A 72,089-nucleotide genomic window follows, 5' to 3' on the forward strand; every position below is an offset into this window, starting at 1 on the left:
CTTTCCAAACCTCTAAAAATAAGGGCCTAGGGTCATAATTTATGCACACGGGATTGAAGTATTCTAAGGATAAGTTTTGAAAGAAAAATAATCCAAACACTTGCAAACACTTAACCGAATTTCCTAGTAACCTTAAGGGCGATTCTAGTTGGTCTAACTTGAGGCGGATCCGGACGTACTATGGACTATCTACAGAGGGACGACATTTGGAGTCCTAAAGGCTTGTTCTTGTTCGGTTCGGGCGCAGCTAGGGAGGGCACGCTACAAAGTGTATGCTCCTAAATTATGTTAAATGATTATGTGTAAATAATATGTTTCCTGGCATTAAGGTTTTTCCGCATGATTTATGTTTTGTCATATGTATCATAACCTAACATTAATAACAATAGAATTCTAGGGACAATCAAATACTAAGTATTTCAGATTTACCTTATGAAGGAAATAATGCCCTTGGTCCAAGTATGCATTCTATGTTAAGTCTAATAAATGCGGTTCAGTATTAATTAACAAGTTAATAATTCAGTGAGATCAAGTGAGCTGAATGCCTAGCTAGAGGCTGCTTCAGTTCAAGTGGAATTAATGATATTAATCCACAGCTTACTCTTGACTGAACCCGTAGGGTCACACAAATAGTACGTAAACGGATCAAGTATTTAATGGCATTAAATACTCCATCTATGAATATTCGGAACCGACGGATCTTGGTTTCAGTGGGAGCTAAGATCGTCACAGGCAAGAAATGAATACTCCGGAAACGATGATATTGCCGGAAACGGAAATATGGATCGTATCGGAAATATAAATATTATCCAAGTCGTAGATGTTGCCGGAAACGGAAACATGGTACGTATCGGAAAATATTATCGGAAATGGAAATATTGCCAGAATCGGAAATATTGCCGGAAACGGAAATATTGTCAGAATCGGGAATATTACCGGAATCGGAAAATAATTCCGGAAACGGAAATATTAAATATTTGTTCGAAACGGAAATTAATTTCGGAATCGGAAATATTAAATATTGTTCGTATCGGAAATGAATTCCGGAATCGGAAAATTTAATCGGAAGCGCATCGTACGAATAAGCATCGGACGAGGCCTGCCGGACGAGGCCCAGCACGAAGCCAGGCCATCGCCCAGCAAGCCAAGCGCGCCGCACAAACAGCCACGCCAGGCCCAGCGCAAGGCCAGGCCCAGCAGGCTGCGCAGCGCGCACAGCGCGCACAGCACGCGCAGCGCGCAGCGCGCGCGGGCGCTGCGTGGGCTGCTGCTCGCGCGCACGCATGGGGCCCATCGTGGCAGCCGTGCGTGTGTGTGCAAGTGTTTGTGTTCGTGCACGTTTCTTAAAACATGCAGAGTTCGGTTAATGATTAAATTCCTAATTCTATTTGATAAATTAATTAAATTAGAGTTCTTGTAGGATTCTAGGTTTAATTAATTTGTATCTGAATAGGATTTCGATTCCCTTTCCATACCCCTATAAATATGAGGCTAGGGCTCACAATTTATAACAAGTTTAAAAGTATTCAAAAAGTGAGTTTTTGAGAGAAAACTAAAACACACATCTTGCTCATAAAAGTGCCGAAATTTTCTAGTACCTTAAGGGCGATTCTAGTTGGTCAATCTTAAGGCGGATCCGGACGTGTTGTGGACTATCTACGGAGGGACGACACTTGGAGTCCTAAAGACTTGTTCTTGTTCGGTTCGGGCGCAGCTAGGGAGGGCACGCAACAAAGAGTATGCATCTAAATTATGCTATATGATTATGTGTAAATAATATGTTGTCCTGGGTTAATGGTTGTTTCCGCATGATCTATGTAATGTCATATGTATCATAACCTAACAGTGGTATCAGAGCCCCTTATTATTTTCATAATCTAAATTGCATGAACATGGTTAAATATTACAAATTTGCAAGAATTAAAAGGGGTGATTAATTTTCGTAATTGTTAATTAATTGCAAATTGCGTTTATTTAATTATACGTACGCAGTTTTTCGGCAGTTTCTTCGTTACTCATCCGAATTGAGTGATTTTTGTGTCAATTCCGCATGTAAAAGGCATTCTAAAATTTTGACAAAAAAAGTATTTTTCTGCCGAACCCAGAATTCTCAAATTCGAAGCCTAACTATGACTTTTCGAAGGTTTTAGTTTTTCGAATGCAAAATTTCGTAAATTTAAGATGTTAAATTAAATATTTGCGATTCTTGTTGATAAATCTTGAATTTTTGATTGACCTACTGCATATGTTTAACAAGTTTGAATGCCTAGTCTTGTTAATTATGCAATCTAATTTGTAATTATGATTAATTTGTTGAAAATTAGAATAATATAGAATTAATTTGATTTTCATAATTAATTGTAATTTAATTAGAAACCTATGATTAAAAACCACCATAAAAATTGTAAATTTATGATAAATTTTAAATTTTTATGACCTAGACTTGAATCCATAACAATCGGAAATCAATTGGATAATAAATTTTCGATTTTTTCGCCCTAAAATTATGAAATTAATATTATTTATTAATTTGTCATTAATTTTAAATATAAATTTTAAATTTTTATGCGATTCGTTCATAAAACTTGCACGCACGAAGCAATGGACGCTTCGTGTTACCCTTAAGGGGTGTTGTATAATGCGGGCATGCGACGACGAGCAAGGGAGCTCGTCGCCCGTGCGGCACGAATGCAATGAGCAAGGGCGTAGTGCACGAGCACAAGGCAGCAGCCCTGCCTTGTGTCGTGTGCCACGAGCAATGGACGAATGGGCATGGGCGAAGGGCGAGCCAAGGCAGTCGCGTGTGGGCAGCAAGCGAGCTGCGCCACAATGCGCGCTGCCTCGCACAAGAGCGCGCAGCCTCGCCAAAGCGAGCGCAAGCTCGCGTGCCACGAGCGCTGCGCGCAGCATTGCTCGCGTGCACAGCGAGCGATGTCTCCCGCCCAGCGAGCGATGTCGCGCGCGCACTGCGAGCGATAGCTCGCGTGCGATGAGCGCTGGCGCGCGCAGCGAGCACCAGTGCGTGCGGAGGCTTGCGATGGAGATGCAGCAGCTATGCGACGAGCGCATGGGCTGCGCGCACATGGCCAGCGATGGCTGTGTGCGTGCGGCCCATGGGCGTGCAACGCGTAGGGTGTTTGCGTTACGATTAAAGATCGTTTTGAATGTTTAACTTGAAAATTTCAGTTCACGTAATTTTAATTAATTTTAAAATTAATAATTTAAATTATTTTCTTGGATTTTAATTTTGAATATTGTAATTATAATAAATTTTATTTATTCTAATTATTTTACTAAAATTAAAATCATGAATTAATTTAAATAAACGACTGAAATTAAATTAAACTTTTTGGATTCAATTATAAATTTATATGAGCTTTAAATTTTAATTAAATTTGTATGTTTCCGGTTAGACTAGAAATACATTTTTATGTTTAAAATTAGTAAAGCATATGAATTTATTGGTTTAAGTGGGAGCGTTTTTTAGTCATAAACTCTTGATTAGGTCTACAAATCCTTAAGGTTAAAACAACTTGATTAGAATTAATAAGGACTGAATAATTGGTAGATTATTGGTGCCCTTGATTAATTGCTGCAAATGTTTACGTGATGCATAATGTGTTTTACTAACCAGCTATGTGGGCCATTCATGATAATGAATGGGTGAATGGTATATATTGTATATGTACTGTTTTGCAGGTTATGAAGTGACTAGTATGGCCCAAATAGGATAGAAAATATGGTCTGCGTACCATTAATTTGAATGTAATTGGTCTAAAGTACCAAAGTTATTTTTCAATTCAAATATGGTCTGCGTACCATCAAATAGTTGTAATTAGTTATAACTTATCCTATTTGAAGAAAATGGTGCCTCCCACGGAGATTTTCAAGACGGACTTTGAAGTCAAAGCTTCAAGATGAAGTCGGGCCATACTAGATCACATTTATCTTATGCATGTTTTAAGTTATTTATTGTTTTAATTATGTCTTAAAATGCATGAGATCAAAAGCTTGATTATGTTGCATGATTAAGGATTTTAGTTCACTTAAAATCTAACCAACATAGTAAGAGCCTTAAGTTCCAAACTTAAAAATTGAGTTAAAAGGTGCCATGCCAAAATATACACTTGCTTGGATATCCTTTACATCAATCTAGTAATAGTTTTCGCTCAGCGAGGTGTTACTTATTGGTCCTAAAGGGGCAAGGTACACAAATAATTGTGAGTACATGTTAGTTTTGGTGAAACTCAACGATATAAGTAAGGAGTCCTTTTATGTCGTGGCAAAATCGATAGGTTTACCTAATAAGTTCTTAGACGTACCTATCAACCAAGAGTAGTTTCTAGACTATTAGAAAAAGGCTTTTGCTTACCTAAAATGTTTTAGGATTAAGTCGACAAACTGTGCTTAGTTCTTCAATGATTTTAGGATCTTGGAATCATTTTATTCACACCTGCCGGAACAATAAAATCGAATAAAATGCTAATAACTTGTTTGAATTGCATGGTTGCTTTAATTTCAAGTTATTATTCATGATAAATGTTTAGACTTTGCATGCTTCAATGTATGTTTTAATTATTGTTTATAATTAAATATCTTGCACTGCAATAAATCCTTTTAGAAAGGTAACAGTAAATTTCCTCGATTGGTAGTGAATCCAAGAACGATTCACGGAAATGAGAGAAAGTGAGCAATTTAAAATGTACGTTTCTTTTAGCGACTTTTATGGTTGTTTTCGAAGATCAAAATCGAATGGCAAACCAATTGGTGCTTGTGAATTCAAAATACAATGTAGTTTTGAGATCATAAAGCATTGAGCTTAAACGCTCAGCTTTACCAATGGTTAACAACCTAATATCTTTGTCCATTTAATTCTCGAATGAGTCTAGTCCCTAGACATTCGAATAGATCGATGCTTAGAGAACTTTAGAAGCTTCTTGTAAGATCATCTAGTTGAAACAGAATATTCAACATAAATTAAAATGGTAAAAACCTTGTTGGGGTGACATTGGACATGTCTAACAAAGTATAAAAGTCAACACTAAAGAATTCAATTCTTAAGACTATAAGAAAGGGTACAAGAAATAGGAAAACGAGGAACAAATGAAAGGAATTTACGATTCCGTTTCTACCTATAATTTTATGTTTAAAGAGAAGTGACCTAGCAATCAAACTTCCTTGGTATCATATACCGCTTGAGGTTCTTACTTCGGTAATAACTCAAACAATGGAAGCTAGGATACACTAATGACCTACAAGTGGGAAATGAAGCATGGCAATGCTACATTAGTTGTAGGGTCATCTAGTTTGTTTTAAGTCCTTTCAAAGGCTGGAACTAAATGGCTATTTTGTTCCATAATCAGCATACCTAAATTTCTGCTTCAAACACAGAAAGACTCACATTCAGAAGAACAAAAACAATGCTTGTTTGTTTGTTTATTTGAATGAAATGGTCATTTACGGAATGAGTCAATATGCTTGATTAAAACAAACAACTCTTTAAAGAACTTTACTAGGTTCAAATCAACCCCTTGATTTGAGTTCCACTAATCTTTGGCATTGTTACTTAGACCATATCAACAAGTTAACATTCAAAAGCTCTATTTTAATGGACTTTTGAAAGTTCATTGATTTCTAGATCAATTTAAGACAACTAGTCTTACTTGTTGAAAGTAACAAAAGATATGAACTATTGTTAGAACGCCTAGACAATAGAGTTCAAAGCTAAAGAAAGATTTTATGACTTTATTATTTCACATGGATTTGAGTGAATATAGGTTTATTTACTCAAATGTGATATAAGTTGAATCTGTTTGGCTAGTTCAAAGATTCAGAAGTATAAAATCCACTTGGCAAGAAATCATAAAGATCTAGGTTAGATCATGTTGATGATTACTTGAGACCAAATATGATCATCAATGATTGTGTGTTGTAATTTCACAATCTAGCTCCATAAGATATGGCATATCTACGTTGGAATGATCGAAGTCAATTAGTACTTGATTCGATCAATGATGAATCATAAAGACTTTTCCTATAATTTCTAAAACAAAATGCTCAACTACCACCAAACTAAACCAAATTCGTCAAAGCTATTGAAAAGTAATTTCAGAATATCTTTTCATAATATATCTAAAGAGTTCCTAAACTCAGTGGGAGCTTAGTGTTTATTATTCAACAAACTAAGGCCCAAGTATAGATATATGTTTCATTGTGATTTATTCAAATGAGACACAAGGGTATTGTTTCTACCACGAATTTTTGAGAACATAATGTTTGTTTGCTCGAAATAATGTCCTTTTGGAGATTCGTTTCCAAAATGACAAGTGGGAGAAAATAGACCTCGAAAGTTTTCGAGGCGAACAACAAACATAAACGGACATTCCGGAGGCTTTTCGAAGTGCTTCAGAAAATCCGAACTTATTCTTTAAGGACTTTAGAAGTGGCTTTAAAGAATAGACATCTCTTAGAAGACTTTACAAGTGCTTCAAGGAGAACAGAATATTCAAAGGACTTTAAGTGGCTATTGATATTCTATTGTTTGATGTTCTATACCCAAGTAGGCATAGAATTCAAGTCACTGAAACTATGAGATTCTTCTATCAGATAGTGAAGAAACATAGAGATCAGGTCAATGAAACTATGAGATTCTTCTATTAAATAGTGAAGAAACCTACAACTTGCAGTCAAACTATTATAGATTAATGAGTTTGTGACTTGTAAGAAAGCTATGACGAAATATAGATTCCCTAAAATGGTTAGAGGCCATATATAGACTATATGTTTAATTGGTTAAAGGCCATAAAACATACTCAATGTTTTGATGACAAAATTGAAATTTTGTTGATTTGCAAGAATAGGTTCACACCTATTGGTTGCAAGTTTGTTTTAAGGATAAAAACCATCAAACATGAAATTGTGTTCACACACAAAGCGAGATTAGTTGCTAAAGGTTACAAGCAAATTCATGGCATGGATTGTGTTGAAACCTCATGCAAAATCGTAATGCTTAAGTCTATAATTCAAGCAATGATTGCATATTGGTACATATAGCAATTGGATGACAAAACGTATTCCTCAATCAAATGTTGGAATATAATATGTACATGGTATGTCATAGAATTTGTGGATCCAAATAAATGCTTGAAAAGGAAAGCTAGCTTATAAAATCTAAGTACAGATTTAAGCAAGCAATTGGGAATTGGAACTGTATTTTAAGTGAAGCTAATAAGAATTTTAGTTTCATAAAATACACATGATTCTTATAGATGTATAAGAAGTTTAGTGGGAGTACATAAAAACTTATTTGGTCCTATGTGTATCACACACATATCTCTCTATTGTGAAATAACATTCAAATGCTAATGACTTAGATTTGAAATTATTCATCAATAATGGACCATGGCGAAACTTAGTACATATTGGGTATTAAGATCTATTTACAAAGATCTTATAATATTGTTTTAGATTAAGTAATGGCATTTACTAAATCAAACACGAAAGTCTCAATTGGAGATATTCGACCCATGTGAATAAATCTAAGTAAAGGATGTTTGAACTATGTATAAGCATTTACTAAGTTAAACATCAAAGAGTCTAAATGAGATTCTTAACCTATATTATATGTCAAAGAATTTAGCCGAATTCAGTATCTACTGAAACTAGATAAGCTAAAGTTACATGAATAGAATTCAATTGGGAAGTATTCTCCAAAAGAATTTATCATGTATGATATAATATGAGGATCGCCAAAAACGTATCGTATGACTTTAGGCATGACGAACATATACCAATCTCTATTGATCTAAGTGAAGATCAACTAGATTGAGATCAAGAATACTTATGGTACTTGAAAAGGTACATAGGAATAGTTCTTGATTCAAGGAAATAAAGATATGCTAAATATTGATGCTACACGCATAAACACTGGCAAAGGATCAAGCAAGACCCTTTGGAGTTAACCATTGATAAGGACGAGCTATAGAGCATCGTGTTTTGAAATGGCAACATGGATTGGAGACCATGAGTTATTGCGTGGGAAATTAAAATATTAATTTCTATGTTCTAAGATACAGCTGGAAAGTCTTCCACATATCTGTGAACTGCTTGGATAAGTAAATCCAAACAAAGCATCACTAGCAACCTAAACAGTTGAAGTAAAAGTAATTATTGTCTAAGAAGCAATAAAACAGGGTTGTTTAAAGTTCTTCACTGAACTTGGGTAGATCACCTGTCTGCTGGCTTGATGGTTCTTCATTGAAAAATGCGTAGAACCACTCTTGAAGCAAGAAAAACGTCTGCTAACTTGATGGTTCTTCATTGCAAAATGAGTAATACCACCATCGAAGTAAGAAAGACTAGATCACATAATAAACAAACTCGAAAAGATCTTATCATCATATCTCGAAGAACATTCGATGAAAAGGATATTAAGATTGGCAAAGCATGATAACTAAACCTATGCAACAAGTGAGAAGCAACACTCACGTTGTAGCACTGGAAATCAAGCATAGCTTTGAATTCCATGAATTGTTTTAGAAGATGGGTTTGAGGCCCATGGTTATAAAACATTGGGGTTGAACATTTATCATATATGAAATGTATTTTCATATTCCATTTAATCTTGGTTTAGTATTAAATGATGAGTCCCTTCAAATTTGACGATATATTCAAGATAGACTGTCAGGACCAGTCCTGTGACTAAGAAATGTCTATCAAGTGAACTTGAACGTCAAAGGTTGAAAATGGTCCCTAGTCGGAGTTTTCTATAAAATTGGACGCATAGAAAACGTTAGACGATTAGAATGCAAGATGACTAGTAGTTCTGTTTCTTGAACTATGTGGACATGGCAATGTCATAATCATTTGCATAGATACTTACTTTGGGAAGACTAGTATCGGACAAGACCTATGAAACTTTACTGTAAGAGATGAAAATCTGTCATAAGTAAATTTCATTAAATTATTAGACACTAAATCCTCAATACCTGAGTGATTTGAGATTACTTGTTTGAGAACTGGTTGCTTTGACGTTGACCAACCGTCGCACCGTAAAAGGAGGCTATAAAGGCAACGCTCAGGTAATCACCTATCAAACGAAGTCTAATCTCAAGATCGCAAGATTGGGATTGTCCTCCCATAAATCGGGATGAGATGCTTAAAAGTTGTACAAGGCCACTCGGAGAGCTAGAAACTGTGAAATGCATGGCCGTGCTCGGATGAATCATAGGCTATGATTATCTGTTTATTTGATCAGTTGAACTCTGAAACCGAGGAACACCTCTGGACATAATAAGGATGACAACTCTTACCTTATGTTCAAGAGCAAGCATCGAGCGACAAAGGAATTAGGAAATGCACACTTGTCCCTAAGGACAAGTGGGAGACTGAAGGAAATAATGCCCTTGGTCCAAGTATGCATTCTATGTTAAGTCTAATAAATGCGGTTCAGTATTAATTAACAAGTTAATAATTCAGTGAGATCAAGTGAGCTGAATGCCTAGCTAGAGGCCGCTTCAGTTCAAGTGGAATTAATGATATTAATCCACAGCTTACTCTTGACTGAACCCGTAGGGTCACACAAATAGTACGTAAACAGATCAAGTATTTAATGGCATTAAATACTCCATCTATGAATATTCGGAACCGACGGATCTTGGTTTCAGTGGGAGCTAAGATCGTCACAGGCAAGAAATGAATACTCCGGAAACGATGATATTGCCGGAAACGGAAATATGGATCGTATCGGAAATATAAATATTATCCAAGTCGTAGATGTTGCCGGAAACGGAAACATGGTACGTATCGGAAAATATTATCGGAAATGGAAATATTGCCAGAATCGGAAATATTGCCGGAAACGGAAATATTGTCAGAATCGGAAATATTATCGGAATCGGAAAATAATTCTGGAAACGGAAATATTAAATATTTGTTCGAAACGGAAATTAATTCCGGAATCGGAAATATTAAATATTGTTCGTATCGGAAATGAATTCCGGAATCGGAAAATTTAATCGGAAGCGCATCGTACGAATAAGCATCGGACGAGGCCTGCCGGACGAGGCCCAGCACGAAGCCAGGCCATCGCCCAGCAAGCCAAGCGCGCCGCACAAACAGCCACGCCAGGCCCAGCGCAAGGCCAGGCCCAGCAGGCTGCGCAGCGCGCAGCGCGCGCGGGCGCTGCGTGGGCTGCTGCTCGCGCGCACGCATGGGGCCCATCGTGGCAGCCGTGCGTGTGTGTGCAAGTGTTTGTGTTCGTGCACGTTTCCTAAAACATGCAGAGTTCGGTTAATGATTAAATTCCTAATTCTATTTGATAAATTAATTAAATTAGAGTTTTTGTAGGATTCTAGGTTTAATTAATTTGTATCTGAATAGGATTTCGATTCCCTTTCCATACCCCTATAAATATGAGGCTAGGGCTCACAATTTATAACAAGTTTAAAAGTATTCAAAAAGTGAGTTTTTGAGAGAAAACTAAAACACACATCTTGCTCATAAAAGTGCCGAAATTTTCTAGTACCTTAAGGGCGATTCTAGTTGGTCAATCTTAAGGCGGATCCGGACGTGCTGTGGACTATCTACGGAGGGACGACACTTGGAGTCCTAAAGACTTGTTCTTGTTCGGTTCGGGCGCAGCTAGGGAGGGCACGCAACAAAGAGTATGCATCTAAATTATGCTATATGATTATGTGTAAATAATATGTTGTCCTGGGTTAATGGTTGTTTCCGCATGATCTATGTAATGTCATATGTATCATAACCTAACACCTTATACATCTAATTTTAGTAGATTTAGGAAAACACAAGATTGCTTAGCTTGCAAGCAACCGGCCGGCCAAGGCCTTGCAACGTGTGGCTTAAGCCCACATTGCTGCGTTGAGCTTGGCGTCTCGCAACAGCACGCGGCCCACGTTGGGCGCTGCTGCCTTGCTTCGGCCTAAGCGCGCTTGGCGTCCAGCAACAGCATGCGGCCCACGGCTGGGCGCTGCTGTCTTGCTCGGCCCAAGCGTTGCTGCTTCGTGCGGGCTTGCTCGGCGCTGGGCCTTGCGTCTCGCAAGCTCGTTCGTCGAGCATTCACACGTCGCGCTTCCGATTCGTTTTCCGATTCCGGAATTTATTTCTGATTCGAACAAATATTTACGTTTCCGTTAATATTTCCGATTCCGAAAATAATTTCCTTTTCCGACAATATTTCCGATTCCGGTAATATTTCCGTTTCTGGCAATATTTCTATTTCCGATAATATTTTCCGATTCCGGTAGTATTAATATTTCTATTTCCGATAATATTTTCCGATACGAACCATGTTTCCGTTTCCGGCAACATCTACGACTTGGATAATATTTATATTTCCGTCATGATCCATATTTCCGTTTTCGGCAATTTCATCATTTCTATTTTTCCTTTTGACGATTTCAGCTCCCACTGGAACCGAAATCCGTCGTTTCCGAATGTTCATAAATGGAGTACTTAGTGAATAATATATTCACTTAAATACTTGATCCGTTCACGTACTATTTGTGTGACCCTACGGGTTCTGTCAAGAGTAAGTTGTGGATTAATTCCACTTGAACTGAAGCGGCCTCTAGCTAAGCATTCAGCTCACTTGATCTCACTGGATTTATTAACTTGTTTAATTAATACTGAACCGCATTTATTAGACTTAGCATTGAATGCGTACTTGGACCAAGGGCATTATTTCCTTCATTTCATACTTGAAACCCCCCCTCAAATGATCATCCAAACTCCTTCTACAAGTTTCAAGTTTCAATCTTTATGCTTTGCTTTCAAAAACCATGATTAGTAAGTTGAAGCTTTCATCCTTGAAAGTATCCCTTACAACAATCACCATACAATTTTACAAAATACAAGTCTTTACAAAAGTTCAAGGATGTTTGGAAAAGTGCAAACCCTTTTTCAAACTAGAACACATGAGCATTTCAATTAATTCTATCTTCAATATTCAAGTTCTATGTTCAATATTCAATGATGTTAAAGTGAGATCAACTTCTCCTAAAACTAGAATCAACTTCAAATCATGGAGTATATTAAAGGTGAGGCCTTTGAACATGTAAAGGTCTAATCTTTAAGAGTCAAAACTCCTAATTTCAATATTCAAGTCCTATATTCAAGTTCAAAATTTCATTTCAAGTTCTATATTCAAAATCAATGATGCTTCAAGATGAGCAACTCATCTAAAGTTAAGATTTTTAGAGAATTGAATCCGTGTTGGGCACACTTATTATTGAGAAGTTGTTTAGCGTTCGAATTTCAAATACAATAATACAATTTCAATATCGTCATTTCAATATTGCACTTTCAGTATCGTTATTTAAATATCGCACTTTAAATATTGCACTTTCAATACCGCACTTTCAATACCGCACTTTAAATTCCGCACTTTTAATTCCGCACTTTCAATATCGCAATTTCAATATCGCAATTTCAATTCCACAATTTTAATATCGCACTCTTTACTCGTCTTTTTTAAGGCGATGTGGTTTTGTACGCACTTCAATAATTCCTTCATTTATGTGATGATGCTTTATATGTTTATCGCTTTCATCACCCAACATGCTAAATACAACAATATACAAAGGTTACATCACGCTTAACAAAGATAATTTTTGGACAAACCGGCCTTAGGTTCCCTTAATTAACTTTAAAGCAAAGTGACCACGTACAAGTAGCAATTTCAATGTTCTAAATGCATGATTCAACCAACTTAGTGTCATGATTAGTATTTCACGAAAACGATCCTTGTCTTGTATTCGAATGTACTTTTAAAGCTTGCAAAATAAGCGGTTTGTTCCCGTGCCCGACACATGTTCGGTTTCTAAGATTCAATGCCTTATCCAAAAGAGTCAAGTTTGATCCTTCCAAACCGGACCCTTAAAATATTTGGTGGCGACTCCTTCGAAATTCAAAATCCCAAAACCCGTAGGGATATACAATATACAAAAAAAAAACCCTACAATAGTGTGCACTCAGATTTCCGCTGATTTTGTTTTGTGAACCTGTCCTGGTGGGGGCAGAGTTGAAATATTTTGCAGGTAACAATGATTGAGTCTAAACTTCGGGTTGATAATGCATAGAGTTTCCCAAAGGTCTTATATGATTCCAAAGGCGGGACTATGGCTTACCCAAAGTGTAACTAAGTTGTTTCAAAGCTTATTAAAAGGTTGTATTATTTATTCCAAGAGATTTTTTTAGACTATTAATTGGGAAATTTTGGTATTTACTACCTTTAAAATACATCACTTTTGTATTTACTACCTTATGAAATTTTTATTTTAAATTACTACCTTAAACTTCCATTTTTTTTTATTTACTACCACTTTATAGTTTTCTCATTTTAAAATTAAGATATCTCTTTCATTTCTTAATCGTTTAAAGTAAAGTTCATTATTTTCCTTTTTCTATAGGGATTTCATTGAGAACGTCATTTCAAAAAAATTCATTTGATATTCATAAATATTTTAAAATTTTACAAATAATATTTTTTTTTTTACTTTTACGAAATGTTTAAAAGTAAGATCCCTATGGAATCCTTACACATAAATGAGAAGAATGGGTTTGAATCACTTAAAATGATTAAGAAACGAAAGAGATATCTTAATTTTAAAATGAGAAAAATGTAAAATGGTAGTGAATACAAAAAAAATGGAACTTTAAGGTAGTAATTTAAAATAAATTTTTCATAAGGTAGTAAATACAAAAGTGGTGTATTTTTAAGGTAGTAAATACCAAAAAATCCTATTAATTGTGGTTTCTAAAACCTTGATCGAGTTTGTAATTAAGTTAAGTGTTGATTTGAGTTAAGTTTGTTTAATTTAAGGTTAAATGTGCTTAGTAAGCATCTCATTAAGGGCGGGATATTACAATAACATCATCACATGAATTCTCATAGAAATAAGGTGGTCACCCTAAACTTGCACGTACCTTGAATTCCTAAGTACGGGGGCCACTTTGTGATTCAATCCACTAATTTAGAAATCCCCTCCTATCATTAAATAATGAAACTTAATTATTATCCACGTTTATTAAATTTCCAGCAACTTTATTAAGTTTCAAAACGCTTGAATTAATTAGAAATTAATCGTTAATCGATAAATTAATAATTCCAATTAACCGTTTAAAATCCTAGCTTGAAATTTGACTAATTTCATGCTTAAAATCATTAAAAACTGACACTTTATGTCTCAAGAAAATATGAAAATTATAATTGATTACCTTAATTAAAATTGTCATCTAATTATCCTAATCAATTAGCCATAAGGTTTAAGGAAAAACCCTAACCTTAAATCACCATAAAAAATCACTAAAACCCATAAAGATTGAAACTTTATTTAATAACCAAATCTGAAAACTACTATTGTTCAATCAAAAACAGTCCTCAACATTCTAATCATCAAAATCCTCAACTTTGGTGTTTATTACCAATCTCAAGTACAATAATAATCAAAATCCATCATCAAACATAATAAAAATCTAAGATTTAAAATAGAGAAGGTTAGGAAGAAGAGAGATTATACATATAGCATGGTATGATTACTAAGTTTAGGTAATCGGGCGCAATATGGAATGAATGGGGATGCTTGGGTGCACGAGCAGCAGCAGCGTGGCTACGTGCTTGCGGGTGGACAGCAGCGCGACTTCCAGAGGAGGGATGGCGCGCGGGGAAGGCAGCAACTCCCACAGCAGGAGCGGGCATGCGAGGCAACGGCCACACGAGCTGGGCAACATCTCGGTACAATTAAGTGATATATTTGGTTTTGGTTCAGAAACTTTTTTGGCAACCGCCACTGAGTTTGCTTCGCCTGTGAGTTTACTCACTGTCGGTCATTTTGGTATATGAATGGTAGTAGTTTGGTGAGTGTGTGTATTCATGATTTAGTACTGCTTGTTATCCTCACTATTAGATGATTTTCGTTGGTTCATCAGTTGGATGATTGTTGTATATTTATAAGGAGGAGATTTAGAGTCATCCCTAAAACTATATTTCATCCTTCTCCCTTTTCTTTTATTTTTGTAGGTTATTATCTTGCTAATATTTTCTTCCCTCTATTTAGGTGTTGTTGTTCCAAGCTTGAAGTTGTTATTGATGTTGCCCCTATTTAGAAGCTTGCCTCCATTTTCATGACACATACGGACAAGATACCTCAAATATATCGATCCCTTCCTCTCCAAATAGTTCTCATATTGTGTATTAGTTTTTTTGGGAAAACCCATAAATCAAGAAAGTTGTTTGTTTGAAAAACAAATGGAAGCCTGTGTCTGTTTGAAGCTCCTCTATAAAATTCTATCCAAATCCACTTTGGAAGAAATAATCTGAAAATTGAGATTGAATTTAGTTGGGTTTTTCTATCGTATGTGCAGAGCGAAGGATTTCAATATTATATTGGATGATGTGGCAATTACTCATATCTCATATGATGCAGAATTCTTGAGGATAGTTAAGAAGAAAAAGGTGTCATGGCAGGAGGCTGAAAGGTTCAATCACGTGGTTAAGTAAGATAATCAAGAGAGGGAGAGGAAACATGTCGTTCTACATTTGTTCAGGTAAAAAACTTTGATGTTTCTTAACTGGAAAAAACATTCTAAAATAGCTTCTTTTTTTTACCAGTTCTTAATAATAATGTACTGTACTACTCTTTGCTGAACAAATGCATAACTATTTATATTTTATGGAGTAGTCCTTTGACCAAAATAAGTTGTCATCTTATCTCTATCCCTTGCCACATTTTTATAATTGTTGTATCGTTCCACACACATGGTTTAAGTAGTGGCACTTTTAATCATTGAAAGTTCGTATTATATTATGAAGTGTGACGATGTACTCAGGACATCTATGGACTACATATACATGAACTTGAAGTAAAAATAAACCAATTCACAATTCACATGACTTTGGCATTATTCGTCACAACAAAAAGGGTCACTATCTTTTTGAACTTTCATCTTCATGAAATCATGACCTCTCTCAACCATACTTTTTCTAAAGCGGACCTGTTTTTAATAATTTGTCCTTAATTTTGTCTGTCTAAGTTGAATAATTTAATAACCCAAGTATCATGTTGCATCTTAGTACTAGGTTGACTTGTTCATATTACTTACAAATAACAACGCATATAAAATTCTTATTAAATGTTACTAATTTAATAAGGGTCTCCCCCTTTTTTCTCCTAGTGATTGCTTAATGCATTAGATGTTGCAAAGACACAATGGTATCACTTTACTGCTATTGTTATTGATGGAATGGGTTTCTTCTCAGACGCATGCCTATGATCTCTTTAGCATTTCCTTAGTCACGAAATTTCTCGGTGGAATTTACTATACTCATTCTGGTGCACTTAAGCCAGGGACATTACTCCCCCAATGTCTCAACTGATGTCAATGGTGTTTCCTTCAGCTGGACTCTCTCAGTATAACTCTTCTTATAGTGTATGGGAGACAAAATGGGATGGACAGAAGTCTACAGTATGACCATACTGATGTTGGTTGTCTGTTCCATACTTAGCTTCAGGCCTTTCCTTTGGGAATGAGTCTAAGAATGTCACGACTACAACTCTTCTTCGGGTTTAAGATGAGAGGACATTACCTTCTTTTTGGTCATGTCCGAGTATTTGAATAAGAAGACCCGTAGTGCCTTTATTGTTGCGGTGTTTTCTATGCGAGGATATTATCCTCTTTCTACCAGCCACGGTCATGTCTGAGTGTCACAGTTTTGAGACACTTTACTAGACTTGACTGTGCTTCTGTTGGGATAAGGATTATCTTGTATTCCTATATGCTGCAAGCCTGCTTCTGGAGACAAAATGAAGCATTAGCAAACGCATGTTCAAGAATATGGTGTCTTTTCCGTCCAAATTGATTGGTAGAGAATTATGCAAATGCCTAAAAAATTGGATTCCAATCTTATGTAATGTGAGGGGGTCGAAAAGCACGACGGGGCGCCTCTAAAAGAGTATACGACCCGCACGACTTTTCCCCTCTGAATTGGCAAGCATATTAAGTAAATAGGAATTAACTGTGGGCGTTAGCCTCTTTTTACTAGTCTGTAGGAGTTCATTCAGTTTAAGAAAACTGATAAAAACCGGTTATCGTGATATGCCTGGAGTGCAAACATATTTGAATCACAACGGCCATAGGTTCCCTTGTGATCCCTGATGTGGAGATCTCTCAACGTACATCCAACGGAGCAGAGATTGAGAATTCGGGGGACGTTTACTAATACGGGGAGTGCTCAGCATTAGCCCACGTGTCGGTCCTTACGAGTTCAATGCGACGACGATGGGGCATGCGTTATGCTACATTACTACTCTGGATTGATTTTAATGCACATATATTTACTAAACAGATGTCAAAGTAATGACTTAGGTTAATTCAAGGTGCTTAGAAATAAAGCTGTTTGTCTAAGAGTCATCTGATTTAGGCGTGAGTAATATAGAAGATTGAAGTTAACAGATTTATATAGTGATGAAAGTTGTAAAATATAGATTCAGGTTACAGTATAGCGTAGGCTATACTGCGGTTCTCAGAAACATTTACCACTTGCCTTAGCAGAGCCTCCTTTTAACTTTAGAACAACCTTTATACAGACTTTTCAGATCCCGATCCTTTTTTCAGTTTCGGCGGAGTTTCCTCTTAGATTCCTTATTTTTGGCTTATGAATTGGCTAGAACTTCGGTAGTAATTGGGAGGGTTTGAATTCTTGTATGGACAGAATTCTGCTAACAAGAGTTAATACGACAGAACTATTACGAATACGGGGCGGGACGTCAACAGAATTTTAGTATACCACAGAGGGAAGAAATGTTAGGTTATGAATAATATAAACAATATAATTCATGCGGAAAAACCATAAAGCCAGGAATCCAAATTAATTGCCACAAAGTCAATTAGCATTATTTAGTATACATACAATGTGATGCGTGCCTTCCCTAGCTGCTCCCAAACCGAACAAGAATAAGTACATGACTCCAAATGTCGCCCCTCCCTAGATAGTCCACATCACGTTCTGATCCGCCTTAGATTCAACCAACTAGAATATTCTCTAAGGTTTTATGTGCACTCGGAAAACTCATAATGGTGATAGGCAAGTATTAAATTCTCCCTTGAATTTAATGTGTTGGAATATGTTAATAAATTGTGATCAAGAATCACATATGTATAGGGTGGAAATAAGGAATTACAATCCTACTAGGAATCAATTAACTAAATCTATTAGGACTGTAGTTAATTATTAATATTAGAATTCTAGGCACAATCAAATACTAAGTATTTCAGATCTAACCTTAATGTCTAATTTTAGTAGAATTAGGAAAACTATAACTTGTGGCCCAAACTACTTGCCGCGCAAGTAGCTTGGCGCACAAGCTTTCTTAGCGTGCAAGCAACCAGCCGGTCAAGGGCCTTGTAGCGTGTGGCCTAAGCCAACGTTGCTGCGCTATGCTTGGCGTCAAGCCACAACACACGGCCCAAGAGCTGGACAATGTTGCACTTGCTCCGCCCAAGCGTGCTTGCTCTACGCGGGCTTGCTTGGCGCTGAGCCTGGCGCTTGCGCTGGGCCTTGTGTCTCACAAGCTCGTTCGTCGAGCATTCGCACGTCGCGCTTTTGATTCATTTTTCGATTCCGGAATTTATTTCCGATTCGAAAAATATTTACGTTTCCGTTAATATTTCCGATTCCGACAATATTTTCCGATTCCGGTAATATTTCCGTTTCCGACAATTTTCCAATTCCGATAATATTTCCAATTCCAGTAATATTTCCGTTTCCGGCAATATTTCCGATTTCAGTAATATTTCCATTTCCGATAATATTTTCCAAACGATCCATGTTTCCGTTTCCGGCAACATCTACGACTTGGATAATATTTATATTTTCGTCATGAACCATATTTCCGTTTCTGGCAATATCATCATTTCCGGAGTATTCATTATTCTGCCTTTTGATGATTTCAGCTCCCACTGGAACCGAGATCCGTCGTTTCCGAATGTTCATAAATGGAGTACTTAATGAATAATATATTCAATTAAATACTTGATCCGTTCACGTACTATTTGTGTGACCCTACGGGTTTAGTCAAGAGTAAGTTGTGGATTAATATTATTAATTCCACTTAAACTAAAGCAGCCTCTAGCTAGGCATTCAGTTCACTTGATCTCACTGAATTTATTAACTTGTTAATTAATACTGAACCGCATTTATTAGACTTAGCATTGAATGCATACTTGGACCAAGGGCATTATTTCCTTCAGTCTCCCACTTGTCCTTAGGGACAAGTGTGCATTTCCTAATTCCTTTGTCGCTTGATGCCTGCTCATGAACATAAGGTAAGAGTAGTCATCCTTATTATGTCCAGAGGTATTTCTTGGTTTCGAGTTCAACTGATCAAATAAACAGATAATCATAGCCTATGATTCATCTAAGCACGACCATGCATTTTTCAGTTCCTAGCTCTCTGAGTGGCCTTGTACAACTTCCAGCATCTCATCCCGATTTATGGGAGGACAATCACAATATTATGATCTTGAGGTTAGACTTCGTTTGATAGGTGATTACTTGAGCGTTGCCGTTATAGTCTCCTTTTACGGTGCGACGCTTGACAACGTCAAAGTAACCAGTTCTCAAACAAGTAATCCCAAATCACTCAGGTATTGAGGATTAATGTCTAATAATGTAATGAAATCTACTTATGACAGATTTTCATCTCTTACAGTAAAGTTTCATAGGTCTTTCCGATACTAATCTTCTCAAGTATATAAGTATCTATGCAAATGATTGTGACATTGCCATGTCCACATAGTTCAAGAAACAGAACTACTAGTCATCTTGCATTCTAGTCGTCTAGCGTTTTCTATGCGTCAAACTTCCGACTAGGGACCATTTTCAACTTTTGACATTCAAGTTCACTTGATAGACATTTCTTAGTCACAGGATTGGTCCTGACAGTCTATCTTGAATATATCGTCAAATTGAAAGGACTCATCATATAATAAACCACAAAATCAAATGGAAAAATGAATAATATTCATTTATATGAATGGTTAACCAAAACGTTTTACAAAGTATTAAACTCTAAAACTTTAAAACATTTATTAAGGACATCAAAGCCATTCTCCAACATGCTTGATTTCCATAGCTGCAGTGTGCGAGTTATGCTTTGCTTGCGGTAGAGGTTTAGTTAATGGATCTGAGATGTTGTCATCAGTTCCATACTTTCTTATCTCGACTTCTTTTCTTTCAACGAACTCTCGTAAAAGGTGAGATCTACGAAGTACATGCTTGAATCTTTGGTGGTGTCTAGGCTCCTTTGCCTGTGCAATAGCTCCGTTATTGTCACAATATAGAGCTAATGGTACTTTAATGGAGGGGACTACACCAAGTTCACCTATGAACTTCCTTAGACAAATAGCTTCCTTTACTGCTTCATGTGCAGCAATGTACTCCGCTTCAGTTGTAGAATCCGCAATGGTGCTCTGTTTAGCACTTTTCCAGCTTATTGCACCTCCGTTGAGGCAGAAGACAAACCCAGATTGTGATCTGAAATCATCTTTGTCGGTTTGGAAACTTGCGTCCGTATAGCCTTTAACAATTAATTCATCATCTCCACCATAGACCAGGAAACACTACTACAAGAACTGAAATACGTAACGCTAGATATAGAACGGTTAAGTGTGTTATGCGTTTCACAGAATTATATAAAACGGTTGTCTCTTATGACAGTCTTGTATGTTTGACAATATAAAGCGCCTACCTTAGAAATACGTTTCTTTCCCTTTTACCAAAATAAAATATTTTTAAATTAATAAATATTGTTAAATTAATAAGCATACAAAGCGGTTATCATACCAACCGCTCCTTATCATTTTCCCAAAAATTAGCCTAAATTAAACCCCAATACCTTAAAATATTTCATAACCTAGTTCCACCTACCGCATTAGCCGCAACCTCACTCTCTTTTACAGTTATAATTTTTTTTTCTTTTTCTTCTCATCTCTTTCATCACTTCACAATAATTTACATATCTGGTTTACAAAAAAAAATTACTCTCCGTTTGCAATTTCAATCTCAATAATCCTCGTACTTGATTTTCAGCAGATTTAATCTTCCCAAAATGGTTCGTGCTCTTTAAATTTCCAGATATTTCTCACGAATTTTGGTTTTATCCGCATATACAAACATATAAAATGGGAGTGTTGCTCTCGAATTCAGCCGAGGGCGGCACTGACGGCGGAGAGAATGGTTTTAGACTCATCGACATACCAGAAGCGGCGTGCGTAGCTTGTGTATTTATGTACCTTACTCCGCCGGAAATATGTAACCTTACTCCGCCGGAAGTAATTAGCAAGAATGCTTGATCTTTTTAGCAAGATCTAAGGTAATCCAATTTTAATTTTTCTGATTTAATGTTTATTTGATTCATTTCTTTTTCCCCAATTATTATCATTTATTTAGGTTTTATTTGTCTTCCCTTTGAATGTTCTCCTTGATTTTGATTGATATCTGATCGAATTAATCTACAGCCTCCCGCCGTTACGACTGCCGCTCCATCGTCGTATCTCGGATTCCCTTCTTCCTTCTGCCCCCATTAACACTGATGTAAGCCTGTTACGTTTTGATATAGTGCTTTGTAATCTTAATTTTATAAAACGTACTTGAAAATATAATTTGTACTTTGGTTTAAATGTTAGAACTTTTCATTTGTGTAGTTTAGTTGTTACTTACCAGTTCTCACATTAGTGTAGTGTTTGAAAATGTTACATTACGATCGTGCAAGTTTTTAACTCAAAATCTCTTGTATTGGTTTTTAGTGTTGTCAGATCCTGGGAAGAGGACATTGTATAATGCAGGTGTGAATGATCCGGTTGAAGAAGTAGATGAGGTATGATTAAATCATTAAATGTTACTTCTAAGTATGATTTAAATTGGATTGATTGTTATCAAGGCCTGGACATATTCTTATCAAAGAGATTTTAATTGTGTAAGCAGGGGTTATATGACTTTACGCAAGAATTATTTTTGCTGATTTCACGAGTCAAAATGATATCAGTAATTTCACCTGAAGTAGAGCAAAATTTCGTAATTCCTCTAATTTACTTTTTGTGATTTCAGGTTTAAGCTAGATGTGGATGTGTTATGAGGTGGAATTTTTATGTCATGGGTGGTTAATTTCTCCCATTGATTAAACAACTTTGAATGGTTTTTCCCATCAGTTGCTGGCGAATTAAAAAGACGAAGAACGTACTAAAAATAGTTGTAGTCTGGGCACACCAATTTATTCATTTTCTGTTTTTGACATTGTATATTTATGTTAGTATGTATATTTGTTTATTGCTATGTATTCGAATTATATTGTAATATTAATAAATTAATGTACACAATTATTTTTGATAATCGCGTATTTAGATTTTTTTTAATAAAAGAAGAATAACCGTTACCTATTTTATTGTTTATTTAACGGTTACGTATGATAACAACTCAATATTTCTTCTCCTTTTATTGATTTTAGGAAGCGTATAGAGTACGCCTATGCATGGAAGGTGTTCTGTATCTCAATATTTAACTGGTAGAATAGAGGACGGTTATGTACGGAAGGCGCACTTTATTATAGAGTATAGGAGACGTTTATGTACGTTAACCGTTCTATATTCCTTCTTCATTTTCTGATTTTAGAAAGGGAATAGAGGACGTTTATCTCTTATCACTGTACTTTATGCCTAGGTATATAAAACGCTTTTTTTACCCGTTTTATAAACTTTATAGCGCGCTGAGTTGGAGAACGCCTCTAAGGCGTCCTATAAAGTGTGTTTCAACAGTACTCTATACCCTTTTTTGTAGTAGTGAAATCATCTTTGTACCTCTTCAGGTTCTTCAGAATATTCTTGGCAGCAGTCCAATGCGCCTCTCCTGGGTCTGACTGGTATCTGCTCGTAGCACTGAGTGCGTAGGCAACATCCGGGCGTGTAAATATCATAGCATACATTATTGAACCAATCAATGATGCATATGGAATACCACTCATTCTTCTATGCTCATCCAGTGTTTTTGGGCACTAAGTCTTGCTTAGACTCATTCCATGAGACATGGGTAGGTAGCCTCTCTTGGAGTCTGCCATCTTGAACCTTTCAAGCACCTTATTGATATAAGTGCTTTGACTAAGTCCAATCATCCTTTTAGATCTATCTCTGTCTATCTCTGTAGATCTTGATGCCCAGTATGTACTGTGCTTCTCCTAGATCCTTCATCGAAAAACATTTCCCAAGCCAAATCTTGACAGAGTTCAACATAGGAATGTCATTTCTGATAAGTAATATGTCATCGACATATAATACTAGAAAAAAAGTTTTGCTCCCACTGACCTTCTTGTATACACAAGACTCGTCTGCGTTCTTGACGAAGCCAAAGTCACTGAATGCTTCATCAAAACGTATATTACAGCTCCTTGATGCTTGCTTCAATCCATAAATGGATTTCTTAAGCTTGCATACCTTTTTAGCAACCGCGGAGTAACTACAGCCGGCAGTCTAGGCTACGAATTTAGTTCCTAATTGATCTAATCTAGCCTATATCTTGCCTATTCTCTATCGCTGCCCTATTCTATCACTCAAAAACTAAATTAGAACTCCCCAAACAAAACGTTGATGTTGTTTTAATATCAGTTTGCGAACACCTGTACGCACGCACAAGAAGAATCTGTGCGCACGCAACCAAAAGGCAGGGCTTACTGCATCAATTTAGCTGATTTGTGCGCCCCCACAAGGCAAGTCTGTGCTTGCGCACAGACTTGAAACTGCTATTTTGTTCGTGGCATGTTCTTGTTCGTTGTTGCTGTGTTGTGGCTGCTATGGAGCTGTCGTTCTTCTCGTTTATTGCTGATGGGTTGTAGCTTCTATGAAGCTTCTATTCTACTCTAAGTTGTTGTCAAGTGCAATGAGTTGTTCGTATGCTAAGTACGTACATTGTGAATATGGTGTTGTTGTGGTGCGCTGTTGTTGTGGCGTTCTGCTTGGTTGTAGCTGATGCTGTCAAGGTTCGTGTATGGCAGCCATGATGCTACGTCGCTGCACATCGATGTTATGTCGCTGCACCGAGCAAAGTGTCGCATAACACATAGCGAAATCGTCGTTGTACGCAAACAATATCGTATAGCCAATCAATAAATCGTATAGCACATGACAAAATCGTAAAGCACGTTTATTGAATCGGAAAGCATATTATTAATTCGTCTAACATTTTTACAATCGTAAAACATATTACTCGTCGACAAGCATAATGACACATTATTTGACACGTTAATACTCTAAATGACCCTACGCAATGACAATGAGCATACAAGGCACGTTTAGAGAAAAAATGACTAAAATATACGTAAGACAAGAAAATGTTACGATTAATGCAAAAATGCGATAAACGAACCAAAAACAATAAAACTAAGTAAAAATATCAATAAAATACCAATAAAACGGAATAAAATCCTAAGCTAAGAGCGACATAAATGTCGCTCATCAGACTACATCTAAGTGAGTGTAGCCCATGGGATAGTCTGGAATCGTCTTAGTGTAGCCCATGGGGTAGACTTATTTCGTCTTAGTGTGGCCCACGGGGTAGACTTATTTCGTCTTAGTGTAGCCCATGGGACAAACTTACAAAGAATGAGTGTAGCCCATTGAGTGAATTCGAATTTCACTTAGGGAAAACCAGAGCCCATTGGACTTATTTGAAGGGGATTTCAACCCGCTTGAGAATTTGGAAATTGGACTTGTACTAGGAAATTGAATTTTGTATTATTTAAAGGGAATTTCAACCCGTCACTATTTCAGGGGGATTTCAACCCATTGGACTTCGAATATTTGAAGGGAATTTCAACCCGATTGAAAGGGAATTGATTTTGTATTATTTAAAGGGAATTTCAACCCGTCAATATTTCAGGGGGATTTCAGCCCATTGGACTTGGAGTGTTTGAAGGGAATTTCAACCCGCTTGAGAATTGGAATTGGTATTCTTTCAGGGAAGTTTCAACCCGTTGGAAAATTGGAATTGTATTATTTTAGGGGAGTTTCAACCCGTGGATTTGAACTTGTATTATTTCAGGGGATTTTCAACCCGTTGGAAATATTTGGAATGGGGTTTGTATTATTTTAGGGGATTTTCTACCCGTCAATATTTTAGGGGAATCTCAACCCATTGGAATTGGAGTATTTGAAGGGAATTTCAACCCATTGGAATTTGTATTATTTCAGGGGATTTTCAACTCGTTGGATGGAATCTTGAACTTGTATTATTTCTTGGGAGTTTCAACCCGTAGAATTTGAACTTGACTCGAAGTTTGAATTTTGAAATGGAAAAGGACGCATTTTGTATATAGAACATGAAGCTTCGTTTTTGGAAAATCTGGCATTATGTCGCCGTGGATTTGAGGCATTGAAGTTTTGAGCAAAGGACTTGAAATTCGAAAGATTGACATGGAATTTGAGGTTTGAGAGTTGGAGTTGAAAAGTTGGCATTATGCCGGTCATGAACTTTGGCATTTGAACTTTGAGGTTTTGAGAGTCGAAATTGGCGACTTGACTTCGATGCTTGAAGACTTGAATGTTTGAAATAGGAAATCCGGCATGACGCCGTTGGATTTGTGGTTTGTGACTTTGAAGTTTGAAATTTGGACTAGAAAATTCGGCATTAAGGCGCCGTTGAGTTGCATTTGAAAATTGAAGTTTTGGACTAGAAAGTTTGAATTTGAACTTGAAGCTTGAAGGCTGGGAAATCCGGCATTATGACGTCGTTGGGTTGAATTTGACTCGAAAATCGAAACTTGAGTTTGGAAAATCCGGCATTATGGCGCCGTTGGATTTGGACTTGAAAATTGAGGTTTAGAAGATTTGAACTTGAACTCGAAACTCGAAATTTGGACTGGAAAATCCGGCATTATGATGCCGTTGGATTTGAACTTTGACTTGGAAGCTTGAGGTTTTGAAGTAGGAAATCCGCTATTATGGCGCCGTTGGATTGCATTTTGAATTTGAAACTTGGAATTTGGACTCCAAAATCCGGCATTATGACGCCGTTGGATTGAATTTTGACTTTGAAACTTGGAATTTGGACTCGAAAATCCGGCATTATGACGCCGTTGGATTGAATTTTGACTTTGAAATTGGAATTTGGACTCGAAAATTCGGCATTATGACGCCGTTGGATTGAATTTTGACTTCGAAACTTGGAATTTGGACTCGAAAATCCGGCATTATGACGCCGTTGGATTGAATTTTGACTTCGAAACTTGAAATTTGGACTCGAAAATCCGGCATTATGACGCCGTTGGATTGAATTTTGAATTTGAAACTTGGAATTTGGACTCGAAAATCCGGCATTATGACGCCGTTGGATTGAATTTTGATATTCTGCGTGAGGCGTGTTTAAGGGTTTTGAATCAAATGGAGTGACACTCCTAAAGACCCTAAAATCGGCGATTTAGATGCATGAGGTTTGAATGATGCTCCTAGGGTTTTGGTTTCCTAGTTGGAGGCTAATTGGTTTTGGCAAGTTAGAACTCGAGGTTAGCCATTCACGCGTGCAAAGACGCCCACACAATGCACAAGTAGCACGCTGTCACACTAATCATGAATATGAATGTGACATGCAAAGTTCTCAACCTAAGGCCGGTCTAAGTTTTTGTATGATGCAAGTGGTCGGCTTTGGGTGTCAAAAGGTACTTGGCTAAGAGACGGATCCGGCGACAAGCATTCACATTCCGCCTAAGGGAAGTGTGTGTTGGCAGACGGCCTCCATACTTGACATCGGGAATGTCAAGTAAATGCCAAGTTTCGGTAGGCGCGGAAATGGTCACATACTTTGGTCGGGAACCGTATGGAGAGTCACCATTTCGTTGCCCCCGGGGCTAGCCCGAATGTAGAACACATCCGTTTGGGCAAAGGTAGAAATAAAACTAAAACTAAGTAAAAATATCAATAAAATACCAATAAAACGGAATAAAATCCTAAGCTAAGAGCGACATAAATGTCGCTCATCAGACTACATCTAAGTGAGTGTAGCCCATGGGATAGTTTGGAATTGTCTTAGTGTAGCCCATAGGGTAGACTTATTTCGTCTTAGTGTAGCCCACGGGGTAAAGACTTATTTCGTCTTAGTGTAGCCCATGGGACAAACTTACAAAGAATGAGTGTAGCCCATTGAGTGAATTCGAATTTCACTTAGGGAAAACCAGAGGCAAAACTCAGCTACTTTTGTCTTTCCCATGGACGTTCCTCATTCTCTGTTTGTCATTACCATGGTACTGGCTGAACTACACCTAGTCTAGCCCTTCACAAATTTGTTCATGTTCTTCATAAAATACAGATGGTTACTTTTCTGTTTAACAATAATTGAGTCGAAACATTGATAAGACTATATCTAACACAATCTTACCCTTGGGCAAGACTAGATCAACTATAGTCTCATTCTCATTCTTCACCATTGCTGAATTTTACAGACTCAAACCAAACATGGGAAGAACTATACCTTTGGGGATTTGACAACCACACCTTTCTGACTCTTACTCCAAAGATTTGATTCCTCTCCAACAACTACGAAAGAACCCTTCGACATATGAAATCCAATTTCAGAAATCGAGGATCTGTATTGAAATATATAAAACAAAACAAAAGAAAAATTAAATAAACCTTTGAAGAAGAGGGGACACTAGTTTGGCGTCTTGGCCGACATTGTTTGAAAAAAAGCACAATCGACGGTGGTGGGAACCAGTGGAATGAAATCCCTTCGACATATAGTCTGCGGTGGTGGTAACGAGCAGCGACTTCAATTGAAATGGTTTGATCTTTGAAGAGGAGAGAACATGAGCAGGTAAGGGAACTTTGAAGGGAAGCGCCGGTGGAGGATGGTGGGTAATAAGGGCGGTGTCGGAGTATCAGTGAAAGTGAGGAGAGAGAGTGAAGCTAGAGAGAGTGAGGGGAGAGTCAGTAAAGGAGGTGAAGAGGCAGGTAATTGGGAAAGAGTCTAGTTAGGGTACGCTGGAAGTTCATAGTAAATTAGGGCATTTTGTTTAATCTTAGGACATGGTATAACAATTCACATTTATCATGCTTTTATCGGTTTAATGATGGGAGGCCGGGTCGGTTGATGTTTATAAGGATAAAAATGTACTTTCATTTTAAAAATGTGGGCGATTTTAGGCTCCGTTCTATTCGACTTATTTTGACTGAACTTATATTATCCGAACTTAACTCATCGTATTTGAACTTTTTTTATTTGAAAAAAAAAACTTATTTTGTCTGAAATAAACTTATTTGTATGTACAAATGTCTGAAGAGAACTTATTATTTATGAACTTATATTATCCGAACTTAACTGAACCTAGCTGAACTTAACTAAACTTAAATGAACTTATTTTGTCTGAAATAAGTCAAAATACAGATCTCAGATAACGATACACTTCACAAGTGAGGGGTGACACACCGCTGGTGACCAGCGGATTTTTGACCCATACCAAGGGTAAAATGGTAACTTGGCATAATAGGTTGAAAAGTCAAACAAAGTGCAAAAATATCAGCAATAATGATAGTATTTAATATGACAATGACAATATCTATAAAAACGGTGACAAAAATGCTTTTACCCATTTATTTAAGTGGTCCCTTTACTTTTTCTATGTCATTTTATTTCATTCTTTTTGGGTGGTTATGACAAGTTTTAATACAACAATGACAATATTTATACAACATTGACAATATTTATGCAAACGATAACAATATATAGCAAGTCAACAACTCTTTTACCCATTCAATTAAGTGTGGCCCACCCATTTTCAATTTCTTTTACTTTTTTTATGGGGTGGGTATGGCTTAAAAAGCCGCTAGCTCCCAGCAGTCTATCACACCTCCTTCACAAGTAGGGACAAAATTATGACATTTAGAATCGATCTTCTAATACTTTAATAGGAAATCGATGTTTATCTATCAATTAGACCTGTCAAAAATCGACCCGACCCGAAAATCGACCTAAACTGAAAAATACTGGGTCTTGAACAAGATTTTGTGACCGTAACCCGATTTTATCCGAATCCGTACAACCCAAAAAGTAATGGATCAAAACCCGACCGAACCCGTTTTAGACCTGACCGATTAGAAATTGTTGTAATTACAGTAATAAGTGAGATTACGAAAAGTTCAAAGATGTTAAACACGCTTTATTACTAGTGTTGGGTATAATACGATTTTGATTTGAATTATACGTCATTTTATGGTTGAATTGACAAAACCTAAACTTGTGCTTGAATTTTTTAATTTATGCACATATTTTGTAGTTTAGTACCCAAATTAACGAAAATATAATATGTGTTTAAAATCTCTCAATCCGTTAGTCGTCCCGAATCCGAAAGTACTAGATTTTGAACAAGCATTTGTAAAATGACTGACTCGAACACATGTTCCTCCACTGCCCTAGAGCTACTGAGTTCTGGAATAACATTGAGTTTACTGACAATTTTAAATACCTACATAATGATCTTGAAAAATGGATTTTGGAAAATTTGAAATGCAATGATCCATCTAGCCAGGAGATTCCCAACCAAACTGTATTTGCCTTTTGTCTTTGGAGGTTGTGGAATAGAAGAAATCTGTGGGTTTTTCAAAAAGAAAATAAGTCCATTGTTCCTTGGTGCAGTCAAACTATATGGTTAGCAAATGACTTTGAAAACAGAGACAATCCCCTCATTAAACAGGGTAAACCAATGCATATAGAAACCCCAATCCTAACCAAGTTTATTGTTAAATGTGATGCTTCTTTCTGTGCTTCTACTCTTCTTGCCTCCTATGCCATTGTTTGCAGAAATGAAGACCACAAGTTCCTTGCTGGAATAGCTGGAACCTTTACTACTATTACAGCTACTGCAGCAGAAGTACAAACTATCCTAATGGCCACCTCATGGACCATAACTAAGGAGTGGCAGAATACTACAATAATCTCTGATTGCAAAGAAGCAGTTGATAACATCAGTAATGATCAAGCACCAGTTTCATTTCTCACAAATCTGTATGGCAAATGCAGGGAATTGCTAAAAAGCCAAGAGCACCTATGGTTGAAGTTCAGAAGAAGGCAACAATTCGTGGAGGTGGACTACATAGCAAGAAAAGTCAGGAGCCAACTGAGTCTGTTGGATCAGTGCATTAACATTGCCCCTTTGTCTCTTTGATGATATCTCAAAAAACAATGAAACTAACTTTTTGGAAGCATGTTTGCTTCGTAGCTTTTGGGCCATTTGTGGCTGCAGTATTTCACCCACTAGGAGTGGAGAAACATAACAAGTAGAATATGCTGTATGATGGTTTGTTAAATTCTTAATCTAGTTACTCTTTCATACCAAAAAAAAAAAAAAACTAACTCGAACCCGAATATAAATTTTTACAATCCGACCCGACCGACCCATTTGTCGGGTTCACTATCAGTAGTTCAAAAGCAAAAGAAATTATAGGAAAATACATAGTTTGGCAGTACCGGCGAAAGCTAGTAGTTATATCCACGACTCCCAAAAAAGACCACCCAGCTAAACACCCATCGGCGTTGGGTATGCGGCAACGAAACCGGCACCTCGCCGGATTCTCTCTTATCCTCGTCGTTTTCTCTCTCCTCCCTCTGTATATCCTTTGCCGCCCTTACGTCCTCGTCCTTACTCAAGAGGATCTAAAGGATTCTGTCAACAACCCTAGCGAAGAACCCAACCCCATCTCCGATCCGGACTCCTCGGAGTGGGATGAGTTCGGCGAGGCCGAGTCCAAATCAGAGGAGGAACTTGACCCTGGTTCATGGCGCCCAGTTCTTGAAGAAGAGCCCGATTGGACAGCGAGTCACGACGAATCATTGTATTACTCGGGCGTGTCGAAGATGGTGGCTGCGGCGAGTTCAGGCGAGTTGAGATTGATGGAGGAGGCGTCGTCGGAGATTGAGGCTGCCGCGAAGGCTGGTGATCCTCATGCTAGGTCTGTGCTTGGGTTTTTGTATCATATGGGGATTGGAAGAGAGAGAAACAAGGCAAAGGCGTTTTTGTACCATAATTTTGCTGCAGTTGGGGGTAATTTGCAGTCTAAGATGGCTCTTGCTCATTTCTATTCTCGCCAAGATGTAAGTTTCTTTTGTGTTTCTGGAACTTTTTATTTGGTTCGTATAAGTATTTTATTACTCAAGTTCAATTGACAAATGATATGTTTTAGTTGATGATTATGATTGGTGATAATTTTGTAAATTGGTTATGAAATTAGTTGATGATGATGATGATGATTGATGATAATACTACTCAAAAGAAGTACGGAGTATTAAATTAGTTGCTTCAATGCTGCAGCAATTGTGCAGTTGTAGTCTTTAATATATGCTTGTATATGAAAAGCCAGGTTAAACCCTTTGGAAGGGCCAACCTAAAGCATCCTCTGGGATGATCAGGGAGGCGTGTTCCTTACATTATATGTTCTTCCTAAGGCAAATAAGTTGTTTATTTCTTTGCCAACATGGGTTTTCAGCACAGACTTTTTATGGCTTATAGTTTCGTAATAGCTTCCGTTTAAAAAGAACTGGGAAGTAAAGATAATATGTGAACTTATTTGATAACGCTGAATTCACAGTTTTGTTTGGGTACTTATTTGATATGTCAGTGGTGTAGTCATTTTTTCTTTCTTTTTTGTGGTGTTATTATGATATGGTTGAATCAGCATTTCTCTCTGTGCTAACTAATGACTAATTTTTGTCTGTTTGGCAACAGATGTTTGACAAAGCAGCTAAACTTTATGGTGAATTAGCTGAAGTGGCAGTGAATAGTTTTTTGATATCAAAGGATTCACCTGTTGTAGACCCAGTAAGGATTCATGTTGGAGCTGAGGAAAACAAGGAGGCTTTAAGGAAGTCACGAGGGGAAGATGATGAGGATTTTCAGATACTTGAGTACCAGGCACAAAAGGGAAATGCTGGGGCAATGTATAAGATTGGCATATTTTATTATTTTGGACTCAGAGGTTTGCGTCGTGACCTTTCCAAGGCATTGTCCTGGTTCTTGAAAGCAGTCGAGAAAGGAGAGCCCAGGTCAATGGAGCTCCTCGGGGAGATATATGTAAGGGGAAGTGGAGTGGACAGAGATTATACAAAGGCTTTGGAATGGCTTACTCTTGCAGCTAAACAACAACTTTACTCAGCTTATAACGGCATTGGATATTTATATGTCAAAGGCTACGGGGTGGAGAAGAAGAATTTTACGAAGGTAAGGGCTTCTTCCCATATTCTGCATGTTGTGATGAATCTACTTTTGGCTTGCTGCTTGCAAATAATTGGTAGTTCTATTTTGTTAAAAGTTTTCATCAACGAAGTCACTCAGACCATTAAATTAATTACATTTACTTTGTGGCTTAATTATTCTAGACTAGTGTCCTCTTTGAGTCGCACTTAACATTGAAAGGATACTTAATGGGGAGTTTTGGCAATAATGTGTGTATAGTGTCTTGGTTGGAGCCGGGACAAACTAATTTTTACATTAGCTTTTCGTTTCCTTAATAGCTGAAAGTTCTACAAATGATTCACACTTAGTAGTTCGTACCTTAAGGGCGTGCCTTCTGTTGGTAAAATAATTGTTGCAATCAAATAATAAAGAAAACAAATTTAAGAACGTTACTGTAATGTAGATCTCAAATAACAAAGGTTGCGACGTGGTATGGTAGCCACTGCCTTAGAAGCAAATTTCGCCACCACCAGTGTAGCTTTCTCGATGACGAACACCCCCAAGGTTAACACAACCACCTTCGAATTCTACACCTGGAAATCGAAGGTTGGAGTTGCTCAAAAAAAATGTTCAGAACAACTTAGGAAAAGGAGGTTTTTCTGGGTACGTATCTTTTGTATTAGAAACTTGTTCGTATATATGATAGCACTTAGGAATTAATTCTCAGAAGTAGTTTGGCAAAGGATAAGTACGATATAAAAAGAGGTGTGGTCTAACTTGATCAGCAAGGTGATTGGTCCAAGGTAAAAAGTATCTTATCAAGAAGACTTTTTATAACGAGAGTTTTGGAGCCTCTAAAACTCAAACTTCGGCCTTGGCTTATGAGCCACAACATGCCTTTACTGTTCTCCACGAAGAAAACACTACATCAAAAAAAGTATTAGCGTTGTTTCCAACACCTTCAACAACAACAAAGCCTTAATCCCAAAATGATTTGGGGTCGACTAACATGAATCGTCATAGGAGATCGTCAATGTGACCAGAATGAAACAGAAAGGAGTGGGACGTTAAAAGGGAAAAAAAAGCGATAATAAAACTAAATAAAGTTTAAAATAGATATAAGTAAAATAAGCACCTCTATATATATATTACAAAAATAAATAAAAATAAATAAATTAAGGCCCTATTTGGTTCATTATTAGTAAAGGAAAGGAAGAGAAAAGAAAGGAAAAGAAGGGAAGGGAAAGAGATTTTATTTTCATGTGTTTGGTTTAAGGGAAAGAAATGAAGGGAAGAGAAAGGAAATATAAAATGACAGCTTTTAATTTTCTCTTTCCTTCCAAATTCCTCCAATTTTGGGAGGAAAGAAAAGTGAAAATTTTATAAAGGAGCATTCCTTCCAATTTCCTTCATTTCCTTCCACTTCCCATATAATTATTTGTACCAAATACAGGAAACATTATTTTCCCTTTTCTTTCTTTTCTTTTCCTTCCAATTCCTCCCAACCAAATAAAGCTTAAAGGATAAAAATAAATAAAGTTTAAACTAGATATAAGTAAAATAATCAACTTTCGAAATAGCATTTTAAAAATAAAAAAAATAACAATAAAAAAATAAATAGAAAATAAAATAAAATAAAAAAGGGAGATGAATAAGTCAAATGAAGTCATCAACGTATATTTTCTCCCTCCACTCTGTCCTATTCAACGCCATATTCTCCTCAATCCCAAGTATGCTCATATCGTACTCAATCACCTTCCTCCAAGTTTTCTTAGGTCTTCCCCTACCCCTTACAATTCTATCATTTTGCCACCCTTCTAGCGTCCTAACTGGGGCATCACTTGATCTTCTGCTCACATGCCCAAACCATCTTAAACTATGTTACTCAGACACGGGTGTCGGTGTCTGTCCGACAAGGTGTCAGAGTATCTGACACTCCAATCCAAATATTTGCAGACACTCCGACACGGTCAAAGGAGTGTCTTGACTTGTGTTTTAGACACGGCTCCCATACAAGTGTCGGATAAAAAACCAACACTTTTATAAAACAAAAAAATAGTCGTTAAATTAAAAAAATAAAGATTTAAATATTAATAATAATAAAAATAAAATAAAAATAAAATTACAAAACAAGATAGAAGTCTTTGAAAGGATTTAAAATACAAAGAGTTGAAAAAGTAAAAATATACGGAGTAATACTGTATCACCTAAAGAGTAAATGTATAATAAATAAAAAAAACAGAAAAAGCTGGCAAAAGTGACTTTTGGGTAATGATATCACGTGGTTTAATTTTTCCCACTTCCCACTTCCCGGTAAAAGACAATCTCCCAGTTACCACCTACCCCAACCCCACTCTTTTCCCTCGAAAAAAAAAACCCAGTAGTTATTTACCAAAAAGAATCCAAGAATCACAAACTCTCTCTCTTCCTTCCTCAAACATTCATGGTGGTCCAACGCTCAAACATCCATGGTGGTCCGGCGTTAAGCTTTCACTCTTCTTCTCTACTATGAATCTTTTATTTTAATTTTCTCCTCTCGATTTCGACACGGAATTTCAGACTCTTTTTCGACTCCGGTGTCGACACCTTCCCGGACACGTGTCGAGCGTCGTGTCGCGGGTTGGGTCGTGTCGACACCGACACCCACCGTCCGGAGAAGTGTCGGAGTAACATAGATCTTAAACGATTTTCCATCATCTTAAACTCAATCGGTGCAACCCCTACCTTCTTTCTAATTATCTCATTACTCAAACGATCATTTCTTGTATGCCCACACATCCAACGTAACATGAGCATCTCCGCCACATTCATGTTATGCACGTGACAATGTTTCACTGCCCAGCATTCCGTGCCGTATAACAACGCCGGTCGAATTGCCGTGCGGTAGAATTTTCCTTTCAAACTTTGGGGCATGCCTGGATCACATAGGAACCCCGTGACACTCTTCCACTTTAACCAACCTGCTTTGACTCTATGAGCCACATCGCCATCCAATTCCCCATCCCTTTGGATAATAAATCCTAAATAACGGAACATTTCAGAACCTTGGACAATTTTCCCATCTAAGGTAATCGCCCCTGACTCTCTATCTTAGGCTCCACTAAACTTATACTCCATATATTCCGTCTTGTTTCTACTCAGACTAAAACCCCTAGATTCCCAAGTTTGTCTCCATAACTCCAACTTACTTTCCACTCCTTTTGTTTCATCAATCAACACAATATCATCTGCAAACATTATGCACCATGGTATACCATCTTGAATTGACCTCGTCAATTCGTCCATGACTATAGCAAAAAGAAATTGGCTAAGTGCGGAACCTTGATGCACTCCAATCGTAGTGGAGAATTCTTCGGTCTTTCCAACACTAGTACGCACACTCGTACTAACTCCCTCATACATGTCCTTGATAATATCAATATACTTTCTCGGAATTCCTTTCCTACTTAATGCCCACCAAAGAATTTCTCTCGGTACCTTATCATACGCCTTCTCCAAATCAATGAAAACCATATGTAAATCCTTCTTCTTATCTCGATAATTCTCCATTAGTTGCCTTATAAGATGGATGACCTCCATAGTCGATCTCCCAGGCATAAATCCAAATTGATTCTCCGAAATCTTAACAGTTCTCCTTAATCTTTGCTCAATTACCCGCTCCCAAAGTTTCATAGTATGACTCATTAGTTCGATTCCTCGATAGTTGGAACAATCCTAAACATCACCTTTATTCTTGTACAGTGGGATGATAGTACTTTTCCTCCACTCTACTGGCATCCTATTACTTCCCCAAATCTTGTTGAAAAGAGTTGTTAACCATACAACCCCTCTCTCCCCCAAGCATCTCCAGACTTCGATTGGTATGTCATCGGGCGCCACTGCCCTTTTACGTCCCATCTTTTCCAATGCCATTTCAACTTTTCTCTTTTGAATTACTCGCATAAAGTCCAGGTTAACCATATCACGAGAGATAGTTGTATCTCCAATATCGCGCCCTTGATCCCCGTTGAACAGGTTATCAAAGTAGAACCTCCATCTATCCTTGATTTCCTTATCTCCCACCGATACTTTTTGATCAACATATACCGAGAGATAGTTGTATCTCCAATATCCCGCCCTTGATCCCCGTTGAACAAGTTATCAAAGTAGAACCTCCATCTATCCTTGATTTCCTTATCTCCCACCAATACTTTTTAATCCTCCCAATGTCTCGCGTCTTACTATCTCTCATTCGAGCAAGTCTATAGATGTCCTTTTCCCCTTCTTTTGTATCCAACCTTGCGTAAAGATCCTAATTCACCTTTGCTCTAGCCTCTCTTACGACCTTCTTTGCTTCCCTTTTAGCCTTCTTGTACTTCTCGTAGTTCTCATCACTTCTACATTTTCCTAACTCTTTATAGTATTTTCGTTTGTTCTTTATAGCTTGTTGCACAATTTCGTTCCATCAAGATGTGTCCTTACTTGGTGGCATGATTCCTTTAGATTGCTCTAGGACCTCTTTCGCCACTCCCTTTATGGTGTGCTCCATTCTTGTCCATAATGAGTCTATATCCAAATCCATATCACCGGCCCAAATACCTTCACTTGCCAACTTGTCTAAGAATTTAAGTTGTTGCTCCCCTTGAAGTCTCCACCATTTGATCCAAGGCTCTACTAGTGGTCTTCTCCTCCTTATACCACTTATACCTCGAAAATCTAGTACCACAAGTCTATGCTGCGTTGATGTACTCTCTCCCGGAATCACATTACAATTGGTGTAGCACTGTCTCACAGCAATTCTTACTAAAAAGAAGTCGATCTGACTCATATTACCTCTACTCCTTTAGGTTACTAGGTGAGAGTGTCTTTTCTCAAACCAAGTGTTCATTATACCCAAATCATATGCCAATGCAAAATCCAAACTAGCATTTCCCGCTTCATTCCGATCCCCATACCCAAAACCACCATGAATGCTTTCAAATCCATCACGACTCGAGCCTACATGTCCTTTGAGATCCCCCCAATAATCAGTTTCTCACCTCTACGGACGCGTTGCACCACTATTTCCAAACCCTCCCAAAATTCTTGTCTAGTTGAAGCATCTAGTCCTGCCTGTGGTGTGGTGCATTGATAGGCTGTCGTACACCCGTCAAAAATAAAATCCTAACAAAACCTCCTAACAATGTAGTAGGGTAAGCAGGGTCGAATCCACAGAGAGATGGCTATTTAAATATAGCTTTCAAGGTATAGCGAAACGAACAATGTCACGAAATTTAGGATTGAATGTTTAAACTAAAATAAAAGGAAAATAAACTAAAAGATCTAGGGCAATGGTTCACCATGTTCATAGTTCAAAATCAATCAAAACATCATCAACAATTCAAATATTCAAATTATCTAGAGCACAAGTTAATCCTACGGTCGGGTCTTAACACTCTCAATCCAGCATATGCAGTACGATCTCTAACATAATCAGAATTGCTAGTTGTAGGTAAGCCTCTAAAATTCGATCTTTCGATTCTAAATCCTATTAGCATGATTTAATCAAACAATTGATCAGATTGCAAAGATTAACAATATAAACCTAATCAACTAGAAATATCAATGAATAATCAAACCATCAACAATAATAATAAGGATTCATAATATAAACATGGATTCCCAAACCCTAGAAAGCAAACTACTCAATCATGAAATAAATTATGAAACTTAAGTCTAGGAATGAAAACATAATTAAAAACGATAAATAAAATAAAGAGAAAAATCGATAATACCTCAAAGAGTTACATTAATGGAGTCTGAAGAATAATCTAGGGTTCATGAAAAGAGAAGAGAGAAAACGAATGTGAAATAGAATTCTAAGGGAATTAAAACATTAGGGAAATAAAAGCATAAGGGAAATAAATGAATTCCCTTGAAGTATTTATATGCTTCCTAAATTCTAAACAAAAATAGGAAATAACAATAATTACATAAGTTATCATTTAATTCCACGATCACCAAAACGAATGAAAAGCCCGCACCGAATTCAGTTGGGTGGAGAAACCAGCGGGCCCAAGGGGAAGGTTCGGGCCATCGTTTTGGGCTGCGGACGAATCGGATAGTCGAGCCACCTTGTTTATGTCATAACTCTTGTTCTACAATGCCTATAGGGACGTGTGACCTGTCGTTGGAAAGCTCCCAAAGCCTACTTTCTAGCCCAATTAAAATCGTCTCATTCCGACATGTAGAACTTGAGATATCATCAAAAGAGTGAACGCTTGTCCGTTTTGATGCTTAGAAAAATATCGTTTAGCTTCGTTGTTGACTCAAAATTATCCCTAGAGACATATAATGATCCTCGAGTCAACATTCCATCCGTTCATCATCCAAATCAACTCATAACACTCCGAAAGCATCCAAATGACCGTGAAATCACCTGAAACATTAAAGAAAACACAAACGAGGTGTAATAGAGTACGACAACGATAACTTATGCAAATGTGACCCTAAATGCAACTAAAATGATATAAATGCCTAATAATACAACCTAAATGTGCCTAAAATACCCTATACAAATATGACTCATCATGCATAGGCACTCAAAATAGTTACAACTTCATCCCCTATCATAAGCTTAATACTCATAATACGATCACTCTTTCGAGACACGCCCACTACATCATCAATATATTTTCGGTCAATAAGAATACCTACCCCATTCCTACCCCTAACTTTTCCCGAATACCAAAGCTTATAACCCCATGGAGCTATTTCCCTTGCCTTGTTTCCAACTCACTTGGTCTCCAGCAAACATAATATGTTAATTCTCCTTCTTCTCATAACCTCTACTAATTTGACTGATCTCCCTGTCAAAGAGCCAATGTACCAAGTCCAAAATGCATCCTACTACCCTTATCCTTACCCCTACCCTTACCACGAAACCTTGGATAGTTAACACCACCCTCGGGTGGCGCGCCGTTTCCAACACCTTCATGATGGTAAAATCCGACGTGGTTAGATTTACCTATGTATAAATGTATAATAGTTTCCAGATACATACAAGACTCCTTTATTAGAAAGTAGAATCCAAACAACTAAGGCTCAATTCTCCTCTCCTTATTCTTATTGCTAATCAGACTAGAAAAATCATACAAGATCATACAAGACCAGGAAAAGCAAAAAGAGCTCTCATAAAACATCCATATCAGACCATCATCATTATCATTATCATTATCATTACCCCATTGCCTCAAATAGGCTCCCGCAAGGAGCGGGGTAAAGGGGGGTCGGGTGTACGCAACCTTACCCCCGCAAATGCGGAGAGGTTGTTTTCAATTGACCCAAAAGCGATAAAGGGACGACTACGGGACGACCATCTCCTACTTCATGGAAAGGAAGCGAAGAGGTTTTAAGAGCCATTTTGATTTAGTCCATTACATCCCACAACCAAAAGAACAAATGAATCTTTGGCTCCATCAGAAATGGACAAATCCATACCAGACCATGAATGAGAAAAATCAGACCGGACAAGGTGAAGAGAACAAAGCCTAATATGCATCATTCAGAGTGAAAACTACTCCAATACCCAATTTGGAGCCCACATTAACTCCATATAGAAAAATAGGGAGAATTCTCATCCAATTTGGACTCGATTGTGCGAAAGATGTTTAAGCATTAGTTACTGCCTTCCTTCCGATTAGAGTTTTACAATATTGAAAAATGTATAAAATCGTTGACCGAGTTTAAATGATTTAATCAGTTACCTTATTTGTAACAGTAAAAGTTTCTACAAAAGATCTTGTACACAGGGATAACTTACCTAATTTTTTGTACTTTTACCCAGTATTTTTGTAACTTTTATATTATGAAAAAAAAAGTTGATGGATAAACATTTTAAATGGTTAGATAGTTAACTTTATACGTTATTAGTGATTTTGAAGGAATAATTTTTATTAAATAAAAAAATTTAACACTAAAAAGTAGACAACTTTTACATATATCGGGGTAATTTTTAAGCATTTTGACTTTCGAGTTAACTTTTACTCCGGTGTACAATATTTATTGTACCCCACTTGTAAATAAGAGTTTGTGAAGTTTCTAATTGTCATAATTCTACTTCTGATAATTTTGGTATTTATTTGTTCTGTTTTGAACTTTGATATTAAGCATTTCAGTGTACTTAGGAAAAGACTTTTTCTTGACAGGCAAAAGAGTTATTTGAAAAAGCGGCTGATAATGAGGACTCAGGTGGCTACTATAATCTTGGGGTCTTGTATCTCAAAGGGATGGGGGTAAAGAAAGATGTGAAGCTGGCTTGCAAATATTTTATAATGGCTTCAAATGCTGGGCAACCGAAGGCTTTCTATCAGTTAGCAAAGATGTTTCATACTGGTGTGGGTCTAAAGAGGAATCTACAAATGGTAAGCTGCTTTAGCTTGTTTTCTTAATTGGTTAGACATGGTATTCCTAATAATCTAGTGTCATCACTTGTCTTTACACTTTCTACGATTGCTTGGTTCAGTTTGAGCGGATGGTATCAGTTTTGCAATCAAGCAAAGTGTCGTAAAGGGAGATGGGATTAATGAGTTCTACAACCATATTTCTTCAGTCGATTGTATCACTTCCACCCAGTTTATCAATTTTATTCCTTGTTTTGGAACGTTAGATACCACCTTCCTTTTCTCTCGTTCCCTTCTGCTCCCCCCTTCTCCTTCCAGCACTTCTACGGACCATGTCTCTGCTCCCAGCCCCAAGCACTCCTTCCTGTTTTTTCCCAGCTCCTTACCTCTACTCAACTTTGATGTCCTTGATTTCCTTCCTGCTCTCTCTTTCTCTGCCTCACTCGCTCTTTCAACCACCTTCTGTGAGACTCCTTGTGCTAGCCAAAGCTGGAAAGGCGCCTCCAGGGTATGTTTATGGTGAGGGCTGTGAGAGTAAGGTACAGGTAAATGAATCTTGTATTTAATCTGCCCGTCAGAATTTTGGATCACCATTATCTGTTTGGTATCCAATAGGTCACGTAGATGATTATTTCCATATCGCGAATGTGGTCAAAACTGGTTAATTATGTCATACAAAGTAATAGTATGCAGTATTTAATTTACAGTTCACTCATGGTCCCATCAAATAAAAGCACGTGGTATCCTAACAATCCAAATAACGATTTACCGAGTATTCGATGTTACCTTATATTCTATTTTTCTTGAGTGATGCCCCCTTCATTTTTTTTTTTTTTTTTTAAAGAATATTTTGAATCAGAATTCAGAATTTGAATGTTAGGAGACTCTTTCCACGTGTGTTTGTGTATGCTTCAGAGTCTTCCATGCTCATGATTCTTAAGATTGGAGAGGGTTTGGGATGATGGATGTACACTTGTGAGATCTGGTAACCATTCGGTTCATTGTGTAGGTGGCAAGCTATTGGTCAGGGGGGATATAAAGGGCATCAAAACTTTGAGGGGAAAGAAAGGGCGGCAAGATTAAGAGAAAGATTAGGAAAAAAAGCTGAATAGAGGAGAGGAACGCAAGGATTGGGGTCGAATGACAGAGAGGGGTAGGGATGTGGTGTGGATAAACCGGGTTGTGGACTTGTGTCATTGTGTCTATCTTGGACCTCTTTGTGTCCTACTGCTTCAAGAGGTTAGAACTTTTAAATGTATACTAACTTTTAACAAGCTCACCGCTCTTATACAACCAGGCATTGCAAAATTTTGTAGCTTCCTCTCTGTAGTGTAACTTTCCAAGCTAGAGTTAGTCGATGATCACAAATTCACAACTGCTAGCCTGGAGTTTAATTAGTGAATGAAAGGATTTGTAAAAGAAAATTAATCGAATGTGTTACATTTATGGCTTTTTCATGAATTGCCCTCGAGTTTTCACTTTATTCACCACCCACAAAGTTTTCAAAATTCACACCGTGTCCCCAATTTCTCACAAAATACACTAAAATTCCCTTAATGGCTAACGACCGTCAACTCTGTTAACCTTTATCCATAATTAATCATTTGATCCCTAATTAATCACTAAACCACTAATTCCCCGTTAAAGCACTAACCCCCCCTCCCCTTTCCCAGCTTCCCAACCACCATCCTTGCCTTCGCTGGCCACCGCCAACACTACCAGAGTACCAGCCAACCCGACCCAGCTACCCTCATAATTGTCATCTAGTTCACCCATTGTTTTTTGAAACCGTCCCTAAATCTTCCTTCAAAGTTCAAACTCTCCTTTTCTCTTTTCTTTTTTTCGTCATTCGTGCAACAATGGCGGAAGTATCGCCATTCCCATCTTCTGAAACCTCCTCTCTTTCCCACGAACAAAGAATCACTGACAATCTGACATGGTCCCTCCTCCTCTTGACCATGAAACCATCAATTCTCAAAATACTAGTCTCACTCTCGCCTCTTCTTTCGTCGGAAGTGAAACCTTTGATTCTTTGAAGTGATTGTTCCTGAAACCAGAAAATCGATTCTTCCCCAGAACAATCCCCCAAAAGCCAAAGTTCGATACTTTGAATCACTCTCTTTTTGAGGGTGGTGTGACTCATTCAGATTATTTCTTTCTAAAATTGAGCAATTGGATACGAATTTGAAGGATAAACTCTTGGTTCTTGATGGTAAGGATGAAGTTCATCAATCTGAATCGGAGAAATGTAACGAGGGTTTGAAGTAATTGATGAACTTTCTGGAATTAAAGATGAATTTTCCAGTGAAATCTCCTCCGAAAATGGGGAAAATGCTGTAAGTGCGACGTGCAATTGGAATATGAAAAAAAGTTCAAGAACTTCAATGGGTTTTTTACAAAATTTGTGAAGGGTGAAGAATCAACAAGTTCATTGAAGGTTTAGATGATTGAGGGCGGAGTTAGTGGGGAAGATGGGTTAGGGTGCGTTCTCTTCACAATGATTGAGTTGATTAAACCTGATTGATCTGATAAGTCCTTATAGGACCCTATTGGAACTTATTGGGCCTAATTATACCTGATTCAAGAGAGTGAACTTGAGAGAGTAAGCTCATACGACCTGATTGAAACTTATAGACCTTAATGGTACTTTATCTATTTGACCTGAAATTTATTTTTTAAGGTGAAGAGAATGCACCCTTATTGCGTGGTTGAAGTTGTTAGGAGGAGAAATGGAGGTGGGTTAGTTGGAACTTGGAAGATGGGGATTAAGGGTTAACTAGTGAACTGAAGGAACGGAGTTGACTTCCGTTAGAAGTAAGGGTATTCTAATGTATTTTTGAGAAATTGGGGGCATTTTGTGAAGTTTGAAAAACAGCGGGTATTGGTGAATAAACTGAACGGGATTTAAAACTGTTTATTTAGTTATTTAGTCAGACTCATAATAACTTCTTGCTGTTCATAATTTTCAGAAAATGATCAATGAAATAAAGTGTACGTCCTTCATTGCCAGATAAAGTTCTTAATTTACTTTGTCATGAGTGTTATACATAGTTATTGAATGCGGTTTCTTGGAAGTCGAGGGACAGTGATTTCAAGTAAGACAAAATATTATGACTCAGAGAGAAAGGGTTGAAGTTGTGGAGATTGAAAAGAGAAAATTAATATTGGGATCACCCAGTTTTACTTTAAAGGGCAAGAGAGTATTATGGGATATCTAAGTACAGCAAATTTGAAGTTATATTTGGAATTCATGGAGGATTAATTAACTATTGTATGCTATCTGTGCCGTTGAGGAATTAGATTATTGGATTTCCTGGTCAAGCAATCATGATTTGTTTAAGAGATAAAGGGATTCTTTTTGCTCTCTGTTGAATCATAAGATAGTATAATTAATCTTTATGCAAATCTAAGGCAATACTTTACATAGTACTGTTACGGTCTTCAAGATTTTATAGAGATTTTCTGAGTACCTCATACCACTTACCAAAGCCTTTAATAAGTTTTGGAGAAAATATCTCAACTCTGACGGGATGGAATGTCTGATCCGATTCATTTTTAGTTAGCAGTTCCTGTTAAACCCATTCATCCACTAGTATATGAGGGATATTATATACTTAGGGGAAGGCATTTGAGAAGGAATTACTTGTCTGGATTTGTAGATCTAAAGAGGATGAAGGTTTGGGTTTGTGAATTTTGAATAACATATTTCTGGTAGGGAAACGCCTTTACTAATTTCCTTCCATTCAACTCTCTTTGTTACAAAAATATAGAGACATCTTCAAAGGAATTTGTAAGATGCTTGGGTATATATACCTATCCCTAGAATTTTTCTTCCTTCCCTTGCCATCCACATCAACCTTTCTTTTACTAGGTGGGAATCCCAAGGTAGCAAATTAGCAATCATGTTCCTATTCTTCTGTACCATAATCTTCACCATAAAATTTTTAATCTTTTGAGTCACATTCTTTTAGGAGTTTTGTATTTATTGGAAATAGAAGAATTAGCAAGGATAAAGGATAAAACTTGGCCTCAACAATCACAATATTTGACTAGAACAATGTTTCAATTACTAATCTCACACAAAGTTAAGATTGACTAATTACAAAGATCAAGGGTTTTCCATAAAGGGTTGTCACAAAGATGCAAATGGAAAGAAAAAAAAAACTTTATATTCATAAATTACCAAAAGTTACTCTCACACGACGGTTCTCCCGTTTATGTGGGGGAGCTAGTCTGGCTACAACTACTTTAGTTTACCCTGAGTAACTTCTAACAAGAGCCTTTGATTACAATGGAACGGCCGAGATTGAGTCATTTAGATGCAAAGGAAAAGGCTAAAAAACGCTCAACAAACTTATTCGTTTCTCGCTCAAATATGCCTTATGACCTATCAACTTAGTTTAAAAAAGCGCGAAGCGCACAAGGGCCCTGGAGCTAAAGCGCAAAGCGAAAGCGCTGGCTTTTCGTAGGTGAAGCGCACCTTAAGTGCCAAAAACCTGTAAAATCACATGCTCGGGACAAGTAGGACACTTAGTCACATTTCTAAAACCTCCTACCAAAAGTTGCTTCATTCGTAGATCCCCTCCTTTTGTTACTTTACCACAAAAGCTACATTGCCAATTGGTCTTATTAGTAGGTTCCGGTTTACCATACTTTCTTGCCGGATCCACGGTGTCTAAGGAAGATGTGCTTGAACCCCCCTCATTAGTAGCCATCCTAAATATTAAAAGCCATGAATTAGAAACCAATTGAAAAGAAAAACAGAGCAAAAAAAAAAAATGCTACTGCCTACTACATACTGCCTACTCCTACTGATTAGTTAAAATAAAAAAGCATAGAATAAATTGTGTAAAAAAATGAATTAAAAAAACAGAATAAAAAACATAATAAAATGAATTAAAAAAACAGAATAAAAAACAGAATTAATGAAAAAAACAGAATAAAATAACCTGAGTAAAAAAACCAATAAAAAAATAAATAGAAAAACAAAACCAGAAAACCCACAACCCCACAAATACTAACCCCTCAAACGCACAGCCCAGAAAACGAAAAAAGAAAGAAAATAGAGAAGTTGAGAAGAACAGAGAAGAATCGAAAGAAAAAATAGAGAAGTCGAGGAATAGAGAAGATTTCGGAAAAAAAAAGAGAAGTCGAGAAGAACAGAGAAGATTTCGAAAAAAAAGAAAAGAAAATGGGGAAGAACAGAGAAGTAATTGAAAAAGAGGGAAAAAAAAGAGAAATTGAAAGAGAAATTGAACATACCTGGAGATGCGGAAACTTCCGGCGAGATGGTGGCTGGTGGCTGGAGGCTAGGATGCTCGGACTCGGCTCACCACCCCTCCGTACCGGTGTCGACACGACGCGACCCGGGTGCGGACACGGAATCCGGATCGGACCCGCCGGAGAGAAACTGGACTCGGCACTCACTAACCCTAGATCTAAAATTGAGGGGAGAAAACAACAAATCAAGAGCCGAAACCTTAGGGCTTTTGTTCGGCCAGAAAATCCGAGTAGATCGGAACCACCGAGTTGTTGGTTTTCTTCTCCGGCGAAGGGTGGCAGTCTTTCTTCTTATCTTCGACCTTTTTAAAAACAGAACTATCTTCGACATTGTGGGGGTTTCTGGTTTTCTGTTTTTATTTTTTTTATTTTTTTTATTTTTTTATGTGGGGTTGGGTAGGTGGAAGAAAGTCACGTGATCCCATCTTTCTTTTTATTCTTAGTGGTTATTTTACCTCTTTTTCTGTATTTTGACTTTATTGGTGGGGTAGTATTGAGTCTCTTGACTTTTGAGTCCTTTTATTTTGCCTTCTGTTTTTTACTTTATTATGAGCAATAAAAAATATGGTATCTTTATCTAAGGAGTTTGACTTTTCACCTAATACTTAAATTATGTATATTTAAAAAAGCTAGTAACCAGTAATTTTTTTTTAAAAAAAAATTTGCAAATAAAAAAAAAATCTTTATTTTGTTTTTGCATTGCCGTGTCCCCGAGTCCAAATACAAGTTTCGGACCCTTCCTAAACGTGTCCCCGAGTCCTTGATTTTTGAGTTTCTCATGTCCGACACTCGGACCCCTTACCCGGGTCCGACACCCGTACCCGAGTCCGAGCATCCTTGGCTGGAGGAAATCCGGCAGCAAGAAGGTAGGTGAATTGCTCCAGTATTGCAGCTAGGGTTTTGGAGAAAAACCCCCAAATGTCGAACTGGTTTTCTCTCTCCTAATTTCTGCCCGTTATTCACAGCAAACACCCATTTAAAATGGGTCACATGATTCTCATGTGATCATTTATTGAATTCAAACAACTCCTTTCGATAACATGCGCCACAGATACAAGAAGCGTCGCTTCTGCAAAAGCGCGCCTCACAAAAAAGCGCCAAAGGCGCGCGCCCCTTGTAGGTCGCTACGCGCCTACGCTTATCTTACCTGGCGCGATTCCAGCGCGCTTCTGGTCGCCCTGCGCTTTTAGTGCGCTAAAGCGCGCTTTTTAAAACTAAGCCTATCAATGGCTCTTGAACCCAAGTTCCATCTCCCAGAGGTATCACCTTGACATGATATGTATGAAGAAGATATTAATGATCGATACCCGTACTCCTTTCCAGTTTCTTTCCAGTTTCCACCCTTGCTTACGGATTCCCATGCACAATCTTTAAATGCAATCTCAAGATATAGTAATCACTTTATTCACCTAAGCTACGTCACAAGGTAGGATAATCATCCAAAAAAATATTTTTCGAGAAAAGCTATCGCCTGTAATTCCATTGGGATCATGGATGCTCCAGCATCACTAAAAGCTAAATTTCTCCCAAGGAAAAATGGTTCCCCGCTCACGCTCACATTTTGTGGAATGGCTCTGATTGTTTCTCTTTCTGTCCAAAAGCCACTTTGTATGTTGTAAGAATATCAAGTACATCCTCAGCTTTGTCTCCAAAGCTGTCACAAAAGTCGGTAATCAATTTCTAAAAAGGGAGGAACTGGCAGCATTTTCTGGTAATTTTAACATGAATAATTTCATTCTTGCGGCACTTTGTTCTTACTGAACACCATAAATGATTTCTTGGTGTTGCTTTTGGAAAGCGCCTCTCCTGGGATTAACTTCTTTGAGGGGATTCCCGTTGATCATAACAGAATCTGGCTCCGTAGAAATACATTTTACAATCAATTACACAGGGTTCCTTTATGTGTGTGTGTATATATATATGGTGAGGTTCTTGTGAGAACCCCTCTTATGGTGAGAACTCCTCTTATCATGAGAATCGCTTTTGTGTATATTATTTGAATTATATGTGCATATATTTTAGGATTTGTTAGAAAGAACCTTTTATAAGCTTGTTTGTGTGGGAAAGGACCTTATATAAGGAAAGTGGCAATTTGGGACCTTAAACTAACCTTTTTTTGTTGACCAGGACCTTTGGTCGGATTATTGGAGTTGACCAAACTATCCAGCATTGACTTTGACACATGCCGGCCACGTGACATTATAAAGACTTCAATTTTTTTTTAAAAATATATTTTTTTTCTTTTTCCAATTCCCTCCAATTTCCCAACAGTCTTTATTAAACAAAACAAAAAATAAATAAATCAACATTTCATTTTCTCTCTCCTCTGTGGGACTCCATAGCAAGGAGCAGAGCAAGATTCAAGGTGGGAAAGATGGGTTGTTGGGCTAGGGAGGTCCAAAATATCTCCCCCTTCTCAATTTTCCTCCACTTTCCATATCCCCCAAAAATTTGCGCTATGCTTACCTCCCCTTGGGGAAAACGGCCTCGTCTTTATCGGGGACGGACCTTACAATTTCTTCCCTGATATAGATGTTACAACCTTGCTTCCTTACACTTCTCTTATCCCTAACCCAGCCCGATCTGACAATTACTTCATAGGGGTACAAGGAATCAAAGTTGGAGGAAAGGAAGTTCCTTCAATTATGAAGTGGTGGAACCATGATATATCCGTACACTCTTTTGGAATCTTCTATTTACAAGGTTGTCTCTACTGCCTTCGATCAACAACTGAGAAACTCATCTTTCCCAGCTAGAAGAGTTGATCTGATCGCGCCATTTAGCTGAAGAGTTTCGCCGCAGAGGAGAGAGAAAGTGAACTGGAGGGAAAGTGAACTTTTTATTTTATTTTTTTAAGGGTTTTTATTGTCACGTGCCGGCCACGTGTCTAAGTCAATGCCGGAAAGTTGGGTCAACTCCAATAATCCGACCAAAGGTCCTAGTCAAGTAGTTAACAAAAAAAAAGTTTAAGGTTCCAAATTGCCACTTTCTTTTATATAAGGTCCTTTCCCATACAAACATGCTTATAAAAGGTCATTTCTAACAAAAAGTCCTATTTTTAACTAAATGTGCACCACTTTTTTTTGTTAAGTTGAATAAAAATTTGATCTCCTAAAAATGAAAAAATGCACATTCCGGTAACAAAAATATGCATATGATATTGACTTATTGAGTAACATAAATTCACATTTAGTTCAAAAAATATGGAGAATTGAGGTTATCACCAAGTCACCGTAGGAGAAGTTCTTATGTAAGATGGTTCTCGTGTGAACCTATATATATTCTCTTTTCTGCGTAACATTAACTACGAGATACAGTTACAAGTCTAAATTTTCTTTTATGTTGGTTTTTTTTTTGGTTTTTAGGCCACTGCATTGTACAAGGTAGTTGCGGAACGTGGACCATGGAATTCCTTGTCTAGGTGGGCACTAGAGGCCTACTTGAAGGGTGACGTAGGTAAAGCATTACTCCTGTACTCCAGGATGGCAGAACTGGGTTATGAGGTAGCACAAAGTAATGCTGCGTGGATTCTTGATAAATTTGGGGAACGTAGCATGTGCATTGGAGCATCTGGGTTATGTATAGATGCTGAAAGACATCAACGTGCACGTTCTTTATGGTGGCAGGCTTCCGAGCAGGGTAATGAACATGCGGCCTTGTTGATAGGAGATGCATATTATTATGGCCGGGTATGTATCTTTGAGTTGATCTCTTTATATGTGCAAACTTTGAGTTTAATTATGGGTAGGTTCTCTATGATTGTAACCTTTCCTTGGCTGATCATTGATATTTTGTTTTCCTTCCTAGGGTACGGATAGAGATTATGAACGTGCTGCTGAGGCATATATGCATGCCAAATCTCAGTCTAATTCACAAGCTATTTTTAATCTTGGGTACATGCATGAGCATGGTCAGGGACTTCCTTATGATCTTCATCTTGCAAAACGCTACTATGATCAAGCTCTGGAGACTGATTCTGCAGCAAAATTACCTGTCACCTTCGCACTTGCAAGTTTATGGGTTAGGAAAAATTATGCCAACAGCTTTCTGGTGAGTTTGATCGGTTGCTTGTTTTCACAGAAATACAGTCCACTAGTTATTTTCTCGTTGAATTGTTGCACATATTGTCTGGCCTCAGATAAATAGAACTAATAACACGAGCCTCTTTTTTGTCTGTTTGCCTTTTCTCGCACGACCAGTATAATTTTTAGTCACTTAGTATTGTTAGTGCAGCGAGAAGTTTTTAGCAGAGTAAAAGACTTAAGTGTATAGTATTCCACTTTCTCTTTACTCTTTCCTTTCTCTACCCACTTTCAAAAAAAATATTCCACTATTATTTCTATTCTCTTCTCTTCTCTGTCTAATACAACCTACCACATCCTATGCCCCACCTGAATTCTATCCTTAATAATCGTGCCTATGTTACTCCGACTCTTTGTTTCACCTGAATTACCTGTATCGGATACTTGACACTCCCACGCGCTTCATTTGGGGCCAAAATCATGGAAAATTTTCACAAAATAGTCGAGTCAGATTCTTGGACACACTCGTGTCGGAAACAAGTACCCAAGTCCAAGTAAAATACCCTATTGGGAAATATGTTATGGGAAAAGGGAGAACTCGCTGAAAGGTTACATGGTGGATTTTGGTTGTTTGGATTTGTGACGACTGGGGTTCACACAGCTCACTATTCTGCCTAATGCACAAGGGAGTAGTGTTCCCTTTGATTCTTTTTTTTCCTGTTTTCTTGGGGGTGCGAGGTGAGAGAGAACGCGGAGGAGTTGAGTGGACACGACGCGATCTTCTAGTTATTATGATTTTGTGAAACATTATTAAAATATTTCAGTTTACTACATGTCATTTCTTATTCTCATTGTTTGCGGTATTAGCATATGCTGATCTAGCATCAGTAGCTTTCTAGCAAAAATTTGGTAAAGCTATCGTGGTTGTTTGACCATTGTTCTTTATATCTGTTGGTAAGAAGGTTAGTCTTAATCAAACACATAGAGTTGTAAAAATCTGCATTGTTAGGGAATCTCAAGGATGATATATACGCTGCCAAGAACAAAGCTTTCTGATTCTGAAATTGGAAGTATTTGATACTTATGTATTTGATTGCAGGTGCACACAATTGATTCTCTTCCAGAAGTGTATCCAAAACTTGAAGCATGGATTGAGAACGTCCTCATGGAGGAAGGAAATGCTGCAATACTTACTCTTTTTGTTTGCCTGTTAACTGTCCTTTACCTTCGTGAGTGGCAACGTAGGCATGCTGTTGTTCCTCAGGCTGATGAAGTTGCGCAGCAGCTCAATGAGGAGCTCATTCAAGCGCCACACTGATCCGTCATGCTTTTGTAGCGTAGGGCCATTGAGTTGTGTTATATGTAAGAATTCTAATTCCTTTTCCCCTTTTTTTGGGGGTACAACCAACTACTCAAAGCAGCTCTTAATTTGTGAATAGTACATCTACAATTGAAGCCATTGTACATCAGAAACTCTATATCATTGCCATTTTCTACTTAAATTGGAGAAGAAAGAATTTAATCAATAAACCAATACACATTGCTCTTCCATCAAATCTAACATTCTCTCCTCCCTATTCAAGTGCAACACTCTCCATAAACGGTCGTTGTTGAATATCTACAACGCTCATATCCAATGAGAAGATCCTTATAATGAGAAGAATGAGAAAGGATCTCGAGCGTGCATATACATCAATCCAACGACTCACGATTCACACGTGCTACAACCGCAAAACATTAATGAATTGAGAGGAAAAAAAGATCGAATCTCCCAAACCTCACCCACTCATTTCTCTTTCCTCCACATTTCTCTCTCCTCTGCTACTCATCTCTTTGTCCTTTTCTGTGGGCAACCAAAATTGATTCCAGTTTTAAAGCTCCAAAATATACAACAATGGTTTCTAATAACTATCTTAAAATCAAGGTCGATTCTTGATTAATTTTGTACGGAGTACTATTAATTTTATACGATTATGTTTGTTTTTTTGTTTTTTTTAAATTTTGATTGCAACTGAAGCTCCATTCTCTCGATGGCGAACCAATCGACGATGCATACGCGTCAGTGCTAATTCCTCCCTTTTCGACCTCGTGTATCTTTGGATTCATGAAGATTTCATTTTGATCATCCCTTTTTTTAAGTTCTATCTCATAAAGTGTTGGTTGTCTTTATTTTCAATCAATTGGGGATTCAAGTTGTTCTCCATTGAAACCCTTTGAAGCTAATTAAAGTTTATGGATTTAGTTCTCCTTCGTATTTTATTATCTGGGGCAGGGGTGGTGAAGATATGTTGGGTACTTATTCTGGTTGACATCGTAGATGTTTTGTTTCGCTTAGAAGTTCTATGTACTTACTGTTGATGTATTGCTATTTACAAAGTTATACTACAAATTGAAAAGTGTAACTCACATGATAATGAGTTTTCCTTATCCTAATCAAAGTTAAATTTCTTTAAGTAATCATTAAATATAATATTATTATTTTAGGAAATTGTAATCAATGTTTCATGTAGAGCCTCTAAGATGAAGGAAGAGTAGATTGGGAAAACTTGCTCATTTTATGTAAATGAGCAAAATAATATTTGCTCATTTTGTGTAAATGAGCAAAAAATATTTGCTCATTTTGTGTAAGTGAGCAAAATAATATTTGCTCATTTTGTTCAAATGAGCAAAAAAAATATTAAATGAGCAAAAATTTCAAATGAGCAAAAAAAATATTAAATGAGCAAAAATTTCAAATGAGAAAATCTGGTCTAATCTCGACCATCCACGTGAATGCTCTGGATTCTTCTCATTCTTCTCATTATAAAGTGTCTTCTCATTTGAGTGTATATATATATATATATATATATATATATATATATATATATATATATATATATATATATATATATATATATATATATATATATATATATATATATATATATATATATATAAATTGTCTTTTACCACCTCTTAACTAAAAAATGGATGAAAACGTTATGTGAATTAATGGGAAGTAAGGGAAAATTGTAGCTTATATACATGAAAATCGTGGGATAAGAGAAGGAAGTAAAAAATATAGTCGTTGAAATGGGATCGCATAACGTTTCGTCCACATTTTCGGTTAAGAGGTGGTAATAAACAATTTTTATTTTATTTTTAGATGGTAAAAGACAAATTTTATTTTTTTAGGTGGTAAAAAACAATGTATTAATTTTTTGAGGTGGTAAAAAACAATTTACCAACTTTCTTTAATATTTTATTCTCTCTTTTCCTTTGCCAACTTGTTAGTCTTAACTTTTTTTTTTCACTCTCCTCATATTGTTTTACCAGTACAATAAATCTACCTACCTTTGTTTATTATGGCCTTGTTTGTCAATTAGGATTTACCTGGTTGGCTAGTTGCTCTCTCCGTCATTTCTGGCATTCTTTTTTTAGGAATCACATTTCCATTTTAGTAACTTCTACGTCAAAATATACCCAAGATCCCCACTCCTACATTGTTTATTATTTCTCTTTCTCTATAGTCCCTAAACATACTCACAACATTTTTACTCACAGTAAAGTATTCAACCACTATCAAATATTTACAATAAACTTAACACATTCACCATTGAAGGCATTATTATAAGAAAACTAGCAATTTGGCCCGTGCAATGTACGAGAGTAATTTATAAAGTGTTAAAATAACTTACATTGCTCGACATACAACAATTTTTAGGTATTATGAAATTTTAAATTTTTTATGTAAATTCATAAATTTTTGTTTATTGTAAGATATAAATATATAAATAAATAACATTTAATATTATTACTAAATTAATCTAAATAATATTTAGAGAAAACAATCCACAACCGTGATAATACACTGTACAATATAATATCTATGACAAACAAACGGTGATTAAAATAATCATAATAAACATTGACGAAATTTGAGATTTGGCCATAGAAAATTTAAGAAGATACACGCAACACATAACACAAAACACGCACACATACCACGGGAAAATGTATGATGATAATTTTTTTGTTGAAAATGATGATGATATAGAGTTGATGGTGTGGTGATATGATGAAATGGTTTGTAACACCCCGACAATTCCCTTTTTCTAAAACAACCCTTTTATAAATATAACTATAGAGAATTATTAAGACATTATCGCCCGTGTGAAAACGTACGGCTTATTCAGAATTTTGCAGCGGAAAACATAAAACTAACTTTTAGGTTCATAAATAATCGATTACATACTAAGTCCAAAACCAATTAACGGAAATAAGGAAATACGAATAGTACGACAACTTTCAAATATAAGTTAACAACCCAAATCACTTAATAAAACAAATATAACTACAAGCTCTCTAATCCCGATCCCAATGATGCATCATCTTCAAACCTGTAGATGGGCAACGCTTATTGATCCTTAGAGACTGCTCACCAAAGTTGGGTCATCACAGGATCAATAAGGCATAGCCATGATCAACACACACAAACAAAGCACGTAATCAGCAAAGCTGAGTACTACATACTAAAACAATAATAATCCTAACATGATACTATTAAACATAATTAAGGGCAGACAAAGCATGATAATCTGACGACCATACTTAACTAGACTAGGCTAGACTGGACTAGACTTTTATAACAATAATATTATTTTAATTGAAATAGGCAATGGACCGAGTTTTCTAGCTAAGCGAGGTACGGGCGCGACTCCGTAACCTCAGTGACCTGCGATATCGAGGAACGTTTGACTGAAAATAGGACGCGGTGATCAATCCGGTCCGAATGAAAGGCCATGGGCTACCACCATGAACCCCAACTCCTGTTTGTCCGTCACTTTAGACGTGCACAGTCTAAAGCTATTGCTACTCAGTTTCACTTTACATGATTTACAAATTGACACCCTGTTATGACTCAACAATCACATAAGGCATGCAACTCACATTTATTTATAACTGTTTTTATCTTGGAATTGAGTAAGTGACCACAAAGGCATCAAACAAGACTCATTCCAATTAACTCCAATCTTTTCTTTAATACTGATCAACCCCTGAATATGGGTATAAGGTTTCAACTTACTAAATAAGGTCCTCCGCCCTCATAAAGTAGTGAAAAGCTAAAAAGGGAACAACAATTAACTGATCTGAATTATATACTAAATAATCTAGTGTTCCCAATCAAACATGTTTGCATCAATCTTCCATACTAACATGTTATAATCCTCAAAATGCAATAAAGGTTTAATATGTTCATCCAACAGTATCAAACATGCAATTTCAACCTGACTAAGTTCATCAACAACATCAACATAACCAAGTTCATCAATAATTCAACATGGTTTCAACAATTAGCACACATTCCAAGCACACAGGTATGTACGTACCTTGTGTAAACAAACTGCAAGACCACTTTAATAATTCAAAAGTCGCCTAAGGAGAATTCTCCGCCTAAAACAACCAACAAGGATTCACAATCAACTTCTAAACATTCACAACAATAACAAAGCATTCTAAATACATCCTAAACATATTTAGAACTTTCCCCAATATCAAAACTTGAGTATTTGATTTCTTAGCATCATAATTATTGAATTAGTGATTGAAATTCGTTGAAAATTCTTTGCAAACATCGTACTTTAAATTTCAAGCATATAAATTTGTTTAAAAACTTCCCCAACACCAAATTACCACGCTTAGAATATAAAAATAATAGTTTTAATCATTCCAAATCATTCTACCATGATCCAACATCATTAAAAACTTAGAATTCCCGCTTTAACTAATTTAAATTCTCGTTTCAATCAATGTATGAAATCTGAAAATTAATAATTTAATCATAAAATATTAAAATCTGAAATAAGTAAATAAATCTTAAAAATCATAATTTTAATTCACTCCAACAATATTTAAATTAATACATATGATATAAAAAGATTAGCTTTGGGTTTTAAGAGTTAACCGACGAGAGAGGACGACGGTGGCAGGCGGTGAGGCGCGGCCGGAGGCGGCAGCACTGCTCGGCGACAGCAAGGAGAGGGTGGCGCGACTCGGTTGCTGCTGCGCAAAAACCAAAACGAGCGAGGAGAGCAAGAGCGAAAAAGATCGTGAGAAGGGTAGCGAAGCTGCAAGAAACGAACGAAAGAGAAAGGAAGAAGAACGAAGGAGAAGAAGAAGGTTACCGTGCAGCTGGCGGTCGCGGCGGCGGTAGGTGGTCGGCGGCTGGGGCTGTGCGAGGTTCAAGCATAATCACGTGAGGAGGGGTGAAAACGAAGAAAGAAGAACGAAAAGAAAAGGGGAACGAAAGAGAAAAGGAAGGACGACGGAGAAGAGCTTACCGGCTGTGACGAGGACGGTGGAGGTCCGGCGGGTGTATGGTGGCTGGCGGCTGGGCAGAGAGTACCAAGGTTTGAGGGTTTGCTAGTTTACGTGAGTTTGAATGAGAGATAGGTTTTGCTTCTTTTTTTTTTCTCTTTTGCGTTTTCACGTGAAGTTCAAATGGGGTTTTGGCTTTGTTTATTTTTTTATTTTTGTTTTACGTGAATTAGAGTAAAGGGAGGGTTTGAGTTTTGGGTTTTAATATTGGGCTTTCCCAAGTGGGCTAGAATTAGGATTTAGCTTTTATGATTCGAATCCAAAACTGAATAGGATCGTTTTCTAAATTCAATCAATTTTCGTAATTCAAATTCTTTTCTACTTAAAATTCTAAAATCATTTTCGATTTCGTAAATCGTTGAAAATATTAATATGTAATAAATAAATATATGTTAATTATATATTTATTTCCAAAATTCATAAATTCTTATTTAAATATATTAAATATACGGTAAAATATATAAATGAAATGTATAAAATTACGGGGGATTACAATCTACCCCTCTTAAAAGAAGTTTCGCCCCGAAACTTGACACGAAAATTCACGTATTTTTCCAAACTTTTCAACTTATTCTTATTGTAGAAGTACTTTGTGCCACTCTTGTGCATTATTTTGCCAACTAAGAGTTACTTGTAATACTCAAAAACACATTTTCTTATGCGGAGAATCTATTTACTTGCATCAACATGTATAAGTTGCTAAAAATAAGCATAAAATGCATAAAAAATACTATAAAAATAGGTAAAAAGCGCGAATTTCTATCGCATTCTACCCCTCTTAAAGAAAACGAGTTACGCCCTCGTAACTCATCCCAGGGAATAACTTTGGGTATTTCTTCCTCAACGAATTATGTCCTCAATACAATATTCTCACTAATCTCATTCTAATAAGTAAGACTTCTACAATTCTTTCCATACAGTGCCTCAACATGTGACATCGTAATGCTTGCATGGTAACTATTGATGCACGAAAATTCAATCGAACCTAGGTGATTTTTCCAATTACCCTTAAAGTCAATAACACAAGCTTTCAACATATATTCCGTTAGTAATCTCAGTTGTCCATCAATCGCAGGGTGGAAAGTAGTACTCATTTTCAATGTCATCCCCAAGATTCACTAGACCTTTTTGCCAATGTTTCAGACTTTTATGGTCGGTAAGAATCTCAAATGTTTTCCCATAAAGATAATGTCTTTAAATCTTCAAAACAAACGCACTAGCAGCTAGCTTTAGGTCATGGGTAGGGTAATTGGTTTCATAAAGTTTCAATTGACGCGACAACAGGTGCGGAGGTCAAACGCTCTTTTAAAATCTAGAAAGCTTTCTCACATTTCTCACTCCACTCGAATTTCGATTCCTCTTTCAACAAGTTGGTCAATGGTTTTGTTCTCTTCAAAAAGTCTTTCACAACCTCCTATAATGGTCATCTAGGCTTAGAAAACTTCAAGTATCAGACACGTTCTTTGGAGTAGGTCACTCACTCACAGCTTGAATCTTAGCATGATCTATATAAACTCCTTCTGTTCAACTTTTCGTTGTTACCGAACCTCATTACACTTTTCATGGGTGTATAACTTTTGGGCTTAACTCTTAGCTCTTGCACCAATTCATATATTTCTTTTCATCTTTTCCAGACAACAGTGATTCTAACGATCCTGGACCACTCAAATCTTCTCTTAAATTTAATCCCTTACGTAACATAGTTCTCAATTAATTTAGTCCTTAACTTTTCCGTCGGTGTCACTATACACATATGACTTCAAGATTTGTATACTTCATTTAATAAAACTAGATTCTTCCTAGGCGTCTCCAAGTAATCCTCAAGTGTTTGTCATGCTCTTTCTCATTCTATGCATAAATAGGGATATCATCAATAACATCATAACGAACTAAATTCGGAATTCGTAGAAAATCTCATTCATCAAATCCATAATTAATGCAGGTGCATTGGTTAACCCAAAAGACGTTACTCTAAACCCATAATGACAATGACGAATCCTAATGAGGTCTTAGGCCCTTATCAGCTATTCTCAATTGGTGGTACTTTAAACGCAAATCAGTCTTCGAGAACACACTCGTCCAATTCAATTGATCCAATATGTCATCTATCCTAGGCAAAGGATGCTTGGTCTTGATGGTTGCATTGCTTAGCTCCCTAAAATCGATACCCAATCTCACACTCTCATCTTTCTTCTTAATAAACAACACCAGGGCTCTTCGTGGTGATGCATTAGGCCTAATATACCCCTCATCGAACAATTCTTGAAACTATGTCTTCAATTCACTCATTCCAGGAGGTGTCATTCTATCAAGTGCTCTGGGTATAGGTGTCGGTCCGGGATTCAACTCTATTGTGAACTCAAGGGCTCTAGATGGTGACGTACTCGCAATTTCACTCGGAAACACACCAACGAATTCATTCACCATGGGAACATCCTCGATCTTCACTCCAACTTCTTTACTCACATCTAGCACAATACAGAAAAATAGTTCACACTCTCTATTCATCAATTTCCTCACTTGCATTATAGAAATCACTTAAAGGTTCTTGGACTTCTCAAAACATTCACATGAGGTCAACCTTCCCATAGGGTTCCTTAAACTTACTTTCGGAATTTCACAATCTACCTTAGCCTTGTAAAAACTTGGCCAATCCATTCCCAGAATTACATCTAGGTTTCCCATTAAACTCTATCAAGTCAGAAACGCAATCTTTTATCTTCAAAGGAAAGTTCTTAAATAACTTGGTACACCTTAAGGTTACACCAGTAGGTATACTAACAGGTAAATCAATCATTTCAAAATCTACTAACTTCAGACTCTTAATAACATATGACAAAACGAAAGAATAGGTTGCTCCCGAATCAAATAATGTTTTAACTAGCACGGAGTTAATAGAAAAAGTACCATGAACTACGTCTGCAGAATGTTCAGCTTCATTTCTAGTCATCATGAACGGTTTTCCTGGAGCCTTATTCTGGTTGTTGTTATCATTTGCAGGTTTATTATAGTTCTCTTGATTGTTTTGTGCCCCTCCAGGCTTTGAATTTTGACCTCCAGACTGGTTAAATCTCACTTGGTTCCCATCTCCATTACTATTTTGTTCCTTTCTGTGCTTAGTGAAGCACTCATACTCCCTATGCCCCCTTTTCTGACAATAGTTGCAGGTCACTAATTCTCCTTTGCAATTCTTACCAGGGTGATTATTGTTGCACCTCTTGCAGTGATACATTCTCACGGATTGACTCCTATTGTTGTGCCCCTGACTGTTTCCTCCTCGATAATTTCCATTTCCATTCCCATTCCTATTCTCATTCATATTCTTTTTGAAATTCCCTTGGTTTTCCCGGACATTAAACACTTTTCTTTTCTTTCCAACAACATTTTTCTTGTCCCTTATGGACTGAAAACCATAAATATGAGCGGTTCTCTCATACACATTATCTAAAGGTGTAAGGGTTTCTCCACCTAATCCTAACTGGATCTCATCGGTCAACCCTTGCTCAAACCTCTGAGCCTTTATCTCTTCTGTGGCTACAACCTCAGGTGCAAACTCCGACAGCGCTATAAATTTGCTATAATATTCAGCGATGGTCATACTCCCCATCCCCAGGTTTATGAATTCCTGCGCTTTTCGTTTTGTTATGAAAGGAGGATAAAACTTTTCCCTCAACGCAACGACAAATGAGTCCCAATTAAATCCTTCAACAACACTTAGCCTAGTTCCATTCTCTTTCCACCATAGATCGGCCTCATCTTTTAGGTAAAGGACAGCTTCGCCTACTTTCATATTTTCAGGACAATTTACCGCCCAAAATAGTTTTTCAAACTCCCTAATCCAGTTTTCTAGGAAGGTCGGGTCTGCTTGCCCCTTGAAGTATGGTGGCTTAACTTTCGCAAACCTTTCAAACATGTCCCCTGCAGAATCGGGGCGCTCAGTTCTTTCCTGAGCTAGTTTTTCCGCCAAGAGGCGAATAGCAGCAGCTAGGTCATTATTGTTGGCCATCCTAAAGCGCGACCTGTACGTAATATATTCTATTTTACGTTCGAAAACTTCACTTAACATTATCCTAGCAATGTAATATCACACCAGCATCCAGAATTCACATACATAAACAATCATTTATGAATGATATTCGCATACATGACATTCAACTGAGAAACAAGGAACAAATTCAATCATCACGAATAATAAGGCAGAATAAAAGAAGAAAACATTCTCTTTGCGTGCCCAAAATAAACTCTTGATCCTTTGGATAATCAATGATCTAACTCTATTCCTCAAAAGAATGTTAATAACAATCCTAAATATCCACAACACACATGTCCTCAAAATAAAATTAAAAGTTCTATGGCATAAACATAAACTATTGTTGGCGAATTATAGAATTCTCACATTGGAAACGAATGCCTTAACTTTTATTGCTAATTCTATAAAGGTTTAATACATCCTTGAAAAGAATAAAGAATAACTCAAACTCTTATTGCTTTAACTTTAAACTGTTGTAGCTTTGCTACTTATTCTCCAAAACATTTAAGAACAAACTAACTATTACAACTTCAAATGTTTAAGGCATCTTGTCTATCTGTTCTTTCTTTGGAAATTTGTGAAGTGAAATCTAGATCCTCAGTATTCGTCGATCTTCTCAAAGGATCCTATGTTGGTGTACTTGGAAAGAAGCGTTTTATTCATGAAACAAACAACTTAAGATCTTACTAACGATTTCCCAACCAAAGCATAATCAGAATTCAATAAAACAATAAGTTTGGTGTAATCAAACAATTTTTATGCACATTTACATGCAACACTTAAACATTTAACATATGCACATAGCAATTAACTTCTTATGCTAGCAATTAACTACTAATGCACATATAATTCTATCCTATATGCCCTTTCCTATATTACCCATCTCTCATAATAAATCATAATAGGTCAAACATTGAAGAATTTAAAGAATAAAACAAGAACGATTAGTAAGAAAAAGTTTATTAAACGAATAAATAAAATAAAGAAATTTTATTATTATTTTTATTTTCAAACGAATAATTAATAAGAATTTTTTTTTATTAAACGAATAAATATTAAACGAATAAATATACTTAAGGGATAAGATTTTTTTTTTTTTTTTCCGAATATATTTAATTTAATTTCGAAAATAACGAAAAACGTACTTAATTCACATAAACGAAAAGTTTCGAATAAATAAGTTAATTCTGAACTTAAATAAGAAATATTATATACTTTCAAACAAGATAAAAGGAAATCGGCCCCCGAAAAAAAAGTACCAATTTTTGAACACTATAATACGTAGAAGCTCGATTTTTAAGAAGTTTATTTTAAATAACTAGATAGTTAGGCGCCTAAAAAATTGTTAAGTAAAACCTTAGCTTCTAGATACCACTTTGTAACACCCCGACAATTCCCTTTTTCTAAAACAACCCTTTTATAAATATAACTATAGAGAATTATTAAGGCATTATCGCCCGTGTGAAAACGTACGGCTTATTCAGAATTTTGCAGCGGAAAACATAAAACTAACTTTTAGGTTCATAAATAATCGATTACATACTAAGTCCAAAACCAATTAACGGAAATAAGGAAATACGAATAGTACGACAACTTTCAAATATAAGTTAACAACCCAAATCACTTAATAAAACAAATATAACTACAAGCTCTCTAATCCCGATCCCAATGATGCATCATCTTCAAACCTGTAGATGGGCAACGCTTATTGATCCTTAGAGACTGCTCACCAAAGTTGGGTCATCACAGGATCAATAAGGCATAGCCATGATCAACACACACAAACAAAGCACGTAATCAGCAAAGCTGAGTACTACATACTAAAACAATAATAATCCTAACATGATACTATTAAACATAATTAAGGGCAGACAAAGCATGATAATCTGACGACCATACTTAACTAGACTAGGCTAGACTGGACTAGACTTTTATAACAATAATATTATTTTAATTGAAATAGGCAATGGACCGAGTTTTCTAGCTAAGCGAGGTACGGGCGCGACTCCGTAACCTCAGTGACCTGCGATATCGAGGAACGTTTGACTGAAAATAGGACGAGGTGATCAATCCGGTCCGAATGAAAGGCCATGGGCTACCACCATGAACCCCAACTCCTGTTTGTCCGTCACTTTAGACGTGCACAGTCTAAAGCTATTGCTACTCAGTTTCACTTTACATGATTTACAAATTGACACCCTGTTATGACTCAACAATCACATAAGGCATGCAACTCACATTTATTTATAACTGTTTTTATCTTGGAATTGAGTAAGTGACCACAAAGGCATCAAACAAGACTCATTCCAATTAACTCCAATCTTTTCTTTAATACTGATCAACCCCTGAATATGGGTATAAGGTTTCAACTTACTAAATAAGGTCCTCCGCCCTCATAAAGTAGTGAAAAGCTAAAAAGGGAACAACAATTAACTGATCTGAATTATATACTAAATAATCTAGTGTTCCCAATCAAACATGTTTGCATCAATCTTCCATACTAACATGTTATAATCCTCAAAATGCAATAAAGGTTTAATATGTTCATCCAACAGTATCAAACATGCAATTTCAACCTGACTAAGTTCATCAACAACATCAACATAACCAAGTTCATCAATAATTCAACATGGTTTCAACAATTAGCACACATTCCAAGCACACAGGTATGTACGTACCTTGTGTAAACAAACTGCAAGACCACTTTAATAATTCAAAAGTCGCCTAAGGAGAATTCTCCGCCTAAAACAACCAACAAGGATTCACAATCAACTTCTAAACATTCACAACAATAACAAAGCATTCTAAATACATCCTAAACATATTTAGAACTTTCCCCAATATCAAAACTTGAGTATTTGATTTCTTAGCATCATAATTATTGAATTAGTGATTGAAATTCGTTGAAAATTCTTTGCAAACATCGTACTTTAAATTTCAAGCATATAAATTTGTTTAAAAACTTCCCCAACACCAAATTACCACGCTTAGAATATAAAAATAATAGTTTTAATCATTCCAAATCATTCTACCATGATCCAACATCATTAAAAACTTAGAATTCCCGCTTTAACTAATTTAAATTCTCGTTTCAATCAATGTATGAAATCTGAAAATTAATAATTTAATCATAAAATATTAAAATCTGAAATAAGTAAATAAATCTTAAAAATCATAATTTTAATTCACTCCAACAATATTTAAATTAATACATATGATATAAAAAGATTAGCTTTGGGTTTTAAGAGTTAACCGACGAGAGAGGACGACGGTGGCAGGCGGTGAGGCGCGGCCGGAGGCGGCAGCACTGCTCGGCGACAGCAAGGAGAGGGTGGCGCGACTCGGTTGCTGCTGCGCAAAAACCAAAACGAGCGAGGAGAGCAAGAGCGAAAAAGATCGTGAGAAGGGTAGCGAAGCTGCAAGAAACGAACGAAAGAGAAAGGAAGAAGAACGAAGGAGAAGAAGAAGGTTACCGTGCAGCTGGCGGTCGCGGCGGCGGTAGGTGGTCGGCGGCTGGGGCTGTGCGAGGTTCAAGCATAATCACGTGAGGAGGGGTGAAAACGAAGAAAGAAGAACGAAAAGAAAAGGGGAACGAAAGAGAAAAGGAAGGACGACGGAGAAGAGCTTACCGGCTGTGACGAGGACGGTGGAGGTCCGGCGGGTGTATGGTGGCTGGCGGCTGGGCAGAGAGTACCAAGGTTTGAGGGTTTGCTAGTTTACGTGAGTTTGAATGAGAGATAGGTTTTGCTTCTTTTTTTTTTCTCTTTTGCGTTTTCACGTGAAGTTCAAATGGGGTTTTGGCTTTGTTTATTTTTTTATTTTTGTTTTACGTGAATTAGAGTAAAGGGAGGGTTTGAGTTTTGGGTTTTAATATTGGGCTTTCCCAAGTGGGCTAGAATTAGGATTTAGCTTTTATGATTCGAATCCAAAACTGAATAGGATCGTTTTCTAAATTCAATCAATTTTCGTAATTCAAATTCTTTTCTACTTAAAATTCTAAAATCATTTTCGATTTCGTAAATCGTTGAAAATATTAATATGTAATAAATAAATATATGTTAATTATATATTTATTTCCAAAATTCATAAATTCTTATTTAAATATATTAAATATACGGTAAAATATATAAATGAAATGTATAAAATTACGGGGGATTACATGGTTGATAGTTCAATAAATAACATTTAAGGTTATTATTAAATTAATATATCTAAATAATATTTAGAGAAAACAATCAACAACCGTGATAATATACTGTACAATATAATATCTATGTTAAACAAACGATGATTAAAATAATCATAATAAACATTGACGAAATTTGAGATTTAACCATAGAAAATTAAAGAAGATATACGCGACACATAACATAAAACACGCACACATACCACGGGAAAATGTATGATGATAGTTTTTTTGTTGAAAATGATGATGATATAGAGTTGATGGTGTGGTGATATGATGAAATGGTTGATAGTTCAATTTATTTATAAGGAGTGCAAGGAAGATGATAGGTTGATGGCTTATTTTGATTAGATGTTTAGTTTTCTCTTTTTTGTAGTTAAGAATTTAAAAAGACTATTAACTTATACAAAGTAAGTATTAGTGTTTAATGTTTATTGTTATTGTTATTGTTATTGTTATTGTTATTGTTATGGAATATTGGTTGATTAATATAATTTAAGTTAGTTTATTAAGTTATGATTATTTGTTGTATGTTTTTGTTATGTGTGTCTTTTGAGTTGTTTATTTAATTTAATTAATTAATCTATCTATACCTAGTATTTAAATAAGAAAACCAAACTTTATAAGAGGACATGTGTCTCAACAAAATCTATACATAGAAAGACACATGTCTCATCTATTACTCCCCTTTAACAGTAAAATAAATAAATAAATAAATAAAACTAACACCAACTCCTTCATCTTTTGATTCTTCCCCTTTCAACATTCCAAACAAATTAATTCTCCGCTTAATTGGCTCATTCATTCAACATTTAAATTAAGTGTTTATTTATTTTAGTTGAAATTGATAATTATTTCCTTTCTCCGAATTGAGAAATTATTCAATTCTCAAATTTCACTCTTATTCTCCCAATTATTTATCATTTTAGCATATTCTGAGACTTATGGAGTTTGTGAGGTTTGAAGTAGTTATCTATTAATAGGATTGATTGGTGAGAATATGAATTGTTATTTTTCACGTACGTGATCGAAAATATAAGTCACCGGATATAACCGCTATGCAAAAAATCATATTTTTTGTGGCTCTTTCTTTGGTATTACTTAAAATTAATGTTTTTCCTTGGGTTCTATTTTGTGTTTTATTTAGATTGATTGGGTTTTTTTTGTTGAATAACCGAGTTTTAGAAAAGTATCGTCATTGTTCATTTAGAAATTTGGTACAAATTTAATTCTCTCTTTCTGGTGTACTTTGTCATAAATTTTGTCTTTTACCATTGAAACTTTAGCATGCACGGTTCATTCAAAGAGAATGGTTGACCTTCTCCGATGTCAAGGGCGACTTTAAATGCATATACAAGAGTACACGACTACTATTGGCTAAAAAATCCGGCCAAGTTGATCATCATCTTGTCTTGGCTTTGTCGAGACAGATGTCAACGAAAACATGGACCAATTAACAGTGGAAGAAGGAGGGGAAAGTTCGGCGAGATTAACGATGATGCTAGTGGTTCACAACGATTTACAACATATTCAAAACAATTTCAGGTTGTTTCTGTTGACAATTATACTTTTGGGGGCGTCTACTTTATTGAATCATACTCAATGAATTTTTCGCAGACAAATTATAAGTGAAATTATTTGAGTTTAATGGTCGTATTAGTATTACTACATAGAGTATTATGTAGCAAATCACATCATGTATACATCGGAGATGGATAATAGAAGTACGCACACAAAATTTGTTTATAGATCCTTCCTTGATTTGAATATCAGTTAAAATATCATACGAAGAACTTTATTAGAGTTGCACTTATCTGTACTGTATTTTCTTATGATTTATGAGGTAGTAGTATGATTACATTTTAATGGTTAAATATTTGTACATGACTGTAGTGGATGATGTACTTTAGGACTCGTGAAAATAGCGAGGTTTAAGTTTGGGCATGAACAAACTCACGTATTAAGAAATTTGCATCAACGTTCCTCGGGTGCCTGCATTATATTTGTCGAACAATTATTGTATTTTTTATTTTTATGAGGAAATAAAAATTAGGCGGATTATCTAAAATTATCCTTACGGATGAAATACAATGACTCCAAGAAAATATTTGTCGTAGAAGTCTTATATAAATTGGAAGACATGTAACACCTTTAAGATAACTAATTTGTCAATAAAATAAAGATGTTTTAGGTTCATTTCATAGGTTTATTTTAGTGTAGTTATAACCTATTTTGGCTAAGTTACATAATAACTACTCGTACGACGTACAACAATAAAACATAAAAACTAAATACGAATACTTACCAACCACCCAAATATTAAAAACAAATAACACACATATAAGATATCCTATATCTTAAGACTAGCTCGTGCCTTGCACGGGTCAAACGACTAGTTTATTTTAATAAGGGTGTCTTGTGAATTTTCTCTATTTCAATTATAAAAAATGTAGAAAAAATGTAGATTGATGAGGTGATGACACTTGTCATTTTATCACCTATGGTTACAATTTTTAAATACTAAAACTAGTTTTTGGGCCCGGGCGATGTCTCGGGCGATGTCCCGGGTTACTACATTAATGACATTCACATTTACTTATATGTTTTTTTTGCAATGATAACATGAACACATGTAATAGCTTAGTGGTAAAGGCTTTATTGTTTAAACTCAAGATCAAGGGTTCAAACCTTATGCAAACCATGTTTGATATTATTTTTAATGTGTATGAAGATTACATTGAGCAAAGCACCCATAAGAAGAGTGCCACGTGTCACATAAACTTTCTTTTAAACGCCTTTTAATATATAGTATAGATAAGGGTGTCTTTTGAATTTTCTCTATTTCAATTATAAAAAATGTAGAAAAAATGTAGATTGATGAGGTGATGACACTTGTCATTTTATCGCCTATGGTTACAGTTTTTAAATACTAAAGTATAGATTAACTCACATTCCGTAATATTTATGCTGGTCAACATATACTCCCTCCGTCCTTTAATACTCATCTCGCATTCCTTATAAAGTCGTCCCTTAATGAGAAAGTATCTTTACATATCTGATATGTGCTTGGAAAATGCATATCACAGCAAAAGACAAACTAAGGAAAAGACAAAAATGAAATTGAATGATACTTTTTAAAAGAAATGGTATTTTTTAAAAATAGAAATGGTCCTTTTTTAACAGGAATGATAATTGTTTTTATAGGAATGATATTTCGCTTTTCCCCTTTTTTTTTCGTTTTGTTGACTGATATGTGTTTGCAACATAAAAAAACATGTCGTAGGTGGGCTTAATAAAAGAAAATCGGTCAAAGGTTGGATTAATATTACCAAATTTTCCTAAAAATAAAAGAAAAATCCGATCCAAATTTTCGGATATCCGATCCGATTTTAAGGTTTCGGAAATTTCGGATAGGGTATCCGGAAAATTTTAGTTTAAAACGTGATTATTTTTCTAATTTTTTAAAATTCAGATAGTTTTCGTATTTTCTGATACCCGTTCTGAAATATCTGATCCGAAAAATCCGAATATCCAAAACTTTCGGATCGGATTCGGATCACATTTCCCCGATTCGAAAATTCGGATATCCGAAATTTCAGATCAGATCGGATCGGATCTGATTTCCGAAACACAAAATCTTGTTTACAATGGGTGTACAGTAAATTACTGTAACCAAGCCCATTTTAGGCAAGTCCATCAACTCACACGTGTGAGTCTAATTGTTATTTGTTTAATTTTTTTTCTTCGAATGGGGGTTTAGGCTTCCTCTCTCACTCACTCTTTCTTTCTCTTCGATCGTGTTCCCTCCTTTCTCTCTCCTCTCTCTCTCTCTTTTTCGATCGTTTTTTTGCGAGTTTTTCTGCAACTTCTTCGCGATTTCTTTGCGATTTGGCTGCGCTTATCTCGACTGTTCATCAATGTTAGTTTTCTTTATATTATCTTAGTTTTTTATGTTTTTTGTTTTTTGATATTTAGGTTTTCATATTTTAGGTTTTATACTGAATTTATTTTGCGAATTATGTTGACATTTTGTTTTTTTTGTGTTTGTGTTGTTTCAATTTTGTTAAGTTTTGATTTTGTTTAGTTTCGATTTTGTTTTTGTGTGTTTTGATTTAGGTTTTTATCGATTATTGCGGTTTTTAGGTTTTATCGATTGTTTGTTTTTGCTGTGATTTTGTTCCTTTGCACAGATATGCTAGCTTCTTAGCATAGTTTTTCAATTTTATGCTTTAATGTAGGTTTTCTGCTAGGTTTTATTGATTGTTGTTAAAGTTATAAATCTTTTGAAAAAGTTAAGGTTATTCACCTAAAAGTGAAGAACATTGTATTAAAAGTTAAGACAATATACCTTTACCAATGTGCAAGCAATTATTGAATACTTGAATGTGCATCGTTTAGGGTTATTAGAGGTTTGTGTCTGTGATAGTTGAACTTAGACACACCTGCAAAACTACCTACATTGTTGAACTGAAACCTCAACTTCCTGCTAGAGATGACTTGAAATGATATTTTGTATGTTTTTTCTTGGTTAATGTGTGAAAAGATTAGCAATTGGCCGGACTTGATTCATTACGTTCAATGTAAATCCACCCGAATACTTGCTGGTTTCGATCTGTAGTAGTAAACACCGTAAATATCATATACAACATCATTTAGTTTGTTGTAGTATTTGTGCATTTCATACCTCAAACCTACTGTTGGGAAATGTTGTAAAGTTAAAGACATACTTCCTCATCTCAAACCAGACTTTAACTGTTAATAACTTTACTTTAACTGCTAGAAGTCTAACTTTTATATTTTTACCTTTTTCAGCTAATATTACTCTTCCAATTTGGTTTATTTCACACCCTTTAGGTTAAAGTTGTGACAATTGTTTTAAAAGTGAAGACAGTCTTCCCTCATATGAAATGTAACTTTTACTTTTAATAACTTAACTTTAATTGCAAAAAGGTTCAACTTTACATTTTTACCTTTTTCAACTAATGTGAGTCTAACTTTTGCAGTGATTCTTTACATCATTGAAATATGCCGAGAACTAAAACTTCTAATAAGAGGGTTATTTTTTGGGAAGATGAACCTGAAAAAGATGAGGAGATATATTGTGCTAATTCAAATGAATATATAGCTGATGGTGTGGACGATTGTGTATATGATGATGATGATGATGAAAATTATACGGATGATGAGGATGTTGATGAAGAGACAACAAATCCCACAGATAATTATGAGGCTGAGGATGTTGATGTCAAACCAGCAGGGAAGTGAAATAAGTCAAAGGTGGTTGAGAAGAAACCGAAAGAGATATAGAAAGAGGCAATAGGGAAGAAGGCAAGGGTGAAGGTTGAGGTTGAAGCTGATGATGCTGTTGAATCTGGCCCTGGCGTTCAAATGTGAGTCTTCTATTTTAAAGTTGTAGTTCTGTACTTTAAAGTTATGAAAATTGTTCTAAAAGTTAAGACAATCTTCTGTCTTCACACACCTAACTTTTACTTTTAATAACTTAACTTTAACTGCTAAAAGTCTGAATTTTACAGTTTCACCTATCTTCAGTTAATGTGTTTCTTCCAATCTCTTCTATTTAACACATTCTTGTTTTCTGTATTAAAGTTGTAGTTCTGTACTTTAAAGTTATAGAAATTGTTCTAAAAGTTAAGACAGTCTTCCGTCATCTCACACCTAACTTTTAATTTTAATTACTTAACTTTAACTGCTAAAAGTCTGACTTTTACAGTTACACCTATCTTCAGCTAATTTGTTTCTTCCAATCTCTTCAATTTCCCACATTCTTGTTTTATGTGTTAAAGTTATAGTTTTGTATGTTAAAGTTGTGGATATTGTTCTAAAAGTTAAGATAGTTTTCCGTCATCTCGAACCTAACTTTTACTTTTAATTACTTAACTTTAACTGCTAAAAGTCTGACTTTTACAGTTACACCTATCTTCAGCTAATGTGTTTCTTCCAATGCCTTCTATTTCACACACTCTTGTTTTCTGTGTTAAAGTTATAGTTCTGTATGTTAAAGTTGTGGATATTGTTCTAAAAGTTAAGACATTTTTCCGTCATCTTAAACCTAACTTTTACTTTTAATTACTTAACTTTAACTGCTAAAAGTCTGACTTTTACAGTTACACCTATCTTCAGCTAATGTGTGTCTTCCATTGTCTTCTATTTCACACATTCTTGTTTTCTGTGTTAAAGTTATTGTTCTGTATATTAAAGTTGTGGATATTGTTCTATAATTTAATACAGTTTTTCGTCATCTCAAACCTAACTTTTACTTTTAATTACTTAACTTTAACTACTAAAAGTCTGACTTTTATATTTCTAACTTTTTTTCGGCTTGTAAGGGGATTTCAGTACTACAAGCATGAGTACTCAGTGTAGACCAAACGCTTTGGAAATCGTCATGCGAAAGTTAACTACTAACCAAAGGAAGGCAGTTTGGGAAATTGAGATACCTCGTATTTTTCGGAATTTATAAATATATTTTTATTATATTTATAAGGATTTTTATGAATTTAATTCCATTTAATGAGAATCAAATGTGTTTTTATTTTAATTAATTTAATTATTAATTATTTTCGAAAAAACCGTATTTTTATTAAATAAATTCAACGAATTTATTTAATCGGGATTTGTTGAGTCGTATTTTGAAAACGAATTTAATTTAATCAAAGCCCAGGTAAATTCCATGATCAAACCCAACAAGGCTTGCAAGAAATTAATATTAAACAAGCCCGTAAGCAAGCCCAACCTTAAACCATAAAACCTAGCCCATGAAGGGATGAGAACCTATAAATACCCCTCCCCTTTATGAGATCCCCAAACTTTAATTTCTGAATTTTCTCTCTCCTCTCTCTCTCCTTTTCGTCCGTCTTTGCTTCAGCCCCAAGGCACGAGTGCTTTGCTCGTGTCCTTGTGCTCGTGTGCCCATCCGCGCCTCACGCGCACCACGCCGCTGCCCTCTCTCTCTCGCCTCACCTCGCAGCCCGCAGCGCCCAGCGCTCGTGCACGAGGCTGCTGCTGCTGCTGTATGCGCGCACCTCCGCGTGCCCTCGCCCTCTCGCCCAGCGCCCAGCGCCCTCGCCCTCGCCCACACACAGCGCTGCTCGCTGCTGTGTTGTGCGCGCTGCTCGTGTGCCGTGTGTTGTTGTTGTTGCTCTGTCGCTCCCACACACACAACACATCAATTGTTGTGTGTGTGTGTGTGTGTGTGTGTTGTTGATTGGTGATAATCAAATTGTATACTTTTAAACTTTTCAATTTTCAGTTTTAAATTGTTTTAATTATTTAATTGTGATTATTTAATTATTTGGGTTATTTAAATTGATTGGAACGGTTATGAACACCGTGTTTTAATATTTAGTATTCGAATTGATAAAATTGGTTTTGATTCAAAAGAATTATAATATTCAGATTTCAAGGTTAATTAAAGTGTCAATTTTTAAGGTCAAAACATGATTTTATTAATAATCTATTAGTAGGATTTTAATTCCGATTGTTCAATAGATTGATTCACATAATTTAATGACGATTTAAATTATGGGAATCAACTTAAATTTTCAGATTTGTTTATAAGCTTTAAAGAGTTGATTTTTAATGATTTTAAAGCTAAAAAGTCAATGTTTTTATGCT

General features: G+C 36.3%; 1 protein-coding gene and 2 long non-coding RNA genes across 5 annotated transcripts; 1 reads left to right on the forward strand and 2 right to left on the reverse strand.

Moving 5' to 3' along the window:
• Positions 1-30,461: 30,461 nt before the first annotated feature.
• Positions 30,462-51,411, forward strand: LOC110802985 (ERAD-associated E3 ubiquitin-protein ligase component HRD3A). The gene is made up of 6 exons (XM_022008440.2): positions 30,462-31,141; positions 31,773-32,264; positions 40,385-40,600; positions 49,225-49,548; positions 49,667-49,909; positions 50,981-51,411. Exons 1-6 carry the CDS (start codon positions 30,590-30,592, stop codon positions 51,197-51,199), a joined length of 2,046 nt encoding a protein of 681 aa, XP_021864132.1. The 5' UTR covers positions 30,462-30,589; the 3' UTR covers positions 51,200-51,411.
• A 2,628-nt stretch (positions 51,412-54,039) lies between these two features.
• On the reverse strand, positions 54,040-56,331 carry LOC130466927 (uncharacterized). 2 transcript variants are annotated; one of them, XR_008927084.1, is made up of 5 exons: positions 56,202-56,331; positions 56,046-56,091; positions 55,826-55,923; positions 55,251-55,314; positions 54,040-54,294 (listed from the first exon to the last, which is right to left on the reverse strand). It is a non-coding gene; the product is annotated as an uncharacterized lncRNA (long non-coding RNA). The 2 variants fall into 2 exon arrangements; XR_008927085.1 differs by having other exon boundaries at positions 55,826-56,091.
• A 5,037-nt stretch (positions 56,332-61,368) lies between these two features.
• On the reverse strand, positions 61,369-64,027 carry LOC130466928 (uncharacterized). Of its 2 annotated transcripts, XR_008927086.1 has the most exons (5): positions 63,898-64,027; positions 63,742-63,787; positions 63,522-63,619; positions 62,947-63,010; positions 61,369-61,990 (listed from the first exon to the last, which is right to left on the reverse strand). It is a non-coding gene; the product is annotated as an uncharacterized lncRNA (long non-coding RNA). The 2 variants fall into 2 exon arrangements; XR_008927087.1 differs by having other exon boundaries at positions 63,522-63,787.
• Positions 64,028-72,089: the final 8,062 nt, after the last annotated feature.

Source organism: Spinacia oleracea, chromosome 2 (assembly GCF_020520425.1).
Source record: "Spinacia oleracea cultivar Varoflay chromosome 2, BTI_SOV_V1, whole genome shotgun sequence".
NCBI lineage: Eukaryota > Viridiplantae > Streptophyta > Magnoliopsida > Caryophyllales > Amaranthaceae > Spinacia > Spinacia oleracea.

Coding starts and splice junctions, on each gene's coding strand:
- LOC110802985 (XM_022008440.2), top strand. CDS start 30,590: ATGCGGCAACGAAACCGGCACCTCGCCGGATTCTCTCTTATCCTCGTC. Junction 32,265..40,384: donor AGAAGAAGAATTTTACGAAG/GTAAGGGCTTCT, acceptor TTTTCTTGACAG/GCAAAAGAGTTATTTGAAAA. Junction 49,910..50,980: donor ATTATGCCAACAGCTTTCTG/GTGAGTTTGATC, acceptor ATTTGATTGCAG/GTGCACACAATTGATTCTCT.